Here is a 72,089-nt window from a genome sequence, read left to right as displayed (position 1 = left end):
CATGCATTTTATGAAGCCCTCTTTTTAACACAATGGCTTTTTTTCTTTTTGGATTACGAATCCTAAAAGGAACAGAAACTTTTTTTTAACTTAGCACTGAATTTGGAAATATCTCTTAAAATGTTTGTTATGAATTCTGTTTTAAGCTATGAAAACAATCACTTAATAATTTCAAGAACTGTTTTTCCTCATTTGAAGTTTCCTTCTTTGTCCAAATGTTTGAAGAAAATATTTTTTTCAACATTTTTGGGCTATACTTAGATGACTAAAATGTCTAGATTTATTTTTGATCTTTGTGCTACTTAATGATTGAAATATTAATTTTAATAGATTGATGTCATGTATGAAGAGGAGCCTTTAAAGGATTACTATACACTAATGGATATTGCCTACATTTATACCTGGAGAAGGGTAAGTAGCATCTCTAATATTTGCAGATTATTGTGGTAAACTATTTAAAGAGCTAAGACTGATTTTTGTTTTTACTTTTAACTTGGTAGAATGGCCCACTTCCTTTGAAATACAGAGTTCGACCTACTTGTAAAAGAATGAAAATCAGTCACCAGAGAGATGGACTGACAAATGCTGGAGAACTGGAAAGTGACTCTGGGAGTGACAAGGCCAACAGCCCAGCAGGAGGTATCCCCTCCACCTCTTCCTGTTTGCCGAGCCCCAGTACTCCAGTTCAGTCTCCTCATCCTCAGTTTCCTCACATTTCCAGTACTATGAATGGAACCAGCAACAGCCCCAGTGGTAACCACCAATCTTCCTTTGCCAATAGACCTCGAAAATCGTCAGTAAATGGGTCGTCAGCAACTTCATCTGGTTGATACCTGGGACTGTTAAGGAAAGAAATTTTAAATCCCTGATTTATATAGATATCTTCATGCCGTTACAGCTTTATAGATGCTAATACATGTGACTATCGTCCAACTTGCTTTCTTTTGTAGTGACGTTAAATTTGGATATAAAAGATGGACTAGATGTGATATTCATGTGGACGTTAATTGAAAAGAAAGATTGTTCCTATTGGTTTCTGAGAAGGCAGGCAGGATTTTTTTTCTGTGTGTTAGGAAAAGATGTGAAATGGTTTCTGTGACCATTGTTTGGATTTGAAAATACTCTGCAGTGGATATAAACATTGGGCCATTGTTTGTTAATCTCAACTAATACCTACATTATATTCTCCTTGATTGTTCTTGTTATTATGCTGTTTTGTGAACCTGTAGAAAACAAGTGCTTTTTATCTTGAAATTCAACAAACAGAAAGAACATGCATAGAATAATGCATTCTATGTAGCCATGTCACTGTGAATAACGATTTCTTGCATATTTAGCCATTTTGATTCCTGTGATTTTTAATTCTGTTGCTACACAAAACCGATCAAAGGAAAGTAAACTTCAGTTTTACAATCTGTATGCCTAAAAGCGGGTACTACCGTTTATTTTACTGACTTGTTTAAATGATTCGCTTTTGTAAGAATCAGATGGCATTATGCTTGTTGTACAATGCCATATTGGTATATGACATAACAGGAAACAGTATTGTATGATATATTTATAAATACTATAAAGAAAATAATTGTGTTTCATCCATTCAGAAATGGTTGTTGAAATTCTCCCAACCGGTTCGGCCTTTGCAGATACTCTGAACCTTATTAGCATAGATATTTTTAATATGAATATCTAATCCTAAATTCTGTTTTAGTGGAAGCAATTGGCAAATCAAAATGACTTTCTCTAGTAATATATATTTACTTTGAAAGTTAATTATTGCAGTAAAGAAAAACTTAACTAAGGAATTTGGAAATAGTGTCTTCATTTCCCATTCTTACAATGTTATTAATATGTTTTTAAAATTATATTGACCACTATAATTCTAAAACAAAATTTTAAAGTCACAAATTGCTGGAAGAAGGTATTTTATGTAAAATTATTTTAATATGTGTTAGAGCAGTAATTTCAAATTTGAGTTGCTTTTACAGTTATGAACAATGGCATATGCCCTCTATCTCTAATGTCTGGAAATAGAAGCGATTCATTTTGAGTTTCTAAGATATTTTCAAATAGAGTGAGCATGTAGAACTTCAAATATGAATAGCCCCAACAATTTTTCAGTTCGTGTTTTGCTTTGGTCGAACTTGGTGTGTGTTCATCACCCATCAGTTATTTGTGAGGGTGTTTATTATATATAAATATTGTTTCATGTTTGTATGGGAAAATCGTAGCTAAACATTTCATTGTCCCCAGTCTGCAAAAGAAGCACAATTTTATTGCTTTGTCTTGCTTATAGTCATTAAATCATTACTTTGACATATATTGCTGTTACTTCTGCTTTCTTTAAACATACAGTAAATGAAGTTTTATGGAACCACAAAATACATTTATTTTTATTTTGACCTAAATTTGTACAGTCCCATTGTAAGTGTTGTTTCTAATTATAGATGTAAAATTAAATTTCATTTGTAATTGGAAAATCCAATAAAAAGGATATTCATTTAGAAAATAGCTTAGACTTTAATAAAAATTTGATACGAAAAGCACAATGTGCAGAAATTTTGAAAACCCTATTGTGCATTACAGCAGGTAAAAGCTAAAGAGAATCCATCGCTGTCTTAAATAGTGATGTTGCTAAGAAGTACATGCTTTGTTGTATAATTGCTTGAAAGTCCAATTGAAAGATGTATCTGTTTATTTACAATCTTTGAAGTAAAAGTTACCCATGTTTGCCAATTTGGGTGAATTTAACTCATTTTTATAGGCTTTTCTCAAGTTTTTTATGATGCTATTTATGACAAAGACAAGTTAGTTCATAGAAGTTTCAAGTGATATTTTTACTTTGAATGATCATGTATGTAAAGAAAGTATTTTTTCAAAGGCTATATAAAAACTTAAAATGCTAGTGGACTGTCATTTGACTTAAGCGAAACCAAGTTGTAAGGTGAACATGGAACTCAAAAGACTTTACATCTCAACCTTTGTGTGGTGGACTTAGTTTTGAAATTACTTATTAAAATATAAGATACTGCGTTTATGGCTTACTTAACACTATTTTACCATACTTGAAAACATGTCCATTTATTTTATTTGAATGAGAATTTTGTTTCCCTCCTCAGTTTGAAAATGCTTGAGTTAAAGAATATTTCAGTTAAAATTTCTGTCTTTTAATAAAACAGAAGAAAGGTTATAATGTTCTGCCTTCTCCCATAATCAGCCATTTCAGTCCTGACAGGATTTGAAACGTTTGCTAAACTACCACTTTAATAAAGTTTCACCCTTATGAAAACCCATATCAAATCTAACTTTGTAACTTCTGGCAATAAAAAGGTACATGAAATGTGGGCTTTAAGTTTACCTTTTGCTTCTGAAAAGTACTCCAGGACTCTTTACCACAGTTAGTAGTAACAAAATATTCCACAGAAAATGCCTAAATTGATTTCACAGATTTTTAGCTTAAATGCCAAAAAAAAAAAAAAGCTGGTTGCTGTTGTGTAAATAGTGATCTATCTTGCTCTGCACATGCATACTTTTGCAAGTACTTTTTCCTTTTAAAATTGCCGGTTGTTAATTGCACTGAGTTGAAAAAAAGAGTTGCCCTTCAGCTGACTTAATCTGTCAACCATATTGCTTTGTTTCCATATCCATTTGTGCAAATGTTAGGATCTCGGGAAGTACAATTCAACAGGAGAGTTAAGTTGAAAGGGGCTTCCTTCATTCCTTTCTCTTAACTCTTCAACCAGTATTTGGAGTTGCGGTTAACTTGTGAAGTTTTTCGGTGATATACACGTTGTATATAGATCCGTCAAGATTGTTTCTTATTAAATTTTCATAGGAACTTAGTAGGAACTCGTGTGAAATACTACCTGCACTGGACAGTAGAAATGAAAACGTTTGGTTTTTTTAAAAGTAGCTAATGGTGATCTTTTGAGGAAAGGGATTTTAACTCTGGAAACAATCTGCACTTGGAACCTGTGAAAGAAGTGCTGTTTTTTTTTTCATTGTTCTCTATTTTAAAGGTTTGATAAATGAATCTTTTTCTTCTCATTGTCCCTGCAATGATAGTTAGAAATCCTGATTTAATGCTTCTATGAAATGGAGGCTAATGGTATTCTGAAATAGTAGGGCTGTTCACCGCCACCCCACCCCCGTGGTCTATTTAGCATTTTAGCCAAAACAAAAGGTCTTGATGAAGTTACACTTAAAACGACCTTTTTAAAAACCAGCATGTACTTTGAAGACATCTTAATGTGCAGAGAGCATAGAATGCAACTCCAGCATAATAAACCTTAGGTTAGATAAAAATCACTTCATTTGAAGGTGTTTCTTCAAGTAAAAAATGACCAGTACAACAGGTGATTATTTCTAAGACTGCTTTGAAAAAATTTGACTCCTCCAAAATTAAACGTTGAATGAAACTAGGACCATAGAACTCAGAAAGAGGGCTACTTTAAAAGGAAGATAAGGTATCACATTAGATAAAAGCCTTTCAGTAAATCAGACTTGGAAAATAGCCCCATGAAGGGCTTGATTCTGTCCATCTCCTTGCAAATCTCAAGATCGCCGAGTTTTTATTATGAAAGTCTCAGAAAATGTTTACACAGTAGAGTGTTTCCTGTTTCCGCTGTTAATTTTTTTAACGTTTTTTCTTCTTTTGGTTCTTGAAACGGATTTCCTTTATTTGCACCGGTTTCTTTTTCTTAGTGTGCAATTTCTAGAGGTCTCACATGAAGACTTCACTATCAACTTCGTCTTCATCAAGTCGAGGGCATCAAAAGTCATTTATCACTGAAGAGCTACTCTAGGTACCTTGTGAGTTTCCTTAAGTTCAAGTGCATGTAGAAAACTCATCCCGAAGTCTCATCTAACGCTCCAAAAACCCAGCAAGCACTCAATAAAACTTCCAAAGAATGAGTTAAATTACTTCCATTCTTCTGACTCTTGTCTTAAAATATCCCTTTCAGGGACTATCAAAAGGAACTTCCAAATATAGCAGGTGTTGTTTCAGCAGAGTCATCTGAATTTCTGTAAAAACATTAATTCTTCTGATTGTTAGGTCATCAGAAAATCCAAACTTCACAGTGACCGTGATTTCAAGTTCGTGCTGATTCGGCGCCCTCCCTGTCCGGTTGACAGGAGAGACTTGGAAGGCTGCGAACGAGGGTACTCGGGAAACGCGTCGAAAATTGGAATGGAAGGAATGTGGACGTCACAAAGAATGGATAAAGAGGTTACTAGAGATAGAGAAGTCCGTCCGGATGCTGCGGTCTTCTGTCTACGCGCCTCCAAGTGTGAGAGATGGTCAAACAAAGCCGAAGACAGCAGGGCCCTGAGCGGCTTGTAACATAAAGCCGGAAGCGAAGGTGATAAGGATGCAAAGAACAACGGCTTTGGGAAAAAAAAAAGGTTCGCCTCGGGGGTGCTTCTTCTGTATCGGTACCTGGTGGAAAGGGCTCGGGACGCACGCCTCGAGAAAACGACCTTCCTTTCTTGGCAGCGCTGCCTTCCCGGCCATGGAGTCTTTATGAAAGGATGTGTTAAGGAGAAAACGGCTCTTTTCCTGGTCCTTATTTTTCAACTAGCAGCTCTCGGAGGAGCGCAGAGCTCCTGCGCAGCCCTCTGTCACGCACGGCGTCGCGCGGGTTGCGCGCAACCTGGCGCGCTAGCTCAAGCCGCGGGGCACCAGGAGGCCATTTTGCGCGTGCGCTGCTCGCCTCGCACCGCCCTCGGCTCGGCGGATTCGGATCCCGCCAAATTTGAAAGCAAGATGCTCAAGCCTTACGGGGCTTGGGAGGCGGGCAAACGAAGTCTTTTTCTCCAAAGTCAGACCCCGTGGCTAGAGACGGCGACTGAGGGGTGCGCGTGGCCTCACCCTTCCTGCCGAAGGCTTCCTCACCAGGCGAAACACCGGCGGGTCTGCACGGTCTCCAGGGGCCGACGACTGACCCCATGGACGCGCGCTGCCTGGGCAGGAGACGCACCCAAGTCAGGAGAGGCAGTGGCTTCGCCTGCAAAGCCCACGGAAGCGCATTCTTGCGGGTCCATTCCACACAGTCGCCTCGTTTGGCCCATTCCCTCCTCCCACTTCAAATCCTATGCCCTTTCTCCTTCAATAACGAGGTGTCCTTGCAGTTTGAGGTTTTGTTGGACAGAATGTACACTGTACAAATGATAAATGGCCATCCTGAAGGTTCCCGAAGGCCGCGCGTCATGGGCGGTGATTGGAAAGGCCGAATGGAGAGCGTCCTCCCACTGAGTTTGTTTAATGGGAAGATCGGCTCTAGTTTTCTGAAAAGGGCATTTGACCCCGCGAGAGTGTCAAGGAGGGGGCGACTGCACGGCAGGAATCTCAAGATCTGGGCAAAGGACCATGCCTTGGGACCCAGGCAGGACGAACGTGGGATGCCCGGCTCCCTCGCGCCCGCGGCGGGGCAGAAGGTCTGGTGGTCCACGGCTGGCATGTCGCCTCCGAAAGCCTCCAGGACGCAGCCGGCTTCCTGCAGAGCCAGCGCCGGCCTGAACCCCGGGGCAAGAACGCTTCTCTGATCCACACGCACCCAGAAACCAAGAGAGGAAGGAAAGACTAGGGGAGGAATGTCGAGGTAACGGCAGAGAAGTGAAAGCGGCCTAAAATGGGCGACGCGGGGCGAGTCCTCTTTATCAGTGCGGCAGATGGCAGGAGCCGCCATTTGGTGGCGGATTTCGGTATTTCAGTAGCACGTTGTGCTAAACGTCACAACTGGCTGTGTACATAGCGCGGTATTTTTTAAACCGCAGTTTTAAAAAATGCAAATTCCCCCTACCTGCCACCCTCGGGAGCATGAAACCCCCCCATTTCCGGGGACGTCCCCGCGGCCCGGCTCGCTCCTCCACCCAGGCGGAGGCCCTTTCCCCGCGGCGACACCGGCCTCCGCCCGTGCCTGCGGGCTGGCGGGTAGCGTGATAGAGCCTAGCGCCGGCCTCCCTCCCCGTTTTCCTGAGACTCAAGTAGTTCCGAGCCCGCAGCTTTCCTCTCCCCAGAGCGGAGAACCGCATCCCCTTGGGGTCGTGACGGGCATTGTCCTGTCGCCGGCGCATGGCCCTTCCCTGGCCTCCTGCCTCGCACCTCGGACGTAAGGAAGGGAAACGGGAGCTCCGGCCCGACGAGAGCCGCCCCTCTGGGAGTGTGGGGCAGGAGCTCCCGTTCACGCTCCGGCGCTGCCCGGCGCCCTCCGGGAACCGGGAGAAGTAGACATTTATGAGGCGAGCCGGGAGGCCTAGGGTCCTCCCAAGGTCGCCGAGTCTTCGAAGGTTTCCATTGAAAGCCCCCGAAGCGCGAGGATCCTACCGACTCCGACTGGAGAACAAAGGGCCGAGGGGCGACCGCCAGGCGGTCCGCGCGTGCGGCTGCCCTGACGAAGTGGGGCTCGGAGTCGAGGGCGCGGGCAGTGACTCCCGCCCGGAGAGGAGCGGCGGGCGCTCGGCCAAGTCTGCGGCCCCCGCCCCCCAGGCGCACTGACTCAACCAGGTCTTGGCGCTGGAGCTGCCATGTTGCAGTTACGGAGCGTGCCGGTAACTCGACGCTCCCGAGACAGCGACCCCTTTGTCAAGAGCCCCTTAGCCCTTGGTGCCGCGCGGCTGCGGTCAGAGCCTGGAGGGACCGCAAGGCGGGGGCGGGCTCGGGAGCGAGAGCCTAGTGGGCGGCCGCGATGCCGCAGCCGCTTCCCCTCTCCACCTTCCTTCCAAAGGCTGCGGGGCTGCGCGCTCGGCAGAGGCTCGGTTGCCAGTAGCAACCACACGACGGCGATTTGCAGCCTGGGCCGCCGCTGCTGGTACCGCTGCCTCCTCGTGCACCTCGGGGTCGAGCATCAAACTCAGGGGGTTGCCCTCGTTGACATCTCTCCTTGCCTGGGTCCTCATCTTCAGTACCCTCAACTCCGCCCTGTGGCCCGCTTCGAGGTCTTGGCCCTGCCCCTACCGCAGACAATAGGGGCGGCTAGGAGCACACACTGCCAAGCGCTGCGTGGGTCGGCACCTGAGCCCCAAAGATAAGGGCACTTTGCTTGGTCCCAGACCCATGTGTCCTCATCTTCAACTTGAGCCAAAATTCTTTGTCAATAGCCAATCTATTAGAAAGCTCTTGATATCAGACATAACGATGGAGTTGAAGGATGTCAAGACAAGATGCCCGCTCCCTCTCTAGTAATAGAGACAAAAAGAAGAGCATATGGTTGTTTCTGCCCTTGGTAACAGTGGCTTTCCTCTGGGTTAGAGCCACAGGCAAATGCTACTATCTTCCCACTTCCTTGTCTGCCACGAATATTTTGCATGAAATCTACAATATAATCATATGCATTAGCTCAAACATCATCATCTAGATGCTTGATCTTGTTATGCACAAGTGGATGGAGCACTTCCCCCAAAGCCGTTCATTTTATTTGATGAACACCACCAGCCCTTGGCAGTATGTACTGAGAGGTCTGATGCAGAAAGAAAATGATTGACATTAACCCTTAGGAATCTTTCTGCCTTTTCTAATATCTCTGATTCTAGAACACCAATTTAATTTTTAAACACAACTCTTGTTAGTGTCTTTTAAGCAGGTTTTCATTTAAGAAAATTCTTCAAATTATCCAGCAAAATATTTTATTTGATAGCAGGATACCTCGGGAAGTATGTGCATTGTCAAATTTCTTCACTCTTTAAGAACTGTCCCAGCTTTAAATAGCCATTAGGTGAGCTGAGTGTTCTTCATGGATTACAATTTCCTATAAATTGCAGATGTGCTGAAACTTCTAAGTTTAAAGCTCCTTAAGGACAAGCACTCTCTTTTTATCCTTTTAACATAACAAATATTTGTTGAGTTCCAGAGGATTCCAGAAGTTCAAGAACCCTTATTAGAAAAAAAAAATACAACTACTATAAAGCTTGGATATCTTTACTAAACCCAATGAAAAACTAAACATCTTCCAAGTTAGTGGCATTAATCAGATATCCTCATTCATGCATATTTTTGCCTGATTGTGATTGTATTTCAAATGTGGTAGATTGTACTAAAAATATCTGACAGATATTTCCAGAATTCTAAGAATGATAAATTGTATATAAGAACTTGTAACTTTGCTATTTTCCCACCAAAAGTGTCTGAAAATTGCTTAAATAAACAGAGGAAAGACAAAGTTTTAAACTGACTTTCATACTTACATACAACACAGGCATAGCATTAACTGTCTTCACTTACTTTTTAATTTAAGTAAGTTTTAAAACATACTGATGGCAAACTCTAATGAACATTCCTCCTAAAATGACTCTTAGGTATGACATTATAAAAGAGATTCACCTTTAAGCTTCATAAAATGTCAAAATTCATTAAATGAGACAGTTTACTTCAAAGAAGTAAGTTAGCACTATTAGAGGCAACTAATGACCTGTAGCATGCCCAAACACCCCACCATCCTTTAAAAATAGGAAAGCAAACTTTAGTGGAAAGTTCCCTTCTACAGTCTTTGAATAAAGAAAAGCACCAACAACTTGCTTTGGACCAAGTTAAAGAGTTTATCTCCCTTTTAAATTATGGCTGTGTCTTTCAATGAATTGAAGGATAAGATAGATCAAAGTGCATTCATATTCATGTGAATTATCACTATTGACTTGAATAATGATGGATTTCATTGTTTTATTTAAACTGAAACCAGAAATGCTGCTGCTTTTTAGTCTACACCCATAATGCTTTAGAATTTTTTCTATGAAGACTCAAAAGCCAAGCAATTAGGACTGACAATTTCCATAATGTACTTCCATACAGAGGACTTGGGACTTCTTACTGGAATTGATTACATTTCCATAGAATCTTACCATGCAATTTTTGACTCCTTTCCAACCTTGTGAACAAAACTCTTCAGTTCAATTAACACATTTCCAAAATACCTAAGTATAAATTGCACTGGAAAAAGTGATGTTTAGAAAGCATCTAGCAGGTCATGCATCAGAAAATTAATGTTATTAGTAGTTAACTCAGGAGAGTTTTTGCTTTGAACATGATTCATTACAGTTTGTTTTCTAATGTAACAGAACTCAGAGTAAGCTTGGGAAAATGTGTTTACCAGCTTTTCTTTCTAAATATGCCTTGTGACAATTTTCTTAAAATATTTTCACTTGGGTTTTCTTCAAATTCAAAAACTCATCATTTTCTAAGAAGAAGTTACGAGTTCCAATGAACCCCACTCTTTTACTAAATGATTTTTCTGCTCAAATTACTCATCTATTAAAATTCTTAACACTTTGAAGAACACCTCTAAGGAAATTCATTACAATAGGTTCACCGAAGAATAATATGAGCAACTTTTAAAATAGACTTAAAATGCATTTTCATGAATTTTAATATACATAATCCATATATTCTAAAAGAGAAACTCTAGTGCAACACAAGTCTATTATATTACAGTCTACAATAGGTTCTCAGACTATGCTTTCCCAGAAGGATAATTGATACCAGTTACTTGGTGTTACTTTTAAACGTTTGCATACATTTAAGCATTATTCATAAGCATCACATTTTTTAAAAATCAGCGTTTTTCTATCCAATTGTGCTAGAAGAAGTCTCTATTTTTACTGTCCTCATTTGGTATCTATAATCTTGCAAGGCACACCTTAAGCCAAGAGTTTGCTAATAAGTTTGTTTCTCTTTGCGATTTGACCATAAACCTACTGGTGTTATTCGTATACTTCCAAGTTCATTTATAAACTCTCAAGACCTTTATCCTTGACTTAAAATTAAAATGATAAGCAATTCCATATTATTTTATAGTGGGTGGGAGGACTCCTAAAACATGCATTTCTTTAAATTCATTTCCTGTTTTACTAGTGGGAAAAGTATTAGTATTTTTTTTCATATAGGTAGTCATTAATCTTTTCTTACGTTATCCATATGAGAACCTTCAGTCTTCACTTTAAAAAATAAATACTGTAACGTTGGTAAGGTTTAGGGAGGTAAATAAGAGAAATCCTTCTGAAATATCAAAATAGTTTCTTCTGAAATATCAAAAAATAAGATTATAGGATTGTGTTTTATAGCTTTCTTAGACTAAAGAGTATGGAAACTGTAGTGCAAGTATCTCCTCTTAAAGTATGAGACGCCGTGTCACCGCATCTTCCAGCCTAGTCTAAATTTTAGCGGAGCTCACTCTCCGCTCTGATAATCTGTGGGGGAAATCGACATGCAGAGCGGCTCATTTTTGTGAAAGCGGAACCTGGAAACCTTTCTCCCTGTACTTTTCCAGTATTTTCTAAGCGTCAGAGCATGCAGTCAATTTTTCCTCAGAGTAATCAATGAGCCAGAAGTTTTGGCTTGTATTTGATACAGCGGGCTGACGTCAAAAACTAAAAAAAAAAAAATTGAGGTTCACACATGCGCAGTGTGGTGAAGCCTTTTTTTGAAAAATAAGCTTCTGGCTCCTCGCCGCATCTTTGGGATCTGGCCCGCGCCGCGGGGTCTAGGTAGTTGGCTGGTGTGAGGTGGTACCGCTTCCCACCCCCACTCCTAGCCAAGAGAGGCTGCAGCTCCTCCCCGCCCCCCGGGACTCTCTTTAGTCCCGCGAGGAGAAAGTCCCCGGGGACCGGGCCGACCGGAGCGGCCGCGGCGAGCTCTTCTGGCTGCGCCGGCGCCGCGGCGCCTCAGTTCCCGGGGTTCTGGTCCCCCCGCGCTCTGGGCTCGTCCCTGCGAAGTCGCTGCACCACTCTGGGCCCACGGGGCTGCCGCGCGCGGGGAGGCTCGCGCCGGGACCTTACCGCGAAAGCCCGTGTGGCAGCGCGGTTCTGCCTTGAGGCCTGGCCCAGGGAAGCAAAGTGAAAGAACAGAGGCCTCCTTTACCTCGCGCCCGCCCCCAGTGGACGCCGGCTCCGCTGGACCCGCGGCTCCTGCCCTCCCGGGGCCCAGGCCGGCGGCCCGCGGCACAGCAGCAGAGCTGGGCTTTCCCTCGCCCGGCCGCTGCGCCCCGGCCGGCCCGCGAGGCCCCGCCAGGGAAGCAGGCGAGCCTGTGCCGCGCTTCCGCACTGGCGCCCGCAGCCCGCGCCCCCGCCCCTTCCTCCCACCCCGGGCCCGGCTCCCCGCGTCCCCATGGCGGCTCTGACAGCGACTCGCGGCTTTCCAGCCCGCACCAGGGCGTGGCCCAGCCCCAGCTGACTCCCGGCGCCCCCTCCCTTGGGAAACCGCGCGGAGTCCGCGGAGCTGCTCGCTGAAGTGTGAGAAACGTCGGACTAAAGGACGAGCGGAGGACGGCCAGGAGTACCACTTCCTTTCCTGCCCCTCAGGACTCTCCACACCAATCAACGCTGAACGCCCCTGCCTCCGCGGGCCCGCGCCATCGAGCCACGAGCCCCTCATCCACCCTGCGCGGGGACCCACCCGTGTCCGGCTTTGCAGTGTCAGCCGGCAACCTTCTGCTCGGCGGTGGCGGAGCCGCCGCGCAGCCCTGGCAGGACGCGCACCCAAGGGATGAGTGGGCAGCGTCGTCACGGGTCTGGCCTGGAGGCAGGATTGGTGGGCTCCAGGGGTAGTTTCCTGTGAGACACCGTTCATCTTTGTCTCTTTTGTTCTGTATTAATAAAAACATGGGGCAAGAATAGCACCTTCTCTGAGACAAGTCCAACAACGCCAGGATTTTAAAGGGGTGAGGGGGGGGGGCCTGCAGGGTGTTGAGGAGTGACGGACAGATTACAATGGCGGGGCGCTTAGAGGTTTCTGTCTGGGGGTGCGGGGTTCCGGTACAATTTTAAAGAATACTTAAGTCTTTGAAAAAGAAGATATTCACATCGCACACACACACACCCGAACCAAGCAGCGGGATTTGGTTTTTATGCATGCCCCCATTGCCTTAGAAAATGTTAGCTGTATTTCAGACTTCGACATTTTTGGTATCAAACACTTCTTGCTATGTGGTGTCTGTGAAAGTGAAATTATTCAGGTGGAATCCCCCTGATCACAGCTTACTTTGGGAGTAGGAAAGGTAAGTTCAACCTCTGCATCCATTGAACTACTGGAAAAGGAACCAACACACAGCTGTACCTTTAGAACTTTGGGGCCAGCTAAATCACTCTTCTTAACATTTTTTTGGCCTTAGACTAAAAGAAACATAAACACCTGGAAGTTTAAAATATAAAGAGTTGGCTTAAAAAGTAGTATAGGAAATATGACAAACACACAGAAATATCAATCTTCCCCTCCCGGATGGAAGTGTCCCAGTCACTTCTGCACTGCTGACAACTGGAGGTCTGCTGAGACCTTAAACTAAAATAGTGAAGTTTTCTCCCAAAAGAGGGCCAGAGCAACATTTATGATTAAGATATGTTTGCTTTCATCACTATAGATAACATTTTGAGTCCACTATGTTGGCTATAGAATATGCCATGCCTTTATTTTTAATTAAAGTATGTAATTATGGGGTTATTTCAGTAATTTTAGATTTGATATTGGCAAAGTGATATTCATAACTTGAGTAATTACATGCAACTGCCAAATGAATGCCTATTTAAATGCTAGCACTGTATTTTAATTCTTTGGAGGAGGAGAAAAAGAGATTTCACATCAAGATGAAACTCAGATGATTTTTCTTTAAAAAATGAAGTCCTACCCGGGAATTCCACTCCTAGAAATTTACTCAAAGAATACAACTTCTCAGATTCAAAAAGACATATGCACCCCTGTTTATTGCAGCACTATTTACAATAGCCAAGATATGGAAGCAACCTAAGTGTCCATCAGTAAATGAATGGATAAAGAAGATGTGGTACATATAGGCAATGGAATACTATTCAGCCATAAGAAAGAAACAAATCCTACAATTTGTGACAACATGGACGGAGCTAGAGGGTATTATGCCCAGTGAAATCAGTCAGGCAGAGAAAGATAAATACCAAATGATTTCCCTCATTTGTGGAGTATAACAACGAAGCAAAACTGAAGAAACAAAGTAGCAGCAGACTCACAGAATCCAAGAAGGGACTAGTGGTTACCAAGGGGGAGGGGGAGGGGAGGATGAGTGGGGAGGGAGGGAGAAGGGGATTGTGGGGTATCATGATTGGTATCACGGGGAAGACAGTGCAGCTCAGAAAGACAAATAGGAACTCTGTGGCATCTTACTACACTGATGAACAGTGACTGCAATGGGATATGGGGGGGGAGGGACTCGATAATAAGGGTGAATGTAGTAAGCACATTGTTTTTCTTGTGAAACCTTCATAAGAGTGTATATCAATGATACCCTAAAAAAAAGAGTCCTAGCTCTGACATCAGGGAAAAAAAAGTGAAGTCCTTTATTACTTAAGTGATGTTTTAGATGTTCTCACCTCTTTAACCAAGGTTACCCTAAGTCCCTTTTCTTTGCTCCCAAAGCATTTACAGATCATAGAGCACTTACAGCCCTTAGAATGGGCAACCTGCAGTGTATGCTTGTTGAATGAATTAATACTTTTTTTACATATCTATCTCCTACTAGATTTTATATCCTAGGAGACAAGCATATTCGGTTATTTTCAAAGTGTCTGGCACACATTGATTTTTAATATGTGTTTGGTTTGAAAGAGGACTATATATATATATATATACTCGATTCAGCTTCAACAGTTTTTTAAAATGTGGACGTTAATGTCTAAGTAGCACATACAAAGCTTTAACTTTTAAAATTCAGCTAAGAGCTGAGAAAAAATACATGTGTTAAAATTAGCAAGATTTCCTTTAGATATGTGTAGAACATATTCCCATAATAATAGGATTTCTTCTGAATTCCAAATCAGATTTTTAAAGAGAAAAAACTGGATTTTTAAACTGGCTTTATACTGTTGTCTTTTTAAGTTTCATTTTCATAAATAGGAGATTTAAATACAAAAACGGTTTTGAAGTTAAATTTGATTAGCATTTTACAAAAGGAGCCAAAGGGTTCTAAACAAATCTTTAAGGGAAATAGTTTTACATGTTGTTCAGATAGTATGTTTCATTCTCAATCAGATGTATATAATGTGTCAAATACAGTGTATATTTAAAGTCAGCAGGTACTTGAAGAACAATAATGTTAAATAACACTTTTAAAAAATTGAAATATCTCTGAATAGTTTCCCTTCTCACTGCTTAATTGTTAAAGGTGCATGTATGATCATGAGGCATTCAACTAACTATAAAACAGGACGGCATTTTATTTTAAAGTAAGTAAGTTGGAAAGTGGGTCAGAAAGTATAGATTAGTTTTCTTGACAGTAAAAGTAACTGTTGCCATATTTTCTATATTGCAATTCATTTATATGCATATTGTCATATGTTACATATGTTACATTTCTCCATTCAATTTTAAATACTTTAAAAGGAAAGCTGGAGTAAAGAGTAAAGATCTAGCTTCTTTAATATGTCCACTTTTTGATAATAGAGTACGAGTCCTATATTGTGTTTTATGAGGACCAATACAGTTTAATCCATAGAGATTGTCAATGCAGATACTCAGAATCTATAGTTAAAAATCATTTATATCTTCTTGAACTTGAGTCTTCAGACTTTGTAGTGTTCAGTAACTGAACTGTTGTGTTTATAGGTTTATACATTTTTTCACTAATGAGCTCTTATCTCAACACTTTTAAAATAGAAAATACATAGCAAAACAATTACTAAAAGTGACAGCTATAGTAGCTTAGAAGTTTGAACTGTTTTAAGGACCGAAACCAAATATAGAACCTTTTAGTTTTAAGGGGATTTTTTTCATAATGCAACAAGGAACTGAAAACAAAATTACAATGAAGGTTTATTTGCAATTTCAGTTATTTGCTCAATTTGTTTTCCCATCTCTAAATGGTAACACTCAAGAACTTGAATTTTAAAGGACCTGTTTCTTTAGGGAAAGTGGAGATCATTGTGAAACTTATGCCTTAAAGGAAAGGGGTATGGGTGTCACTGGCTTCTGAACTGTGGAGCAAAAGCCAATAACCTGCTGCTCTAAGGGAAGTAGGGACCTGACTGAACACACTTATTCCTCTCTTCCATCGGTTTCCATTCCCCAACTATTTGGGGATCCACCAAATCAGGACTTCTTCAGACAGCTCAAGTCAGAGTGAGATCTCAAAGGTCTTCATACAGAACTTCCCCCAAATAAGAGAACCAGCTAAGTTTGTGTGCTCCCTTCTATTGAAGAAAGGGTATCAAGAGGTCTTGGCTCTGTAGATTTACTCACTTGACACCTGGTGAAGTTGTAGTTTCTAATATTGACACCTGTCATTGAAACATTTGGTATATAGTTTTCAGACAACCCAGAAACCGGTTATAGACTAAGTACTTGATTTTTGTTAAAAGAAACTGGGTAAAAAATTAAAGTTATACAAACTAGGGAAGTCTGGTTAAGATAATATGAATCCAGACTTTCCAGGTAAAGATTCTTCCATTCTTTTGGGAATGGCATTCAATGCAATGAAGCCTAAATTTAAAGACAAAGACAAATGACTTTAAATGGTGGAAAAGTGAGGAAACAGCACAGTTAGTAGTAATTAGGAGAAAGTCATGGAAGATAGGACATTTATCATACTGTTACCTCGTCTGCTTTTCTTACTGTCTAGGAGTGCTTGTTAAAAGCTTTCAATATAGTATAATTAAGTATATGAACAGGGTTTCTTGACCCTCCAGGAATCCTGAAACCAGGAATGCCAGATATATAAAAGCTGGATTAAAGGGGAAGTTGAAGGTTGCACTGACAATAACGTATTTATCAAATTACACGACGTCACGTGGGATGTCTCCCGACCGTCGAAGCCAGGACCACCCGGTCGGCGCCATTTTCTTGTCCCGCCGCATCCCCGCGTTCTCCCGGCGCCCCCCCCGCCCGTGCCGGGGCCGGGACACCCGCGGGCCCGACTTCGGACGAAAAGCCCTGCGCCCGGCGTCCCCCCGAGGGCGCCGGCCCTGCGGCGGGCGGAGCGCCCCTGGGCCGGCCGTCCTGGGGCGCGGGCTCGCGGCCGTGACGTCACGCCCGGGACCGGCCGATGCGGGGAGGCCTCGCGGCGGGTGCCGGCCGTGTGCGCGGGAGCCGCGGGCACCCAGAGAGGACCGGCTGCGATGCGAGCCCCGCTGGGCCGGGCGGTCGACCCTCGGCGGACAAGCCGCGCCGCGGTCGCCGCGAGCCAGAGGCAGGTGCTGGCAGGAAGGGCCTGGTGCCCGGACGGCTGGCGGCGCGGCTCGCTTGCCCGTGTCTTTCCTCGCAGTGTTCGAGCAGCACCAGGAGGCCCGGACCCAATTCGTGCAGACGGTGGCGGAGCTGGCGACCAGACCCCAAAACATCGAGCCGCTGCGGAGCGCAAGGGAGCCTCAGCCCGGACCCGCGCTGCTCGGCGCCCTGGCCTCGCCTCGCCGCACCTCTCCCTGCCGCCCTGGTGCCCCGGCCTCGCTCCTCAGCCCGGGAACCCGACCCCTCGGTCGCCAAGCATCCCTTGGCCTCTTCTTGCCCGCCTTCCTGTCGCCTTGCGCCCCTACGGGCTGTGCTTCTGGGAAGGCGCGGCGCGGGGACGGGGACGGCATCCCTAACCCCCCCACACAACCCACCGCGAAGGCTTCAGAGACACTCAGTCTTTTTAGCGGGTCTTTGGGGGTGAGGTCGAGAGGGCGAAGTCTCCAGATTGGTGTGAGAGGGGCCCGACGTCCCCATTTCTGTCTATCGCAACCAGGGAAGTGTCAGATTGGAAGCCAAGGCCACGCGAATTGCCTGCAAGTCATTTTACCTTAATGGGAATTTACTCTAATCACACCATTTTATCCGGGAACCGCTGCTTGTCACACTGCCTTTGATCACCTTCGACTTCCTCACACCAAAGCAATTCCAGAGTGGCTGACAAATTATTTTCTTGCATTAGTGAAAGAGCAAAGATTTGATTGACTCTTTTCGAAGAGATTCAAAGTAGGCAAAGACCTAGCTTCGAGAAATTCTTACACTACCCTCTTTCGTCCTCTCCTTCCGAACGTATTCAGATTCTATAGAAAGAGATAGTGTGTGTGTATGTATGTAACTTGCTTTTCTGTTAATGTAAATACAGAAAAGGTGATGGTGGTTTCTTCCCTTCTGTCTCCGATTAAGGATGATCCACCACCGTCTGAACACAAAGTAGCATTTTATCGCTACTGTGTCATGAGAAATCTTCAGTTTATAGGGTCTGATCTTTAAAACATTTAAATTAACACGGAATTAAAAGAAAAGTACGAAATAACTGGTAGAGCAAGAATGTTTACATATGTTTACTCTGATTTCTTTGAGGGGAATTCCTACTGCACCTAGATGGTAATTTCTTTTGTCACTGAGGAATTTGGGTGTTTATTCCTTGTATGTTTTTATGGGGAGGAGGATTGTATTTAGAATAGAGAAAGTATTTTATAATCATTTAAAAAACTTTATATTTTGAGATAATTGTAGATTCACATGCAGCTGTAAGAAGTAGTACAGAGATCCCATATGCCTCAACACTGTAGTATGGTATCACAACCAGTGCGTCCACGTTGATAAACCATCAGCCTTATTCAGGTTTCCCCAGTTTATAATCTGTGCCCATTCGCACGTGTGTCTGTGTGTGTCCAGTTCTCTACAGGTTTATCCCATCACCACTACAGCACTTTCATCGCCGCGAGGAGCCCTTTCATAGCCACACCACCGCCCTCTTGTCCCTGACCCTGGGCAACCACTGACCTCTTCATTTAGAAAACTTCAAAGCTGGTAATCTTTATTCTGCTGTTGTTTCATGTGAATTGATTTTCTTTCTTTTGGGTGTGTGTGTGTGCTTGTGTGCATTCATGTATACCCTTCAAAGTACTTGGAGAGTGCTGGACACACAGTGTTTCATTTATACTAATTTAAGTTTATTAGAGTGTATCACATTTTTTAAATGCATTTATTTTTTAGGCTTTTTTAATGGTCCTACACATTGGTCTATGTGAATGGACACTTGTTTATAAATATTTAATTTCTGGAAAATATATAGCTAAAGGAAAACATTTTTAAAAAGGGAAAATAATTGACATTATTTAAAAATTTTGATACTGAAATACAGAAGTATAGATAACATTTGAGATACAGAATATCACATTTTAATATAATGGAGTCAAGTCATCTCTTCCCATAAGTGTACAATATAGAAAATATTATGGAATTTAGTCAATCCAAACCTTTAGCCTAAATGATCACCAAAGTATAAGTGACTTAGATATGATATTCTTAAATGGCCACCCATTTCTACTTATGGTCTGGCTTATGTAGGGAATGAAATACAAAAGGAATATAACTCCAGAAGTTATCTTCACTTGATGAATATTAGTGGAATGGTAAGATTTTTTGTTTCCTGAAAAACTTATTTTAACCTATTTCACATTATCTAGATTCAGTTTAAGCATTCCTTTAATAATTTTAGAGACATAATAATTATTCTAATACATACATTCTTTTAATTAAAAAATAACCTGTAAACTTTCTTATGAAAATTTTTCCTAATAGCTGGTTAACTTAAACTTTCAGATGGTTTATTTCTTTTAAAAAATCACCACGGATTTAAAAATGCTTTTGAAAAACCACAGTATGTGTGTTTCAATTATATATTATGACTGAGCTTTCTTTTTTCAGTCATGTGACTTCATTTTGGCATCTTAAGATACCAATGATTTTATTCCTGACTTTGACATATTGTCCACATACTTGGGAGAGTTTTGTTTTGTTTTCTCTGCTAATAAACCATTTTAAAAAATATGTATTATTGGTCCAAAATAATGGGAAAAATATTTTCCATGTAAGCATCATGATGAATCAGTACTTCACTTGTTAAAAATTTTTAAATTCAGTGTGAAAGGAACCTTAAAGGTGAAAATTATCAATGAAGTTTTATTTCCTTTTAAATCTCTGATACTTTTCATTATATTTTTGATGTGCTACTGAGAAAATTTGCTTTATTAAATATGTCCAAAGTAATTAATAGAGCAAACAGTGCTGGAAGATATCTTTTTCAGAACATTTGGGCAAAAATAAGTTTGATTTCTAGACATAATTGTTACTGGAAAGAACAGTATACAATGTGTCTATAACCTACAGTTATTACTTTCTTTTGATTTAGGATTTTATTCCTTCTAAATCAAAAGAACAAAGAAAAAAACATTAAAAAGTTGAGTGTTACAGAATCTCCTTGCATTCTCAAACCCTGTTTATCTGAACCGTTACATATTGTGTAATGCACATTACATCTTGTGCGGCTATTTAAAAATGGATTTTGATACTTTCCTTCTTTGATAATGAGTAATACATGAGTGTAAATAGTAAAGGTAATACATTGTTACTTCTACCAATTGTAGAATCTCAGCAATTTGAGGTGGTTGTTTAGTTATAAATATAAGAAACATGTTTTATGACATATTGGAAATTCCAGGCCACTTGTAGGTTGTTTAGGTCTTTTAAAATAAGCTAATAAAAACCCCAAGAAAATTATTTTTTAACTGCTTAACTACATAAAATAAACTTCCTCTTAAGCAGCTATTTATTGGAAAGCAGGGGTAAACTTTAAAATAATTCTTTGTAATATCTTACATATAACCTATAGAAAAACAGTAAACATGGCTAATCAATAGTTAATGCACATTTTCAGGAGAGTAGAGAATAGAGGTTTGTATAACATTTTAAATATGCATGTGTATGAGACTAATTTGTAAGTTGAGGCAATTTAATGTGTCCAGAATTCAAGAAAATATGTAATATATGTTTACATAAAATTATTTTAAATTACAAGTCTGGGGCAGGGTGAAAATCTTCAGATTTCTGATCTAATACCTTGATTTGCTATTAGAAGGAATACATTTATAGTATTTAAACCATTATGATAAGTATACATACCATGATTTTCTTACAAAAACTACTGTTCCAAAGGATATTAAAACTGAAAAGATAATTAGAACAACTTTAAAAAAACCAACATGCTTTTAAATTTGATGTATTTCATCAATATAAAAGGAGTCTTATGGTTGTGAATGTATGATAATTAAAGCACTGACTTTTTAAAAAAGAAGATAGAGATAGAGGTTTTGTTTTTGCTTTTTACATATGCTGAAGAGGAAAATATTCCAGGAAACTACAAAAATTCTGAACTTGTATGCACCTAATAATTTATCCTAAAAACAAGGTTCAGAATTTTATTCTGTGTCCCAAACCATTGGACTTACATGGACATTTATCTGTTTGTTATTTAAGCATTGGTACATAAGTAGAAAATAATAAAGCCAGGATTAGGGTCTCACTGCTTTCTTAGGAAAAACTGGACAATTAAAAAAATTCAAGCTATAGATAAGCCTATAAAAGTGGGGCTTAGAAATGGCAAATTGTGTAGGTTAAATTTTAATGTTATAGATTAAATGTTTTGAAAAGTTATTTATTTCCTGACTTCATTTTACATTTGAATGTTTTTTCACAGCCTTTGCTCCTCTGACTAAAAACTTTTCTTACATTTGGCCAAATTAATTTCTACTTATTCTTTATGACTCTGCTTAGATGTTGTTGATTCCTCAGGCAAATCTTCCTTGAACCCTCACAGTAACTTAAGTCTCTGGAGTTATGCTTTCCTTTCTAATATTTCCCTTTCACAGTACTTATCACAATGTACTGATTTAGTTTTCTCCTCTAACTCTAAATTCCATACCTAGAATAATGGTTAGAATAGAGCTGATGTTCAACATATTTAAATAGAATGAAGGAAGGATTAATTATTTTTCCAAGTATTTTGACGTCTCTTAAAAATCAGATTCTTAGAACAGCTCAGGTAGGTAGAGTAGGTTTCTTCTTCAGTAATGACACGCCCAAAGAAGGTTGGATAACTGCCCTCATCACAAGTGAGTTAGTGGCCACATGGGACTATAACCCACTTCTTAATTGCTGCCTGACCTTGTTCTCTTTCTGCATTACCTTATAGTTACTAGTAAACTGTTTCTAGGTAGTTCTAGGAATTCCTAATAAACCTCAATGTTAACTGTTAAAACAAGTCTGTTTAGGTCTTTGGGTTACCAGTGACTGTCCAGTAATTAAATTGTGTGTATTTGGCTTTTGAGGTCTATTTGAGGGCCATTATGGGAACTTGAGTGGAGGCCAGATGCAAAGGACTAATTGATAATAAGCCTGCAGGTTTGAGGGAGTTAGGAGTTGTATTTAGGGCTTACACTGGCTTCAGAGCTCTAGAGGATCTTTCAGCTTCCTCTGGCTTCTAAGAAAAGTCTTACCAAACCAGAAGTTCTTTAAAAGCATGCAGGGAAAAGCATAATCCACTGGAAGTTGAGAACCAAGATAGTAATTCAGAGACTGAAACCCGGCCAGGATCAGGGAGAGTGCGTGGGAGTCTTCGTCAGAACCAGGATGGCCAGCTGCCCTGTGACTGCTGCTCTCCTGGGCTTTTTGAGATCACGTGAGGAGGAGCACAATGGAAAGGGAGGTGCTTGATACTTGACTGACTGATGTAAGTGTACATGTAACACTTTCCATTGTTTTATTTATTCATACTTCAGATGAAGGACTCTCTTCAGTGTTCACTGGGGGAGGACTTTCAGATTTCTACTGAGTAGATGGACTGACTCTAGGAGAGATCTGGGGGCCACACCTTGAGAAAAAATTTGACCTGCTTTGTAGTGGGTGGGATGACCTGTCTGAATGCAGATTTCCCCAATTTCAAAGTGAAATATTGCTATTGCCATAAACCCCATGCTTTCTATCCTAAGGGTGGCTCAATTTAAAATTTATTGCTTTTTCAAGTTCTATTAAAAGCTTAGGTGAAAAGAAGTGATACTTGTGCTTGTGTTTATGTTGTGCATGTCTCCCCAAAGGAAATGATCTCTATCCATTTTCCATATATTCTAAGCTCTGTGTATCAAGTTAGACTTACTATTAAATTATGTACATAAATTAGCTTACACTAGTTTTCCATAGATATGTCTTTGTAGAATTAATATAATAATATGCTCTTTTTTTCTTGAGGGCTTTTTAAAAAATAGGTATTTAGATTTTCCCATAGCTTCCTTAAATCTATCATTGAAGATATCCATTTTGTTTTTATATAAAGATTCTATAATCTTATTCAATCAATATTAATATTATCTGTCAAGCTAGGCCAAGCTATGAAATTTCAGGAAAAAATATTTTCTTTCTTTTATTTCACAAGTGTTTCCCTTTTTACTTTTGCTGCCAGGAAACTCAGTGCTGTGTTCAGAGTTCAGATGCAGTGACTGTCCGTAACTTATATTTCTTATGAAATTATCAATCCACCTCTACTACATGGTCCTTAATTATTATCTTTGTATCTATATCTTTTAGAGTAAACTACCTCAAAAAAATTTAAAGTGGGTAGAGTATGAATAAAATTTTATCTGAAGATAGATTTTTGAACTAGTTGTCTTCCAAAAGTTCCCACTTCAAATATTACCCATGAAACCTTCTGGAGCAGACAATCCTTTTAGAATTGTCCTATTTATTCTCTGTGCTGACCCCATTCCTAGAAATTCCAGTCTTTGTAGGCAGATGGGTATAATAGGTATAGATTGTAAAAATCGAAAACACATTGACAAGAGAAAATGCGACTGATTTAAAATTTACTACTCTCCTAGAAGACTTTCAAAGTAAAATAGAATTATATCTATCTGTGTAATTTTAGATGAGGGAACAGTTTAACAAGCCATTTGAGTTTCTTAGATAACATCAGAAAATCTTAATTTGACCTATAGCCAAATTTGATCTGGCCCCAACTAACCTCTTTGGCTTTATCTTTTGAGGTCAGAATGAATTTATCATGGCTTCTTCAGTAGTTCAACAATCATGCATCCCTTTTTCAAGCCAGAAACATGGAAGTATCATTGATCCCTCCTCCTTCTTCACAATGATCAGTTTGTCTCCTAAATACCTCCTCAGACTTTTCATTTGTCTCTTTCCTTTTTTTGTTACCGTTCTCCCGGCTATCTTCTCCTTTGACCTAGGTTCCTATAATCACTTCCTAAGTGGTCTTCCTGCCTCCCATCTTCTCTTTTCTCATCCCTTCTCTCCACTGTAATGAGAGTATCCTTCTTTATAAAGTGCAGATTTGATCCTGTCACTGCATTGACATTAATGTTCAGACTGAATCCAAAACACTTGAAATAGTTTATTGAACCTTTCAGGACTTTTGTTTCTGTTTATCTCTTAGCCTAGAACTTTCTCTAATTCCTCTCTCTCTCTCATACTATAGTTACACTGTATTCTCAGTTTTGTCAACATAATCAAACCCTTTTTGGTTCTGAGCTTCATCTATACAGCTCCTTCTGAATGGAATATTCTCTGTCCTTTCCCTCTTAACTCCCTCCAATTTTTTCAGTAGATTATCTGCCTGAAAGCCTCCAGATTTCAACTTATGTTGGCAGCCGCGCTCAGAAAATAGCGCCCCATGCAGGGCAGCCGGAAGGCCCCGAACTTCCTAATGACAAATCATCCCACACCACTAAACTACATGCTAATTGCGCCTTGGCATAAGGACCAATGAGACTCACCAAATGGTTATGCTAATAAGGCATATGGAGCCGCACCAACCAGGTCAGAGCATGAGAACTATATAAGCAAGCCTCTCCTTCCCCTCTGGGTCCTGCCCAACTCATTTGTTTCACAAAGAGCTGAAGAATAAAGCTTTCTGCAGAAGAATCCTGCTGTTGTTGCATGCTGTTCTTGCCGGCGAGGACAGGGCACGCGACAAGTGGTGCCGAATCCCGGGAACCAGAACATCACCGGCACAGGGAGGACCCTTCAGACATCTGGAGAGGATTCAGAACTGCAGGTCAGAAGAAAGCCCGGAGGGGTAAGTTCCGAGAGGCCCCTGCTTTTTAGGATAATGGTTGATGGTTCTCTGTAAATAAGGAGGCACCATGGGGAATGCACCGTCATTAGTCACGGCGCTGCAGACAGCTCTCAAAGAGCGAAACTTGAAGGTCTCCAGCAAAGTCTTAGGATCTTTTGTGAAGGAGATAGACCGTGTGGCCCCCTGGTTCATTTGTTCAGGGTCCCTCTCAATCCCGAGCTGGGACAAACTGGGGAAAGATCTTGATAGAGAGGAGGAGGAGGGTAGCCTGAGGGGAGGCACCAGGCCCCTCTGGAAACTGATTAGAGCTTGTCTGCAAGATGAGAGATGTGAAAAGGTAATAAAAGAAGGTCAGAGAGCATTGACAGATATCCAAGAGAGCATGTCAGAAACGGAACGGGAAACAGAGAGCGCGCGCGGCCGAAAAAAGGCCACAAAAACGAAGGTAAAGAAACCTCAGAGTGAGGGAGAAAGCCCGCCTAGGGCAAAAGCGAAAGAGCCCCGAGAAGTGAGTGACGATCGCCTCGGAGAAAATAGTAAATACCCCTGGAAAGAGTTGAGGGACCTCCAACTCTCCAATAGGGAATCTGAAGAGGAATTAACGTCCACAGAAGAAGGGGAAGAGAATAAAACCGCAGAGTGCAGAAGTAAGGGAACCAGCAAAGTTGAAAAGCGGACCAAGGAAAAAATGAAAGCAGGGTGTCCCCTGACGCCCGTTGCCCCGCCACCTTACGTGAGTGGCGCACTCTCCTTTTGCCACCCAGATACTCTTCAGGCAATTAGACAAATGTTTCCTGTATTTGAGGATAATGGCGTACGCTCTCACCAGCCCCTGAGCCATAAACAAGTTAAGGAGTTAGCAGAATCTGTTCGGGCTTATGGAGTCAGTGCTAACTATACCATAGCACAAGTTGAGAGATTAACAGAGACAGCCATGACACCCGCAGACTGGCAATATGTAACTAAGGCATGCCTTTCTAGTATGGGGCAATACATAGAATGGAAGGCATTGTGGCATGATATCAGCATGACCCAGGCACGCGCAAACGCAGCCGAAGGACAGCCTGCGTGGTCATATGATATGCTGACGGGCCAAGGACAGTGGGTAGCCAACCAGACTGCCTTCCCCTTACAGGTATACGCACAAATAAACACGTGCGCCGCCAAGGCATGGAAAGCCCTCACCAACAAAGGAGAAGTATCAGGCAATTTGACAAAAATTATTCAGGGGCTGAGCGAGCCATTTTCTGACTTTGTCACTCGTATGATGGAAGCCGCAGGCAGAATATTTGGAGATCAGGAACAAGCAATGCCCCTAGTAGAGCAATTAGTGTTTGAACAATGTACCAAGGAATGCAGACAGGCGATAACACCCTGGAAACAAAAAGGGATACATGCCTGGTTGAAAGCCTGTAGAGAAATAGGAGGGCCACTCACCAATGCGGGCCTAGCCGCGGCCATATTACAGAGCCACAAACAAGCCAGGATCACTAACAGAAGTATCAAATGCTTTCAATGCGGGAAATTAGGACATATAAAGAGAGAGTGTAGGAGCCCAGCTTCAGAACAAACAACCCAAAAGACCCCTGAGTTGTGCCCTAAGTGTAAGAAAGGCAGGCATTGGGCTAATGAGTGCCGGTCTATTAAAGATATAGAAGGGAAACCCTTAGAGTTGCCAAAAAACGCCCAGAGGGGCCCCCGTCACCAGGGCCCGCAAATATATGGGGCAACCAGCACGCAAGTGTCATTCGGGAACAACCAGGCCCCCCAAGGAGAGCCACTTCAGGTTCCGCGGGATTGGACATCCGTGCCACCACCAGAATAGTGTTGACTCCACAGATGGGAGTTCAGCCTATCCCTTCAGACTTTAAAGGCCCCCTACCACCAAATACCATTGGGTTACTCCTAGGGCGCTCTTCTGCTGCATTGAAAGGCCTGGTAGTTCATCCCGGAGTCATAGATCAAGATTATGAAGGACAGGTAAAAATCATGTGTTCGGCTCCCAGAGGAATCTATCCTATATCCCCGGGAGACCGCATAGCCCAGCTCTTAGTTTTACCTAGTCTCCACGCCAATTATCCTGCTACCAACACGGAGAGGGGAGAAAGGGGCTTCGGCTCCTCTGACTGGGATTCAACCTTCATAGTATTAGATTTAGCAGACAGACCAAAATTAACTCTTCAAATAGAGGGAAAGAGCTTTGAGAGAATCCTAGACACTGGAGCAGATAAAAGTATTATCTCTGCAACCTGGTGGCCCTCCAAGTGGCCTGTGACCCAATCCTCACATTCATTACAAGGTTTAGGATATGAGTCAAGCCCTTCAATTAGTGCCAAACCATTGAAATGGCGAGCCCCTGAAGGACAAGAGGGTACAGTCACCCCTTATGTACTCCCTCTACCGGTCAATTTATGGGGGAGGGATGTCATGAGAGACTTAGGCCTCAAACTCATTAATGAATACTCCACCCCCGCCCAAGGCATGATGATGGACATGGGATACATCCCTGGCAAGGGGCTGGGGAAACACCAACAGGGACACATAGAGCCCATCCTGCCCAAAGTAAAGAATGACCGTCACGGCCTAGGTTTTTCATAGGGGCCATTGAAGATGCCATGCCCATACCTTGGCTCACAGAGGAGGCCGTATGGGTTCCTCAGTGGCCCCTATCCTCTGAAAAATTAGAAGCAGCTCATTGCTTAGTGCAAGAGCAGCTCCAAGTGAGACACCTAGAACCCTCTGTGTCCCCATGGAACACACCCATATTTGTAATCAGGAAAAAGTCAGGATCATGGAGGTTGCTTCATGATCTGAGAGCAGTAAATGCTCAAATGAGAATGCTTGGACCCGTACAACGGGGACTGCCACTCCTCTCTGCCTTACCCAAAGAATGGAAAGTGCTCATAATAGATATTAAAGATTGTTTCTTTTCTATACCTCTAAGCTCCAAGGACAGGGAAAGATTTGCTTTTACTTTGCCAGCTATTAACCATGAACAACCTGATGCCAGATTTCAGTGGAAGGTCCTCCCTCAAAGAATGGCAAATAGCCCCACCATATGTCAACTGTACGTTCAGCGAGCACTAGACCCAATTCGTAAGACCTATCCCACGCTAAAGATCATCCATTACATGGATGACATCCTTCTTTGCTCCCCACAACCAGCAGAAATAGAAGAAGCATATATAGATCTCACTAGATCCCTAGAAAATTGGAGACTGAATATAGCAAGCGAGAAGGTCCAAAAATCTAGTGTTAGCAAATTCCTAGGAGCAACCATTTACACAGATGTAATTTGCCCCCAAAAGCTTGAGATAAGACATAATCAATTGCGAAATTTAAATGACTTCCAAAAACTCCTAGGGGATATTAATTGGTTGCGCCCATACTTAAAGATACCCACCACTGAATTGACTCCACTATTTAAAACCCTAGAAGGAGACCCACAACTAACGTCACCGCGCTCCCTCACACCTGAGGCATTACAAGCCATTCGCAAAGTAGAACAGGCTTTGATGACAGCACAATTAAATAGAGTGCAATCGAATGAACCCTTTGAGTTGTGTGTCCTTCCCACCCCAGAGCTGCCAACAGCAGTCTTATGGCAGCACGGCCCACTGATCTAGATTCATCCCCAAGCCTCTCAGGCTAGGACAATAGAGTACTATCCAGCAGCCGTGGCCAAACTTGCTTTGAGAGGAGTAAAAACCTCCATGACACATTTCGGAGAGGCTCCAGCTAAAATTATAACCCCTTACAGCGTAGAACAGATACAAGTATTATGTGCTATGAACGATGATTGGGCCATACTTGCTTACAGTTTCTCAGGAACCTTTGATAATCATTTCCCTAAACATCCCCTCATCAACTTCGCCAAAAATCATCTCCTAGTATTTCCTCGGGTCACTAGCCTAACCCCGCTGCCTCATAGAAAAACAGTTTACACGGACGGGTCTAAGACAGGCACAGGTGCCTATGTCCATGATGGCAAAGTTGTGACAAAAGGCTACACGCCTGACACTCCACAAATAGTGGAATGTCGCATAGTCTTAGAGGTCCTACAAATCTTTCCTGAACCTTTAAATATTGTGTCTGACTCCTGTTATGTAGTTAATGCAGTCAAATCTCTAGAAGTGGCCGGGCTAATCAAAGCGTCCAGCCCAGTAGCCACTTTGTTCAAACAGATACAATCAGCACTACTTCATAGGCAATCTCCTTTGTATATAACTCATATCAGAGCACATTCAAGCCTTCCCGGGCCTATGACCCAAGGCAACCACCTAGCAGACCTCGCAACCAGAAATATAGCTTTTCCCCTGCTAGACCCTATCACCACAGCTTCAAAATTCCATACACAATTTCATGTCACTGCCGAAACGCTGCGCAGGCGGTTTAGCATAACCAGGGCCAAAGCTAGGAACATTGTCCTTAGCTGCCAACATTGCTGCAGCTTCCTTCCCACACCTCATGTTGGGATCAACCCCAGAGGTATTAAGCCTTTACAAGTTTGGCAAATGGATGTGACGCATATTTCGTCTTTTGAGAAACTGAAATATGTACATGTATCCGTAGATACTTGTTCAGGAGTCATCTTTGCCTCCCCATTGTCAGGAGAGAAAGCTTCCCATGTCATCCAGCACTGCCTTGAAGCTTGGAGCGCATGGGGGTTACCACAGATTCTGAAAACAGACAATGGCCCAGCCTATACCTCTACAAAATTTGCTCAATTTTGTCATCACATGGAGATAAAACATATCACTAGCCTTCCCTACAACCCACAGGGTCAAGGGATTGTGGAACGCGCGAACCGCACGCTCAAATCCTATTTACTTAAACAAAAAGGGGGAATTGAAGATATACCCCCCACACCAAAAACTGCCATAGCCCTAGCACTTTTCACTATAAATTTTTTGAATCTGGATGCTCAAAGCCATACAGCAGCGGATCGCCATAATCAGTGGCCAAAAGACCCACAAGAACTAGTAAAATGGAAGGACGTGTTATCTAACCAATGGAAGGGCCCGGATCCAATCATAATCAGATCCAGGGGAGCTGTGTGTGTTTTCCCCCAGGGTGAAGAAAATCCCTTCTGGATCCCGGAGCGCCTAACGAGGAAAGTCCTAAACAAAGGAGATGTCTTCGCTGTACCTCCTGACCCTGCTCCTGACACTGGAGACCCCGACTCAGGGAGTATTGAGATGGGGAATCCTGTCTGCCTTTCCTAAGCCTATGCCTGTCCGTTTCAATGCAGCCGTTTTTCCGCGCTTTTTCACTACCAATACTAGTATGAACTTGCCCTACTTAGTTAAAGACACCCTAGTAGCTCCCCTGGGAGAAAACCGATCCTTCGTAACTAATGGGTCATTATGCTTCACCACTCAGAATCTAGCTGGCTGTATCTCCCTGAAACGGAGGAAATACGGATGGTTCAGTGACATAATTCTAGAGGCCAGTAGCCTCCCCGTTATGTCAGCTAAATTTGAAGGGCCTAATAAGGAAGGGAGCCCGTCCTATAAGAACATGACTATCCACCAGATGGTTCTCTGGATCAATGGCACATTTGTACACTCTCCCAGGAACAATTCCACCGAAAGGCCTCGTCAACCCAAATATGCCTCCCATTGTGTGGGCGACTATGAGGGAGAGCTGTGGCCCTGGACTGACTGTCAGTCAACTGTAGTAACGTGGGCAACTGAGAGGCAGGAGTTTACCATCTCCCCAGATATGGAGGGACGGCCAGCCAATGAGGCTTGGTGGCCAGTAAAGGTGCTCGAAGGCGAGTTTCGTCAGCAGCTGAGCATGAACCCCTTCCATAAATAGATGCTGTGTGGAGTCAATGGCTCGTGTACCGACCTCTCCCCCTTTTCCGCCCTCCAGGGTGGGGGAATCGGTGTAAAAAATATCACCTTTTGGTGCGAGAATAACCACATGCGCGCACACTGGAACATGATCATGACCCATAACAACGAGAACTACACGTGTTCAGCAAAATCAGGTCCAGAGTCACCTAATTCCCTTTTTCCACCTTCTCCAGTATGCGTATACCCCCCATTTCTGTTTATCTTATCCAATAGTAGCTTTGACTCCTGCTCCAATGAAACCTGCTTTCTGTCTCAGTGTTGGGATGCGCGTAACTTTACCAATGCTTTGGTAGTCCGCATCCCCCGTTGGGTCCCTGTTCCCGTAGACGCCCCTAACACCATGACTCTGTTTCGAGAAAGGCGTGATTTCGGTGTTACAGCCGCCATAGTGCTCCTGATCTCCGCGACCGCGGTCGCAGCCACCGCCGCTGGTATAGCTTTAGACACCTCCATCAAATCGGCTACAGAGCTCAATAACCTTGCAGCCTCAGTAGCTTCTGCCCTGGACCAACAGTCCACACTTGATGGCAAACTGAAAGGAGGAATAATGATCCTCAATCAACGCATAGATCTCGTGGAGGAACAAATAGAGGTGCTCTGGCAAATGGCCCAATTGGGATGTGAGCGGAAATATCGTACCCTCTGCATCACTAGCATTCAATATAAAAATTTTACACGGGCAGCTAATCTGTCACGAGACCTGTCCCAGTATCTTTCAGGAAACTGGTCCCAAGACTTCGATGGGACACTAGAAGAGCTGCAGCGAGAAATTATCCACATCAACTCCACCCGTCTAGATATCTCTGTAGCGGAAGGACTCTCTTCCTGGTTCCTCAGAGCTCTCTCCCACGTCAAGGAGTGGGCGGGCATGGCTGGGATGGGCGTGTTCCTGCTTGGAGGTCTCATGCTCTTACTCTGGTTGTTATGCAGACTCCGCAACCAACATAAGCAGGACAAGGTGATCCTTGCTCAAGCCCTAATGGCGATAGACGTTGGCGCCTCTCCCCAAGTGTGGCTCAACATGCTTAAGAAGGAAGCTCGGCTTTAGCTTGAGGTAGCTCTTGCACCCTGAGCCCATGTGGCACTGCACCAGGCCCGAGTACCTCAATGCTTAATCACAGCTTTCTTTAAGAAGCTCATGGTGCAAGAGGGTTGAGAAAAAGGGTCCAAACCCTTTGTACCAAGCGGTCCCAACGCCAGCCAGAGGATGCAAGGCAAAGCACTGCAAGAGGTCTTGGACCCCTCTGAGAGGCATGCCTGACTGCATAGGGGTAGATGCCCAGAACCCCTCTCCAAAAAGGGGGCATCAGGAAGTATGATGGAGGTCAGGCCTCTGTCTCCGCCTCTGCTGGCAAGTTCCGCCTTGAGCTTCTGTTAGACAAAAAAGGGGGAGATGTTGGCAGCCGCGCTCAGAAAATAGCGCCCCATGCAGGGCAGCCGGAAGGCCCCGAACTTCCTAATGACAAATCATCCCACACCACTAAACTACATGCTAATTGCGCCTTGGCATAAGGACCAATGAGACCCACCAAATGGTTATGCTAATAAGGCATATGGAGCCGCACCAACCAGGTCAGAGCATGAGAACTATATAAGCAAGCCTCTCCTTCCCCTCTGGGTCCTGCCCAACTCATTTGTTTCACAAAGAGCTGAAGAATAAAGCTTTCTGCAGAAGAATCCTGCTGTTGTTGCATGCTGTTCTTGCCGGCGAGGACAGGGCACGCGACAAACTTAGATGTCACTTCCTCTGCCCACAAAGCCTGGGTTAGACGCTCTGCCATGTGTTTTCAGAGCACCCTCTACTTCTCCTTTATTTCATAATGTGTTGCCCTTGTTTATCTCCTTCAACCCCTTATAAGTTCCTTGAAGTCAAGGACAATTATGTTTTCAATACCTTGAATATTATTAATATGTATTTCTTGAATGAATCATGAATGAATTATTTATGCCTGGTAATTCTAAAATATATGGGAGAAAAAACTCAGTCTGTGGGGCTGTGGACGTTAAATATTGCTTCATCACAATGGAAGGTAGTGATTAATGAATCACATACATTAATAGTAATAAAACATTGATGAAAAATATTATCAACATTGAGAACTGATTCTTTTAGCATGTTTATTTATCAAACACCTATTGGTGTTTATTTTGTCCCAATTGATCTTCCTAGCACTTTAGAAATTTTAACTCATTTTAATTCTTACAACTTCTTTATGAGGTAATCCTAGAACTGGCACCATTTTACAAATGAGGAAACTGAGACACAGAGATGTTAAGTAACCTCACTTAGGTCACAGCTGGAAAGTGGCAGAGTCCAGATTTGAACCCAATCAGTCTCCCTTTAGATACATGTTTTTAATTACCTCAGTCTGTTGTCTCTCAACATAGGCAGGCACGTAACCCATAGGGCAAGAAATTCCTTCTATTTCTAAAGTATGAAGTTTCTTTTATATTCCCTTTGGACCCCAAATGCCTGAGTCATATGACAGTCAAATGTGAATCTCTTTTGCTGTGTATTGATCAATTATGTATAGAAATCACTTCTTTCAAAACTTGAATAAACTATATAATAGCAGTTTCACAGTAAATGGTCACATAGAAAGTATTTTAGGTTAAAATAAAACATTGGAATTTATATTTTTAAAGCCTTGTACAATCTATGAAAACAAATATTTAACACTTTTAATATTTATGATAATTTTGGATAAAAGTAGAAAGTAAAAAATATGTATAGTAGAAATCATTTCATTTTAAGTCTAAAAAACTAAAGAAGGGGATCAAAAAACCAAACACTGTCAAAGATAATGAATAGACAGCTCACAGAATGGGAGAAAATATTTGCAGAGCCTATATCTGATAAGAGATTAATATCTAGAATATATAAAGAACTCCTACAGTTCAGCAACAACAAAAAGTCCACTTTACAAATGGGCAAAAGACTAAATAGGTTATGTTTCTCGAAAGAAGACATACAAATGGATAGAAAGTATATGAAAAGATGCTCAACATCACTAGTGATTTGGAAAATGCAAATCAAACTACATTGAAATACCACTTCATGCCCATTAAGATGTCTATTACAAACTACAAAAACCAAGTATTGGTGAGGATGTGGAGAAACTGGAACTCTTGTACTTCACTGGTAGGAATGTAAAATGCTACAGCCAGCATTTATGGCAGTTTGGTGTTTCTTCAAGTTAAACATAGAATTACCACATGGCCCAGCAATTCCATTCCTAGGTATAAACTCAGAAGAATTGAAAGCAGGGCCTGAAGTGGATACTTGTACAACAATGTTCATAGCAACAATACTCCAAAACATGGAATAACCAAAAAGTGGAAACACCCAAATTCAAATTCCATCAAAAGATGGACAAACAAAATGTGGTATATGAAATATTACTGAGTCTTAAAAAAGGAATGGAATTCTGATACATACTATAACGTGGATGAACCTTGGAGACACTGTTCTAAGTGAAATAAGCCAGACAAAAAAGGACAAATATCATATAATTCCACTTATTTGAGGTACTTAAAATAGGCAAAATCGGAGACAGAAGGTAGAATAGAGGTTACCAGGGGCCAGCAGGGGAAAATGAGGAGCTGTTGTTTACATGATATAGAATCCCTGTTAGGGATGATGAAAAAGTTCTGGAAATGATAGTGGTGATGGTTGCACAACACTTTGTACTTAGTGTCACTGAATCTACATTTTAGATGGTTAAAATGATAAGATTTTATTTTATGTGTATTTCAGCACAGTAAAAAAATTTTTTAATTAAAAAACAAAACAATAAGGTGAGAGGTAACCTGGGCAACCAAAAAACTTTATTTACTACAACTTAAATGCACCCAAAGGCTCAGTTTGCAGATACTTATTTTTAGAGAAACAAAGTTGAGATGTTAAGCATCCTTATAAAGCACAGCTGATTGAGGTACTATGTATATAAATTACATACATGTAATATGAGAATGAATTATTTTTTTGTCTTTGAAATATTTGACATTCCTTTCCTGATTTATATATGGCATGCGAGAATCAAAGTAATTAGGCCTATGCTCTGTTAAAAGGAGTTAAAGGAAGTGTTTATTTTGAGGCTATTTTATAATCTCTACTAGATTATTAGTTTCTTGAGATTACGTACACAGTCCTGTTGCTTGCCACTTGGTAAATAAATCCTGATCTATTGTTTGAATAAATGACTGTAGGCAGGATCAACAAGGTTATTTTTGTTTTTTGTTTTTTTGTATAACTGGATTGCAGTGTAGGTATTAGAAGCAACGTCTTCAGAATATGGCACTGAAACAAGAAAAATAGAAAAGAAACTCAAAGCTATAAAGCTGGGAGGGGTTGTAAAGATTTATCCTATAAGTTAAATTACAGAAACATTTTCACACCATTCTGTCAATTTTTATAGGGAGAAAGAATTGTTTTATAGATATTAGAGTGTAATATATTAATTATTTTTTTGTATTAGATATAATAGTACATGTTGGCTCCTTCAGTGGAGATCTCATTGAGGTCATTAGCTATTCACTAGAGACCTCGTTTATCAGATATTATAGCAACTACTCAGACTGCTGTAATTTATGGGCTGTAAATTTTCATGCATTTGCTCACCAAGGATCAATCCACCATGGATTCCAATGGACAGGCAGGTAAGGAAAACTTTCTTTGCATGTTATATATGCTTCTTCCATTTTTCTTTCCTTCTTTCCTTTCTGCCTGCCTCCCTTCCTCTCTTAGTTCCTCTTGTATTATTTTCTGTATGTTCAGGACAAAATTAGAAGAACAAAGTCTCCATGCTTAATCTGTGTAGGAGATAAAAACATATACCCAGGGACTGATAATTATGAAACACTAGGTGGCAATTTATAAATTTAGGGTGATATTTTCTTCAATAAGAATGACCTTATTCAAAAATAGATATTTTAAACTCAGTGTTCAACTTTTACTTTTATAGGTTCAGAGGTTTAAAATTTTTCAAAATTCTCATTCATTGTCTGAACTAAGCAATATAGAAAAATATGACAGAGCAGAAGCATCTGTGCAGAAGCCTAACTGTGATATTGAATATAAAAATAGAAGGAAGGGAATTATGTGTCATTTTATTGACCTTATTTTTCCTGGGCCAGATACAGTAGAAAAATGGAAGAGAAAATATATAAAGCAGAAAATACTTTGGAGTATATGGACAAGTGAAATACCTTTTTTGGGCAAAGTATCTTACTGCTAAAATTGCAAACTGAAATTTTCCAAAATTGGAAGACTTGTGGTATATTAGCTAAATACTGTAACTAATAATAAACTTATAACTAAATTAAATATTATAGTCTCAGATGAATTCATTCTTCAAAATATTCAAAGTTCTTAAGATTGAATTCAAAATACCTAGTTTGAATAATCCAGTGTGGGTTGATCTTCCAGTTATGTTTCAAAGAACAATAAGCCACTGCTTTCACACAACGATACTGAATGAGAATAAAGGAAACACTAGAATCATCAGGAAAAAAATAACTTGAAACATAACTGTGATTCTTTTAAACTATTCCAACCATACTTATACTTTCTATTTTGGCCTCATTAATGTATTTATTATGAAATTTCAAATATATGTTAACAAATTCAGCTTTTCCTTTTTGGAGTATTGACTTATTTTACTTAAAATGGTGCAGTCATTACAGAAAATATCAAGTTATATTCAACAACGACAAACAGTGCATGCAGTTCCAAAAAAGGCAAAAGACTGAATATACATTTCAACAAAGAAGATGTACAAATGGCCAATAAGCACATAAAAAGACACTCACCGTCGTCAGTGCTAGGGAAATAAAAATCAAAGCCAAAATGAGATACCACTTCATACCTATCAGGGTGGCTATATGTAGTTTTAAAAATGGAAAAATAATACCTGTTGGCGAGGATGTGGAGAAAGAACCCTTGTACTTTGCTGGTGGGAGTGTAAAATCATGCAGCCTCTGTGGAAAACAGTTTTAATGGTTCCTAGATGGTGGTGATGATTACACACCATTATAAATACACTTAATGCTACCAAATTGTACACTAGAAATGGTTAAAATGGCAACTCTTAACGTATATTTTACCACGATTTAAAAGCTAAAAAAAAATCAAGTAATAACTACAAAAAAAGAGATCAACCAATTGTTTTAAACCCAACCACCTAGAAATAACCCATGTTCACATTTGATAATCATTCTAGTATCTTATTTCTGTGCTTTAAAATTTTGTTGTGTGATATTTTAGAAATTATCTTTAAAAAATTATATATAGATAATAGTATGACCAACACTTATGAACATAGACAAGTTGATTTGTTTAACATGAGCTGTGACCAGGTGAACGAGCCTGAATGGGATTCAAACTCACACCCATGGCCTTACATAAGATGGTCTCACCAAACCAATTCAGACATGAAATGATCACTAAATGAAACTGGAAACTATGAAAAACCACAGGTCACATCATCAAATGTACCTGTGGTAAACATTGTTATTCTTTGCTCATGTTATTTGCTAGTACTATTTATCTTATTTTGGTCTAATCCTAAATGTTATTGTAAATGTTTTCCTTTTATTCTATTTCAAATGTTTCTGGATGTAACATTATAAAAGAATATTGGTAATATTTGCTTTTATAGATTGTGGGGGTATATTTTGAAAGAAAAGATACAATAACATCAAGCTGATTAGCCTGTTGTGAATTAAGTTTAGAAAATCAAGGGGCATTTTGTTCCAGTTTGAACTCTGTCATTACTTTTCTTAGCACCTTAGGCTAAATCACCATCATGAAAGCACAAGTAGCTGTTAGTATTTTGCATATTTTGTAATAAGGCAAATTAATATAGTGTTAGAATGTCCAATAAAATGACCAAAATGCTATTATTTTTTGTCTCCCTTTCTCCACTTCCTCCATTTTCAATACATATTATTTATTTAACAACTATCAATTAAGAATGTCTGAATTTCTAACATTGCTTCATCATTTATTAGTTGTGCGAGAACTTCTATAACTTTCTTAGCTTCCCTTCCTCATCCATAAAACAGACACACTAATACGGCCTACTTCATAGGTTTGTTATAAGAATTCAGTGAGTTAATATGGCAAACAAGTCCTTAAAACAATGTGCATATATAGTGAGTGCTTAATAACTATGAGCTACTTTTATGATTGTTGTGATGATACCTCCTATGTATTCTATCCTCGAATGAAAATTATGAGAGCTAGTAATACAATATACTTCCTTATCTCAAAGAATTTATTTGGAGATAGCCTCAGAAATCTGAATTTGTAGCCCTTCGTGAATGTGAGGCTTTAGCTAAGTGGCCCTCCTAGCTCCCCAGGCTCTGAGATGGATCCTGATAAAATTTCTGTAATAAACTCTAAGTTCAGCTAGACTCAGAGAAAAGACCCAACAGTTGGAATCAGAGAAAAGCAGAAGACTTCATTGAGAGGGAAAGACCTGAACTGAACCCTGAAATACAGGATTTGCAAAGGCTGGGGGGACCTATTTCCCAATACCCTTGTCCCAGCCCCTACAATATAAAAATAGGCATCATATTGTATGCTTCACAACCTCTTTCTGCAGTCCTCATGACGGCCCTACAGGTCACATGGCTAGTATTTGCCAAGTCAAGGACTTAAACTCTTATCTCACTGTAAAGCCTTTCTTATTTCCATGCTATGCTGTTGCTTTGATAATTACAGGTTGTATGATTCTATGTCTTAGCCAGTTAGATGATTCTAAATATCTCATTAGCTTTGAGTGGATAATTTTTTTGTTTTTACTGATTTTTCCCCTTAATTTTCCAATCTGCATATATGCTGAACTGTATGTTTGCTCTTGCAATTCGGCTGCTTTCTGTTCTTTCATAACTTGACTTAGGTGTAATGTCTTTGCTGAAGCCTCTTCTTCTGGATGTGATTCCAACAGTTTAGCAGACTGCTGCTTTGGCCCTTGGGAGACTGGCTAATTATAATGATGACCTAGCAGACGCAATTGTGAAGGCTGACATTCTCCCACAGTTTGTTTACTCATTGGCAGAACAGAATGTAAGAACTTTTAAAAACAATTTACTTTTTTCTGTTAGAATTTTAAGAATTTCATATTTTGGGTGCAGTTGCAAGCTTGTAGCCATTAGAATTAATAGGATGTTAATATAACCTTCAATTCTTTGAACTGCACATAACAATATCTTTAAGGATATTTTACTTTGGGGCTGATAGGCAGCTTTTCTTCAATGTTGTTATTATAAGGAGAAAACAGGTCGCAAAATTTTTCATGGAATTATGCATAAAGCAGTGTTTCTATATTTTGGAATAGTAAAGTTATAGGATTGGTTTTACAGAGGTATATAGAGCCCTAGGCAAACAAAAAGTTGTTTTCAGCAATCTTTATATACAAGTGAAATCTGTTTAGTAGAAATTGTAAGAGACAGCTTTAAAGCAAGAGAAGAAGAAACATCCAAAAAGAAGGAGAATGTGTGTAATGGAAAGTTTGATAAAGCATTTTTTCCAAGTATGCAGCATGTCAGTCCTTTTAAGGGTCATCTAAGAGCACCCCAACTTTGTTCCCTCATATCTGGTTCCACTTTGTTTCCATACAAAACCACCTAACAAATAGTTAAGGATCTTCCAATAAGTAGGGTCTTGGACTATTCATTCATTTTTCTAGTTTGTCATAACCTAGGGATATATTCTTTCTTGACATATCTTTAAGATATGTCCTATTTTTGTAACCAAAGGACAAACAATCCAATTTAAAAATGGGCAAAGGACTTGAATAGACATTTATCCAAATAATATGTACACATGACCAAGAAACATGAAAAGATGTTCAATATCATTAGCCATTAGGATATACAAATCAAAACCATGAGATAGCACCTTTACCTCTTAGAATGGCCTTAATAAAAAAGAAAAAAAAAGGAAAATAACAAGCATTAGTGAAGATGTGCAGAGATTGGAACCCTCATACATTGCTGGTAAGAGTGTAAAATGGTGCAGCTGCTGTGGAAAACAGTCTGGCAGTTCCTCAGTAAGTTAAACATAATTACCACATGACCCAGCAATTCTCCCCTTAGTTATATTTTCCAAAGAATTGAAAACAGGTGTTTAAACAAAACTTATACACAAATGTTCAAAGCAGCATTATTCATGATAACCAAAGGAATGACTGGATAAACAAAATATTACATATCCACACAATGTATTAGTCATAAAAAGGGGTGAAGTACTGATAAATGCTACACATGGATGAACCTTGAAAATGTAATGCTAAGAGAAAGAAGCCATAAACGTCTTCCATACTGTATGATTCCATTTATATGAAATGTCCAAATATGCGAATCCACAGAGATGGAAGCAGACTAGTGGTTGCCAGGGGCTGAGGGGGAGGGAAATGAGGAGCAGCTGCTTAACATGCAGGAAGTTTCTTGTTGGGGTGATGAAAATATTCTAGAACTGAATGGTGATGGTTGTACAACACAGTGAGCTCACTAAAATGCCACTGAATTTTACACTTTAAAATGGTTAAAATGGTAAATTTTATGTGACTCTTGCCAGAATAAAAAAGGTAAGTCCTAGTTGTTTAAAAGTTTGCCTTATTTTTATAGTTTGGGAACTCATTTACTAACGACTGTCTGATCTCTGTGAGGAGTCACAAAACATTTTTTTCCTTGTAGGTGCTCCTGTCATCAGACACTATTAGACTCTCCTTTTCATGGATTCTTAGCTCCTTTCTTTGAGAGCAGGGTCTGACTTTTGGTATCCCACATGGAAAGTTATCAACAGAAGTTTTTTAAGTATGAGTGAATTAGTTGTAAAGAAACCAAAAAATACTAGGGCAGAAATGGGGAGAAAGTGCGAATGTGAGCCACTATTCACAAACTTCTGTCTCCTTTACCTACCAGTCCTTAAACCCTTTCTCACAAGAGATTTAATCTCTCCTTTATGAGGTACAAAGTCCTCTGGCTTTGCTTTTGCTTTTGCTTTTTTTTTTTTAAAGGGAATTCATTTGGTGAGGAATGGGAGAGAAAAAAGGAATTTGGGGAAGAGGAAATTAGGAGAAAGGGAGAATGAGATCAGAAAAGTGTGAATTATAAGGACTGTAGTTAGTAGTGATTATTGATAACCAGTAAACTGTCAATTTGAAAATTCGGCAATATAAAAACTCACATTAGCTTGAGGTAATGACAAGAAATGTATCACCATTGTTTTTCCACAATTGTAAGAAAATAATCTGTGTAAACTACTTTAAAACTCTAATTTTTATAATGAATTAGTAGATATTAGGTTACTGACATGTAAAATTAGACTTCATAACAAATATGTTAATATCTATATATGTTAACATGTAAGAAGCTAAAAAAATTTATCAAATCAAAATATTACTAACATAGCACATTTCTTACATCAGCATATACCGATTTTGAGATATGTATTAAAATATACTTGATGTATTTTCTCTCTCCTATAATTTTTATTGTACCTTAATATTTTAGCCTAAGTAAAGAGAATGATTTCAAAAAGGTGCTATAGTCACCACTTTTTGTATATACAGTCACTTTATAGTCACTATAAAAAAAGAGGAACTTAAAATCTAAAATAAGGGATTGATTGAATTTGGTTAATAAAAGGAAGAGTTAGGAGACCATTACTGTGTCATTATGCTAACCATAAAACAACAGTGTTATAGCCAAATATTTCCTATATATTTCATTTTTTTAGCTATGTAAAGAAAAACATATTAGTCTTGTATTTCAGTTTTATTATTTCTTAATCTGATAAAATTTATATGTAGAAAATATTACAGATATGAAGCATTACTGAAAATTTACATAATGGTAAGTCATTTGTACTTGTCTTTTTTAAAAAAGCATTTCTAAGAGGAAATAAACAATATATCCTATTGTCTGGCTAGTTTATTTGCCAAGGAAAGTTTAAAAATATATCATGAATGTTTGCCTTTATGTTTATCTGCTGATTGCTAAGTACATTTCAGAACACAGTTGTTATTTCAGGATAACTTGGGACACTAGGAAGATTAGTTGAGGGCATGAAAGGCCTACCAGGCTCTGAGTTGGAGGGCAAGGAAAGGAAATAGTTCTGTCAGCTGACGGTTTAGCTGCACGTGCTAACAATCTAAGAGTTCCCATGGGTCAAATAAATGCCTTTCAGTGTAATGCAAATACATAAAATCTCATTATTTTATGAATGTGTAGAAAATATAATGTTCATTTTTTATACAATTATCAAATGCATATTTCAGATTAAAACATTTGGAATGTAACTTAAGACTTTTAGTTTAGTTTCTGAACAAAACAATGGGAGTACATCAAAAAACCAATTTTGCACGATGTTTTTCATCTTTTGTATTTAAAAGCTGTTGGGCTTTATTTATAATAATGTCGTTTTTATGTTGATTTTGATCTGTTTTAACTTTTGGTTATGTAAGTGCTCAATTCACTTAGAGTTTTGTCCGTTTTATCCTTGTAGCATTTTTACAAGAAAGCAGCTGCCTTTGTGCTACAAGCAGTTGGCAAACACTCCTCTAAACTACCTTAGGCAAGAGTTGACTGTGGAGCACTGGATGCGCTGGTGATATGCCTGGAAAATTTTTACCTCGGGATCAAGGAGGCTGCAGCCTCGGCGCTTAGATAATGCAAGACATAATGCAGGTAATGGAGCATATCTTAAAATAGGATTATTAAAGTTTAGATTTATTAGAGAAATCTGGTTTTGCTTATTAAACCCTAGGTGAGGTTTTAATGATGTTTCTATACATTATGGGAGTTAAGTTTTGAATGATGGTCAAGTTTGGATCACAAATTCACAAAAACCTATATATTTCAGTCTTTATCATAGCAGAAGAGAAATATGAAGATGGAGAGAGAATGAGGGGGATGGAGAGAATGAGATATTGATTGATTCTCAAAGATCTTGGTAAACTGGTCCTGTTAAAAATTTTATTTTAGTTTGTCATCCTCCAGGGGACACTGGGTCTTCACTCTTACTCATGACAGGGTGTTCCAAACCAGGCAGGAGCCATATCACAAGTGAGTAATGTTGAAAAGATAGGGACCTGATAACTTTCTATAACCTGTTTGTATTCAGCCCATGTTGGGCAGGAAGGAGGGGAAAGAGAAGAAGCACCTTCTCTTATAAACTGACAGCTCAGTGAATTCATCAAGAAGGGACCTGGACCTCTGGTGTGAAGGTTGTGTTGAGACACCCAATTAGTTAAAAAAAACACAGGAAATAAAAATTGTTCCCCTACCCCCCACTGCACACAAGTTGCTGAGTACTATGAACAAATAATACAAGAAAATACAGTTTTACAACAAACATATAAGAAGGATCAGCTTTGCTAGTAACCAAAGAACTGAGCATTAAAGCATCAGTGAAAATGTATCTTCTCATCTGTTATTTTTTTTTGGGAAAAAAAGTAAGAAAGAGCACTGTGGCATTAGACAGGATCTGAGTTTGGGTCCGGGTTCTACCACTTACTTGCTGTGTGACCATGGACATGGCTTTTTAAACTTTCTAAACCTTAACTTTCTCATATGCAAAAGCAGCTAACTAAAAGTAACTACTTAAGGATTTGTTGTGAGGATGATGAGATAATATATGTGAAGCCCTTAGACCATTGCTTGGCACATAGTAAATATTCAATAAATGTAATAAATTAGTATTAATACTAAAGACTGGAAAGGTCATAGTGTTTATGCCCATTGGTGGAAGCACTACAAATTTTATAAACTTGCAGAAAGCAGTTTGGCAAAACTAATCTAAGTCATGAAAGAGTTCATGGTTACTCTAAAAAGCCTGCTTTGGGAAAGAATTTCAGATGAAAAAGCTATACTCATGCAAATGTTATGTAGCATTATTTGTAATATCAAAAAACCTCATATATTTGGTAGGGATTTAGTGGTTAGATTATGGTAGTTTACTTAATGGAATCTCATTCAGCAAATCAAAAAGGTAATTATGAATCCTACATGCTAACATGGAAAACTTATTATAATGTGAAAAGACAAAATTGTATGTTACAATTATAGTAACATAAAATTAAGTTTTTATGTGGACACAAATTACAAAAAAAATACATGTGTGTGTGACTAGGGTGATAGAATTATGGATACTTTTTCTCCTACCTTCCAGATTTTTCAGTGTGCATGTATGTATAAAATAATAGCTACCATTTGTTGAGTAATTACTGTGTGTCTGGTTCTCAGCAGTATGCTTCAGATACGTTATCTCATTTTGATTGCAGCTATCCTTAGGGTAGGTATTACTCTTTCTGTTAAACAGAAGAAGAAAATGGAACTTAGAGAAGAACCCTGAAGTTATATTAATTGTGTAACAGGAATTTGAGTCTAAATCTGATTCCAAAGCCCATGTTAACCATTGTTCCAACAGCTTGACTAAATATTTCTTGAAAGAGTATTGAAGCAATTCAAAACAGAAACAGGAAAAGGTTCTCCCATGGTTATGTTTAATTTGGCTCTTAAAATGGTGACACCATTAAAGACAAAAAAGAAATAAAATGATATAAAAGTAACTGAGGAAGAAAACTACTGTCATGCTTGGAATGATTCAGAGTTGCATATTAAAATTACTTCCTTAATATCTGGATTTTGGTTTTCCAAATAGTTCACCTTAGGACCATTGTTTAATACATACTGATTGAGAAAATTAAGGCAGTGTTTTAAATCAGAAGCTGGTTATCCTCGGGAAACTACATGATTCTATTTAATAATTTTTTCTTATTTTGGAGGACTTCATGGCAAACAGATTATAACATGGGTATTTCAAAGTGTGACACAAAAGAGCTTTGAGGGACAACTGCACAGATACACTCCAGCAGGTGCCGGTAGTAACCTTTCCATACTTCCGTTTCATTGAGTCTGAGGCCAAACGATTATAGTTTATAAATAAGATCTGTCTAAGGAATTCCATTCCAATTTCTTGCTATAATTTGACTTCCACATGGAATTCCCATTGTAATTTCAATATTTCACAGTATTTAGGGTCTGGGACCAAGAAGCTCCCAGAAGAGATTATTGCATAGATTTCTCAGAAGGGAAAAGAATTGTTATCTAATAAGCAATAAAAGAAGTCATCATTCACATCTTGAATATCAGTGAAAATGGGGGATTTACCTCCAAATAACCTGGTTTCTTTCTTAATGATTTCCTAAAATTGAAATATACTGAGATTAATGGGAGGTAATTCATTCAGTGTTTCCTTCCTAGAATTAGTGGTAAAATGTTTGATTAGACTGTTAAGAAATACAAACCTTAAAGGATGATGCAAATGAAATGAAGTGTATCTTTAAGGGCAACAGAAGGGAAAAATTTTGTGTATAGGAAGCAAAAACAAAGTGAGTATACAGTTAGTAGATGAGAGAAACCAATGGGCATTATATGACTTTTCCTTATTTGAGAAATACAGTGTCTAAAAGTTACTTGTATGTATAGATTTTAAAGCATTTTACAGATAGTCAAAGAGAACTAGGGCCTAATAACTAGAAATGGCAGGGCTTTTTTAACTGTACAAATAGTGTCATTGATTTTTTTATGATTTAAACACCAGTTATTGAATACACTTAGTATATACCTCTTACTTTGAAGATAAGTTTTTCCTTTATATTTTTTCCTGCTCCATAATAAAGGCTGGGGTAGAATTCTCAGATTGGTTGTTTATCTTCTTGCTGTATGCTCCCACTCTGCAGAATTATTCTATGAACATATTTACCTAATGAGCATCAGATCTCTCGCTGTTTCCAAGGACTAGTCTCTGGAGATACAAGGAAGGAGACGAGGAGCCTGAGAGGACCTGTGAGAGTGTCGACAGCGTGTGAGGGAGAGGCAGGAGGGCCCACAGGACTCTTCGGCCTCTGTGCTCTGTGCTTCCGCGGGGGAGACCCAGTAGGATTCTTCACCATGCTCCAGGCCCTCCTTCCCTGCTGTGGCCTGGCAGCCTCTCTCTTGCCTTGTGACTATTTGTAGCACAGCAGCTTTGTGCAGGAGTGCTTCCAATGAACTTGTGTGGAGAGCATGGTGACAATCAGAGTGATATTGGGACTGAGGTGAGAGCAGTGGCCTGTCTGGAAGGTGAGGAGGGAGGGGTCATGTGAGCGTTTTGTCTGAGTGAGCATCCACATTGGGGCTCATAATAAACTTCAAGTGTTTAGTTTGGGAGCTTTAGCTAAATGCTGTTTCTTGTACATTTCTGCTGTCTCAGAGTAAACTTTGTTCTCAAGCCTGGTACAGAGCAATACAATACATTTGAATAGCTGTTCTAAGACATTTTAATCATTCATGTATTTGTCATATAGATGAGGAAACCAAAGTAGAGAGGTTAAAGGATTTATTTTGGTTAGACAGCAATTTATGGTAGAACTGCTTGCAATTACTCAAAACCTTTCAGACAGTCTGCCTTTTTTATGGTGTGAGAAAGGAAAGTATATGAGAGCTCATCATTCTTCATTTTAGGCTCCTTATAGTATTTAAATGCTTGCCAGATACCTGTTTTTAATCCCTGATGGCTGTTTTCCACATGTGTGAGAGTATTCTTTCTCCTATAGACTTGATTGATGTCTTAGGATTTAAATCAAATGAGAAATTTCCATTCCAGCTCAGTAGCTTTTAGGAGATGAGATGCTGCAGCCAGAGATGAGCAGTGCTCACAGGAATTGGCTGACTTGCATACTACAGAAACATTTAGTACATTATATCCTATTTACTAAATAGATAATGTAAGGAAGGAACCCAGACAGACCTTATCAGTCTGATTATTTTCTATACAGAATGATAAAAGGAGAAAAGAATTTGAAAATTCAGAGTTTTTGCAAATATTCTCCTCATGCTAATCATGCCATCCGCATATCAAAACCAGTAGCCAAAAATCATGTGGAAAGGCTTAGGAAGAAGCAACTAACTTTTTGAAAATCCACACATTAGTGACAAATATCTGAGAGAGCTAGTGAACTAAAGAATTGGTACTGTATGTCTCAGAGTGAGGATGGACGGGGAGAAGAGGACCAGAGTCTGGTAACTGAAAACTCTTAAAAGCCCTACAGACAGCTGTCATTCTGGATGCCTGTAGATACTAATGTGGATTTCTGTGCCATCTTATTTCATCTTGGAGGGGTTGAGGACACATAGCATAGAGGCCAGGGATGTATATGGGATCATATGTGTTATGTTATACCTATTTTGATCCTAACATTTATTTCCACACTTTGCTATTTATTTAAGTGTTGGTGAAAAAATATAAAGTGAAAATAGACATCTCTTCAATGTTCTTTGGGCATAGAGGCCAGAAATGTTAAACAAAATAACATTTTAACTATAACATTTCTTAATAGTTACCTAGTTTGTTACTCATTTTAGGGTTAGTTTGTGTGCTAGTAAAAAAACATGTGAATTCTTCAGTATTTTTATTGATTGTGATTTTTAAAGTTATGAGCCCTTGGTTAATGAGTTTTTTTTAGAATTCAGAATATAAAACAGTAAAATGTAACTCATACTAATCTTGTGTTTCTAAATCACTGAGACATAACTTTCTATATGAAGCTAGCAAACAATTTTTTTTTTTGAGAGGGCATCTCTCATGTTTATTGATCAAATGGTTGTTAACAACAATAAAATTCTGTATAGGGGACTCAATGCTCAATGCACAATCATTAATCCACCCCCAGCCTAATTCTCGTCAGTCTCCAATCTTCTGAAGTATAATGAACAAGTTCTTACATGGTGAACAAATTCTTACATAGTGAATAAGTTCTTAAATGGTGAACAGTACAAGGGCAGTCATTACAGAAACTTTCGGTTTCGATCACTCATTATGAACTATAAACAATCAGGTCAAATATGAATATTCGTTTGATTTTTATACTTGATTTATATGTGAATCCCACATTTCTCCCTTTATTATTATTATTATTATTTTAAATAAAATGCTGAAGTGGTAGGTAGATGCAAGATAAAGGTAGAAAACATAGTTTAGTGTTGTAAGAGAGCAAATGTAGATGATCAGGTGTGTGCCTGTAGACTATGTGTTAATCCAAGCTAGACAAAGGCAATAAAACATCCACGGATGCAGAAGATTTCTCTCAAAACAGGGGGGTGAGGTTCTAAGCCTCACCTCTGTTGATCCCCAATTTCTCACCTGATGGCCCCCCTGTGACTATGCCTGTCTTAGGTTGTTCCTCCCTTGAGGAATCTTACCCGTCTCTGGCTAACCAGTCATCTTCCGGGGCCATACAAGGAAATGTAAAGTTGGTAAGTGAGAGAGAAGACATATTGTTTGAAAAGGTTAGCTTTTTACTTCTTTGCAGATTTATGCCCTGTGGCTTCTATGCCCAGCATTTGTCTTGAGGTATCTTTACCACGTGGAGGAATTATGATACTCAGTGAATTCGATATAAGGCACGAATTCTATTTAAGGGTTGTAATTAGGAAGAAAGAAGAAAAGCTATAGAGGTAGCAGATGGAAGAAAACATGGGAAGATTGATTATTTCTTTGACATATCTTCTTGTAGAGTAACTTAAGCATGTATAGGTTTTAAACTACTAATTAAAATGCACACACCCATGAACATAATAGGAATACAGTTACATAACCAAAGCAGATCTATAATTACCAGCCATCTCCAGTGAAGCCAAGAAAACCACTTAGGCACCCTAGGCATTTGTGAAAATTTGTTTATGATATAATGGATATTGTCTAACTGTACTTGAACAGTCTGAGAGAAATCAGACAAATTAAAACAACACATTCCTGGGAACTGTTCACATCCCATATGTTCTTTTAACAGTAGATAGTCTGTAGTTGTAAGATTTTGGAGCACTACAACTTGCACTTCTCCTAATTCTTGGTTGAGTTCCAACAGTATAGATCCAGTCAAATTTGTTGTTTTACTATATGCACAGGCCAGCTTAGATATCTCCTTCTTCATTCCAATGGCAAGTCCCGGAACTGGTGGGATGAATGCAGCTACAACTGCAGCATCGCCTGGATCTCTGTTGAGGTTTTTTGATGATGATCTTCTGGTATGACTCTTCCAGTGAGTGATGTTGGAAGTTCTTCTACATATCATATCTTAGTTCATTTTCTGGGTAGCCAAATTAGGCTTTGATCTTCTGTATAAACACAAACAGACCCTTTGCCCACACTTTGATATGCCCTTTATACCATTGTGTAGAACTCATTGGAGGTCACCACACAGGAACTGCTTTTTTTTTTTTTAAGAGAAAGGAATATTATCAGAAAAGTGTACCTCCATAGCCGATCATCTGACACCCTTTAAGTGATCAAAATTAAGGATATTTAAACCATGCATTGTTGATTTACAGTTAGTTTAATCTTATCAGGGAGTAATCCCCCTTCTCTTTCTTTCTTTCTTTTTTTGGTTATCTTTAATCTACACTTACATGAAGAATATTATGTTTACTAGGCTCTCCCCTATACCAGGTCCCCCCTATAAACCCCTTTACAGTCACTGTCCATCAGCATAGCAAAATGTTGTAGAATCACTACTTGTCTTCTCTGTGTTGTACAGCCCTCCCCTTTCTCCCACCCCCCCATGCATGCTAATCTTAATACCCCTCTTCTTCTCCCCCCCCTTATCCCTCCCTACCCACCCATCCTCCCCACTCCCTTTCCCTTTGGTACCTGTTAGTCCATTCTTAGGTTCTGTGATTCCGCTGCTGTTTTGTTCCTTCAGTTTTTCCTTTGTTCTTATACTCCACAGATGAGTGAAATCATTTGGTATTTCTCTTTCTCCGCTTGGCTTATTTCACTGAGCATAATGCCCTCCAGGTCCATCCATGTTGCTGCAAATGGTAGGATTTGCCCTCTTCTTATGGCTGAGTAGTGTTCCATTGTGTATATGTACCACATCTTCTTTATCCATTCATCTACTGATGGACATTTAGGTTGCTTGCAATTCTTGGCTATTCTAACTAGTGCTGCGATAAACAGGGGTGCCTCTGTCTTTCTCAAACTTGACTGCTGCGTTCTTAGGGTAAATTCCTAGGAGTGGAATTCCTGGGTCAAATGGTAAGTCTGTTTTGAGAGTTATGATGAGCCTCCATACTGCTTTCCACAATGGTTGAACTAATTTACATTCCCACCAGCAGTGTAGGATGGTTCCTCTTTCTCCACCAACATTTGTTGTTGTTTGTCTTTTGGATGGCAGCCATCCTTACTGGTGTGAGGTGATACCTCATTGTAGTTTTAATTTGCATTTCTCTGATAATTAGTGATGTGGAGCATCTTTTCATGTGTCTGTTGGGCATCTGTATTTCTTTTTTAGAGAACTGTCTGTTCAGTTCCTCTGCCCATTTTTTAATTGGATTATTTGATTTTTGTTTGTTGAGGTGTGTGAGCTCTTTATATATTTTGGACGTCAAGCCTTTATCGGATCTGTCATTTACAAATATATTCTCCCACACTGTAGGGTTCCTTTTTGTTCTATTGATGGTGTTCTTTGCTGTACAGAAGCTTTTCAGCTTAATATAGTCCCACTTGTTCATTTTTGCTGTTGTTTTCCTTGCCCGGGAGGTATGTTCAAGAAGAGGTCACTGATGTTTATGTCTAAGAGGTTTTTGCCTATGTTTTTTCCCACGAGTTTAATGGTTTCATGACTTACATTCAGGTCTTTGATCCATTTTGAATTTACTTTTGTATATGGGGTTAGACAATGGTCCAGTTTCATTCTCCTACATGTAGCTGTCCAGTTTTGCCAGCACCATCTGTTGAAGAGACTGTCATTTTGCCATTGTATGTCCATGGCTCCTTTATCAAATATTAATTGACCATATATGTTTGGGTTAATGTCTGGAGTCTCTAGTTTGTTCCACTGGTCTGTGGCTCTGTTCTTGTGCCAGTACCAAATTGTCTTGATTACTGTGGCTCTGTAGTAGAGCTTGAAGTTGGGGAGTGAGATCCCCCCTACTTTATTCTTCTTTTTCAGGATTGCTTTGGCTATTCGGGGCCTTTGGTGTTTCCATATGAATTTTTGAATTATTTGTTCCAGTTCATTGAAGAATGTTGTTGGTAATTTGATAGGGATTGCATCAAGTCTGTATATTGCTTTGGGCAGGATGGCCATTTTGACGATATTGATTCTTCCAAGCCATGAGCATGGGATGAGTTTCCATTTGTTAGTGTCCCCTTTAATTTCTCTTAAGAGTGACTTGTACTTTTCAGAGTATAGGTCATTCACTTCTTTGGTTAGATTTACTCCTAGGTATTTAATTATTTTTGATGCAATTGTGAATGGAATTGTTTTCCTGATTTCTCTTTCTATTGGTTCATTGTTAGTGTACAGGAAAGCTACAGATTTCTGTGTGTTAATTTTGTATCCTGCAACTTTGCTGTATTCTGATATCAGTTCTAGTAGTTTTGGGGTGGAGTCTTTAGGGTTTTTTATGTACAATATCATGTCATCAGCAAATAGTGACAGTTTAACTTCTTCTTTACCAATCTGGATTCATTGTATTTCTTTGTTTTGTCTGATTGCCGTGGCTAGGACCTCCAGTACTATGTTAAATAGCAGTGGGGAGAGTGGGCATCCCTGTCTAGTTCCCGATCTCAGAGGAAAAGCTTTCAGCTTCTCGCTGTTCAGTATAATGTTGGCTGTGGGTTTATGATATATGGCCTTTATTATGTTGAGGAACTTGCCCTCTATTCCCATTTTGCTGAGAGTTTTTATCATGAATGGATGTTGAATTTTGTCAAATGCTTTTTCAGCATCTATGGAGATGATCATGTGGTTTTTGTCTTTCTTTTTGTTGATGTGGTGGATGATGTTGATGGATTTTTGAATGTTTTACCATCCTTGCATCCCTGGGATGAATCCCACTTGGTCATGGTGTATGATCCTTTTGATATACTTTTGAATTCGTTTTGCTAATATTTTATTAAGTATTTTTACATCTACATTCATCAGGGATATTGGTCTGTAATTTTCTTTTTTGGTGGGGTCTTTGCCTGGTTTTGGTATTAGGGTGATGTTGGCGTCATAGAATGAGTTTGGGAGTATTCCCTCCTATTCTGTTTTTTGGAAAACTTTAAGGAGAATGGGTATTATGTGTTCTCTGTGTGTCTGATAAAATTCTGAGGTAAATCCTTCCGACCCGGGTGCTTTGTTCTTGGGTAGTTTTTTTATTACCATTTCAATTTCTTTGCTTGTAATTGGTTTGTTTAACTTTTGTGTTTCTTCCTTGGTCAGTCTTGGAAGGTTGTATTTTTCTAGGAAGTTGTCCATTTCTTCTAGGTTTTCCAGCTTGTTGGCATATAGGTTTTCATAGTAGTCTTTAAGAATTCTTTGTATTTCTGTGGAGTCTGTCGTGATTTTTCCGTTCTCATTTCTGATTCTGTTGATTTGTGTTGATTCTCGTTTTCTCTTAATAAGTTTTGCTAGAGGCTTATCTATTTTGTTTATTTTCTCAAAGAACCAGCTCTTGGTTTCATTGATTTTTGCTATTGTTTTATTCTCAATTTTGTTTATTTCTTCTCTGATCTTTATTATGTCCCTCCTTCTGCTGACTTTAGGCCTCATTTGTTCTTCTTTTTCCAATTTCGATAATTGTGATGTTAGACTATTCGTTTGGGATTGTTCTTCCTTCTTCAAGTGTGCCTGGATCGCTATATACTTTCCTCTTAGGACTGCTTTCCCTGCATCCCACAGAAGTTGGGGCTTTGTGTTGTTGTTGTCATTTGTTTCTATATATTCCTTGATCTCTATTTTAATTTGTTCATTGATCCATTGATTATTTAGGAGCATGTTGTTAAGCCTCCATGTGTTTGTGACTCTTTTTGCTTTCTTTGTACAATTTATTTCTAGTTTTATAGCTTTGTGGTCTGAAAAGTTGTTTGGTAGAATTTGAATCTTTGTGAATTTACTGAGGCTCTTTTTGTGGCCTAGTATGTGGTCTATTCTGGAGAATGTTCTGTATGCACTTGAGAAGAATGTGTATCCTGTTGCTTTTGGATGTAGAGTTCTATAGATGTCTATTAGGTCCATTTGCTCTACTGTGTTGTTCAGTGCCTCTGTGTCCTTACTTATTTTCTGTCTGGTGGATCTACCCTTTGTAGTGAGTGGTGTGTTGAAGTCTCCTGAAATGAATGCATTGTATTCTATTTCCCCCTTTAATTCTGTTAGTATTTGTTTCACATATGCTGGTGCTCCTGTGTTGGGTGCATATATATTTAGTGTGGTTATATCTTCTTGTTGGACTGAGCCCTTTATCATTATGTAGTGTCCTTCTTTATCTCTTGTTACTTTCTTTGTTTTGATGTCTATTTTGTCTGATATTAGTACTGCAACCCCTGCTTTCTTCTCGCTGTTGTTTGCCTGAAAGATGTTTTTCCATCCCTTGACTTTTAGTCTGTGCATGTCTTTGGGTTTGAGGTGAGTTTCTTGTAAGCAGCATATAAATGGGTCTTGCTTTTTTATCCATTCTATTACTCTGTGTCGTTTGATTGGTGCATTCAGTCCATTTACATTTAGGGTGACTATTGAAAGATATGTACTTATTGCCATTTCAGGCTTTAAATTTGTGGTTCCCAAAGGTTCAAGGTTAGCCTCTTTAGTATCTTACTGCCTAACTTAGCTCGCTTATTGAGCTGTTATATACACTGTCTGGAGATTCTTTTCTTCTCTCCCTTCTTATTCCTCCTCCTCCATTCTTCATATATTGGGTGTTTTGTTCTGTGCTCTTTCTAGGAGTGCTCCCATCTAGAGCAGTCCCTGTAAGATGCCCTGTAGAGGTGGTTTGTGGGAAATTCCCTCAGCTTTTGCTTGTCTGGGTATTCTTTCATCCCGCCACCATATTTAAATGATAGTCGTGCTGGATACAGTATCCTTGGTTCAAGGCCCTTCTGTTTCATTGCATTAAATATATCATGCCATTCTCTTCTGGCCTGTAGGGTTTCTGTTGAGAAGTCTGATATTAGCCTGATGGTTTTTCCTTTATAGGTGACCTTTTTCTCTCTAGCTGCCTTTAAAACTGTTTCCTTGTCTTTGATCTTTGCCATTTTAATTATTATGTGTCTTGGTGTTGTCCTCCTTGGATCCTTTCTGTTGGGGTTTCTGTGTATTTCCGTGGTCTGTTCGATTATTTCCTCCCCCAGTTTGGGGAAGTTTTCAGCAATTATTTCTTCCAAGATACTTTCTCTTCCTTTTCCTCTCTCTTCTTCTGGTACCCCTATAATACGGATATTGTTCCTTTTGGATTGGTCACACAGTTCTCTTAATATTGTTTCATTCCTGGAGATCCTTTTATCTCTCTCTATGTCAGCTTCTATGCATTCCTGTTCTCTGGTTTCTATTCCACCAATGGCCTCTTACATCTTATCCATTCTGCTTATAAATCCTTCCAGAGTTTGTTTCATTTCTGTGATCTCCTTTCTGGCATCTGTGATCTCCCTCTGGACTTCATCCCATTTCTCTTGTGTATTTCTGTGCATCTCTGTTGGTATGTTTATGATTTTTATTTTGAATTCTTTGTCAGGAAGACTGGTTAGGTCTGTCTCCTTCTCTGGTGTCTCTGTGATCTTGGTTTGCCTGTAATTTTGTCTTTTCATGGTGATAGGAATAGGTTGCAGAGCTGGGATTAGTGACGGCTGGAAGAACTTCCCTTCTTGTTGGTTTGTGGCCTTCCTCTCCTGGGGGAATACCAACCTCTAGTGGCTTGTGCTGGGTAGCTGCATGCAGACAGGGCTTCTACTTCCTGCCGGGCTGCTAAGGAGTTTATCTCTGCTGTTGCTGTGGGCGTGACCTGGCTCGGGCTGCTGCTCCAAAGTGGTGGAGTTGAATTGGGCGGGGAGTGGCCAGAGGCTATTTATCTCCGTAAGGGGCCTCCATGCTCCCTGCAGCCCAGGGAATTAGAGTGCCCAGAGATCCCCAGATTCCCTACATGTGGACTAAGTGTCCCACCCTGCCCCTTTAAGACTTCCAAAAAGCACCCGCCAAAACAAAACGACCACAGAAAAAAAAAATGGCCACTCGTTTTTCTTTATTCTCCGGCACCAGTCTCTGGCACCCGCTCACCGGTCTTGCTGCCCTGTTTCTCTAGTATTGGGGTCCCTATCCCTTTAAGACTTCCAAAAAGCCCTCACCAAAACAAAACAACAACAACAACAACAAAAATGACCACTCGCTTTTCTTTTGTTCTCCGGCCCCGGCCTCCAATACCCGCTCGCTGGTCTTGCTGCCCTGTTTCCCTAGTACTAGGGTCCCTGTCCCTTTAAGACTTCCAAAAAGCACTCGCCACAACAAAACAACAACAACAACAAAAAAAAAAACCAGGTGGCCGCTCGCTTTTCTTTTGTTCTCCACCGCTGGTCTCTGATACCCACTTGCCAGTCTTGCTGCCCTGTTTCCCTAGTATTCGGGTCCCTGTCCCTTTAAGACTTCCAAAAAGCACTCACCACAACAAAACAACAACAACAACAACAACAAAAAGATGGCCGCTCGCTTTTCTTTTGTCCTCTGGCACCGGCCTCCAGTACCCGCTCACCATTCTTGCTGCCCTGTTTTCCTAGTCTCCAGGGCCCCGTGCATGCACTGTGTCTGCGCTCTGGTCTGGACGGCTGGGGCTGGGTGTTCAGCAGTCCTGGGCTCCCTCTCCCTCCCACTCTGACTCCTCTCCTTGCACCAGGAGCTGGGGGGAGGGGTGCTCGGGACCCGCCAGGCCGGGGTTTGTATCTTACCCCCTTTTGCGAGGCGGTTGGTTCTCGCAGGTGTGGATGTGGTCTGGATGTTGTCCTGTGTCCTCTGGTCTTTATTCTAGGAAGAGTTGTCTTTGTTTTATTTTCATAGATATATGAGGTTTCGGGAGGAGATTTCCACTGCCCTACTCACACCACCATCTTGGCTCCACCCCTCGACCTGTAACAATTGTTTTTATCACCATACTTATTGTGATCATCAAAAAGTATTTGAGATGCTTAATGTGTGTTACTATTATCTTTTTTAAAACTGTGCAAAGCAAAATAAGTTGGCTAATATCTCACCTGTAAGACTTTAAAATATAGAAAAGTTTATACAGATGAACATAAAGGTCATCCAGACAGCTGGGCAAACATCTGACAGAAATGTACTATATATTGTCTTAAGAGTATGTATATACATTGGATGAGTCTACATTGGACCAAGTGGAAGATGAATCATGAGCTACCATGGCAGAAAGAGGGATCTTTATTTTCTTCTTAAGAACTTTGTTGTATCCAGATAACCACTGAACAGACTTTGGGCATATAAATAAAAGGAAGAAGTAACATTGATGTTCAGTAAAAGGAAGGAAAGTGTTCTAGCCCATCACATACTTCCTCTACCTGATGGCACCTAACATTCTTTTATCTGTTTAGTGCAAATACATGTGTGAAAAATGTCACTAAATGTGTGCATACTGAGTGGATAAAGAGAAGGGGATTTGTATTCTAGTGGCTTGGAAATAAACCAGGCTTGCACAGGGCATCATAACATATTTTTTGAGTTTGAACAGATAGTTTCTCAATTTATTTTCCAGTCACTAGTATATAAATCCTCCTAACACCTTTTGGATATTGAAGGTAGAGAAACACTTTTATTACATTTGAATCTCTAGAAGTACATTAGATACAGTGTATTTAACTAAAATTTGAAAGTACTCCAATTAGGCATTTCACAAACATCTAAAAGAGACTTTACCCATTAAAAGCTTGGACTTTGTCAGTGCTAATTTTGGGGGGCCCCTTTTGCTCTTCTCTTGATTTTAGATGAATGAACCATTTTGCTATAAAAATGTAGTATAAATTAACTGCGTCAAAGCACTTTTCTCAAGATAGGACATCCAGCCATGAAAAGGTATTAACTGAAGTCATTTAATCATTTGTGTCATAATTCTATTACTAGCCATTTCTCTATACCTCTTTTAATTTTACACTACAGTTTTACTAATATGGTAGCCACTGGTCATATGTTACTATTGCTTACTTGAATTGTGATTAGTGCATCTGAGGAGCTAAATTTTTACTTTTATTTACTTTTAACTAATATAAATTTAAAATTAGCAATCAATTCAATTATTGGAAAATCTGTAGGCATGTTTGGAGCAACTTGGGCATGTATATCTGCTTTTTCAACTGCAAACTTTTTTATCCTTTTTGTTAATGTGGTATATACTGATTGATTTATGAATATTATACCATTCTTGCATCCCTGGAATAAATCCCACTTGGTCATGATGGATGATCCTTTTGATGTATTTTTGAATTTGGCTTGCTAATATTTTGTTGAGGATTTTTTCATCTATATTCCTCAGGGATATTGGTCTTTAATTTTCTCTTTCTGTAGTGCCTTTGTCTCATTTTGGTATTAGAGTGATGCTTGCCTCATAGAATGAGTTTGGAAGTGTTCCCTCCTCTTCTACTTTTTGGAAAACTTTATGGAGGATGGGTATCAGCTCTTCTTTAAATGTTTGGTAGAATTCCCCTGTGAAGCCATATGGTTTTGGACTTTTGTTTGTTGGGAGTTTTTTGATTACCAGTTCAATTTTGTTACTTATAATTGGTCTGTTCAGAGTTTCTGTTTCTCCCTGCATCAGTCTTGGAAGATTGTACATTTCTAGGAATTTGTCCATTTTGAAACTGATTTTTATACTTGAGCCCTGCAAGAGTGCGTCATCCATCCCAGCTGATTTTAATTTCTAGCTAAGGCCCCATTACCTCCAGATCAATGGCTTATTTGACTCACTTGACTTTTTTACAGGAGAATTATTTAACCTTCAAAGCATATGTTATTTAACCTTCAAAACACATATATGTATGTGTGTTAACTCTTAATCTCTCAAACATTCAACCCATGTCTAAGGGTTAGACCGATGGCTGTGAAGATTGGGTGGAGAGAAGTGGCATGGAAGTGATAAGAGTAGGAAAAACAGAATTTGTGAGGGTGGGGAGATTTAAAAAATCATGTATTAGACTTTTTCATGATAATACATAAATTCCCTGTCTACCCTTTTCTCACAACCACCCACAACTGGAGATGTCAGTCTCTCGCTCAGAAGCATAGTGATAGTGAGCCATCATCACCTGTGGGAGGATGCTGCCTTTCTCAGATGTGTTGTTGAAGAACAAAGGCTTTTGTCATAGCCAGCCTCCATGATGGCCCCCACTGATGCCTGCCTCCTCCTGCTCACATCCTGTGGAGTCTCTTCCCACTTTTACCAACGAAATATACCAGAAGTGACCGTATGTCACTTCTGAGGTTAGATTTTAAAAGACTGCAACTTCTGTCTTGGGTTCGCTCTTTGGATCACTCACTTTGGGGTAAGCTTCATCATGAGCAGCCCATGGAAAGGCCCTGGAAACGGGGAGGAACTGAAATCTTCTTCCTTGAGTATGCCTGGAAGAAGATCCTTTAGACCCAGGAAGACCTCTGATAACTGCAGCTGCAGCTCACATCTTGACTTCAGCCTAGTGAGAGGTCAAAGACTGAACCACCCAGCTAAACTGTGGTCATATTCCTGACCTAAAGAAACTATGAGATAATGTTTCCTGTTTTAAGTGGCTAAGTTTGGTGTGATTTATTATACAGCAGTAGGTCACTAAACCAGTAATAAATACTTGGTTAGACCAAAAACTAGACAAAATTCTTCTATTTTGAAAGTGACATTCTTAAAATCATACTGGAACATCCAAAATATATAAAGAGCTCACGCACCTCAACAAACAAAAAGCAAATAATTCAATTAAAAAATGGGCAGAGGGGCTGAACAGACACTTCTCCAAGGAAGAAATTCAGATGTCCAACAGACACATGAAAAGATGCTCCACATCGCTTGTCATCAGAGAAATGCAAATTAAAACCACAACGAGATATCACCTCACACCAGTAAGGGTTACCACCATCCAAAAGACAAACAACAACAGATGCAGGAGAGGTTGTGGAGAAAGGGGAACCCTCCTACACTGCTGGTGGGAATATAAATTAGTTCAACCATTGTGGAAAGCAGTATGGAGGTTCCTCAAAAAGCCCAAAATAGAAATACCATTTGACTGAGGAATTCCACTCCTGGGAATTTACCCTAAGGATGCAGCAGCCCAGTTTGAAAAAGACATATGCACCCCTATGTTTATCACAGCACTATTTATAATAGCCAAGAAATGGAAGCAACCTAAGTGTCCATCAGTAGATGAATCGATCAAGAAGAGGTGGTACATATACACAATGGAATATTATTCAGCCATAAGAAGAAAACAAATCCAACCATTTGCAACAAAATGGATGGAGCTAGAGGGTATTATGCTCAGTGAAATAAGCCAGGCAGAGAAAGACAAGTACCAAATGATTTCACTCATCTGTGGAGCATAAGAACAAAGAAAAAAACTGAAGGAACAAAACAGCAGCAGACTCACAGAACCCAAGAATGGACTAACAATTACCAAAGGGAAAGGGACTGGGGAGGATGGGTGACAAAGGAGGGATAAGGGGAAAAAAGGGGGGGGAGAAATTACTATTAGCACACATAATGTAGGTGGGGTATGGGGAGGGCTGTATAACACAAAGAAGACAAGTAGTGATTCTATAGCATCTTATTATGCTGATGGACAATGACTGTAATGGGGTATGTGGGGGGGACTTGAGGAAGGGGGGAGTCTATTAAACATAATGTTGCTCATGTAATTGTAGATTAATGATACCAAAATAAAAAATAAATAAGCAAATAAAATTTTAAAAAGTCATATTGGAGTATGGTCTGTATATAATCAGCTTTGACAATTGAAATACTGTATTTATTTTTACTATAATTTACCAAATTATGAAAAATTTGGTTGAATGAGTTAACTTATTATTATAAAATGAGATTAACATTGTGAGTGGTAGCCAAATTTTAAATGTATTTTTCAACCTGCTTTATTTCAAAAATTTTTGAACTGACATAGCTATATATTTTACAGCCAGATGTGAAAACTTGATAAATCTTTCAACTGATAAGTAGGGCCACCTAAGTGCAAAGAATTGATTATGCACAACTTATTTATTTTTTATTTGACATATCATTGATATGTAATCTTATATTGGTTTCAAGTATACAACTCATATTATTAAATACTCACCCCAACTAGTGCAGTTACTGTCTGTCAACATAGGAAGATGTTACAGAATCATTGACTATATTCTCCATGCTGTACTACCATCCCTGTAACCAACTTATATTATGATTGACAATTTTTGTGACCCTTTATCTTCCTCACCCTCCCCACCCACCCGAAACCCCTCCCCCATGGTAACAACTAGCATGACTTTTTTAATGAAACAAATAAAATATAACTTTTTGTAGGGCTTAGAAACAGTGAATTAAAAGTAGTGTTTGAAAATATAAATTAAAAAGCAATAAAGTCGAGGGAGAAGCCAAGATGGCAGCATGAGAAGAGCAGTGGAAATCTCCTCCCAAAACCATATATATTTTTGAAAATACAACAAATAAAACTATTCCTAAAAGAGAGACCAGAAGATACAGCACAACAGCCAGACTACTTCTACACCTGCAATAACCCAGCACCTCATGAAGGGGGTAAAATACAAGCCACGGCCTGGCAGGACCCGAGCGCACCCCTCACCCCAGCTACCTGGCGAGAGGAGAGGAGTCAGAGCGGGGAGGGAGAGGAAGCCCAGGACTGCTAAATACCCAGCCCTAGCCATCCACACCGGGAGCGCAGACACACAGTGTGTGGTGTGCTGGATACTAGGGAAACGGAACAGTAAGACCTGTGAGCGGGTCTCCACAGATGGCGCCCCTGGGACAAAAGAAAAGCAAGTGCCTTTTGAAAGTCTTAAAGGGACAGAGGCCTCACAGCTGAACAGAAGCATCCCAGTGCACTCAGCCCAGCAGCTGGGAATCCTGGGGAACCCCGGGCAGCCTAATCCCCTGGGCGGCAGTGCAGCTTGGAGGCTCCTCACAGCGATAAACAGCCTCCCAGCTGTTCCCCCTCCAGCGCGGCCTTACCAGGCAGAGCAGCAATCTGAGGCTGGCCACGCCCACAGCAGCTGCGCAGAGCCGCCTCCGCAGTCACTGGGCCAGTCTCAGAGATCCCGTCAGCACAAGGCTGCCCAGCACAAGCCACTAGGGGTCGCCATTCTCACAAGAGAGTAAGGCCACAAACTAGCAAGAAGGGATGTTCTCCCAGCTGACACACATGCCTACTCCCCACAACTACCTCTATCGCCATGAAAAGGCAGAAGAATTTGAACCAGACCAGACTAACAGAGACAACCCTTGAGAAGGAGCTTGGGGAGATAGACCTAACCAATCTTCCAGAAAAAGAATTCAAAATAAAGGTCATAACCATGCTGATGGAGCTGCAGAGAAAAATGCAAGAGCCAACTGACAAAGTAGGGAGGGAGACTACAGAAATAAAACAATCTCTGGAAGGACTTAAAAGCAGAATGGACAAGATGCAAGAGGCCATTAATGGATTAGAAACCAGAGAACAGGAACGAAGAGAAGCTCACACAGACAGAGATAAAAGGATCTACAGAAATGAAACAATATTAAGAGAACTGTGTGACCAATCCAAAAGGAACAATATCCACATTATAGGGGTACCAGAAGAAGAAAAAGAGAGAGAAAAAGGGATAGAAAGTGTATGTGAAGAAATAATTGCTGAAAACCTCCCCAAACTGGGAGAGGAAATAGTCACTCAGACCACGGAAGCAGACAGAACTCCCAACAGAAGGGACCTAAGGAGGACAACATGAAGACACATAATAATTAAAATGGCAAAGATCAAGGACAAGGACAGAGTTTTAAAGGCAGCTAAAGAGAGGAAAAAGATCACCTACAAAGGAAAACCCATCAGGCTATCATCAGACTTCTCAACAGAAACCTTAAAGGCCAGAAGAGAATGGCATGATATATTTAATGCAATGAAACAGAAGGGCCTTGAGCCAAGAATACTGTATCCAGCATGTTTATCATTTAAATATGAAAGAGGGATTAAACAATTCCCAGACAAGCAAAAGTTGAGGGAATTTGCCTCCCAGAAACAACCTCTTTAGGGTATTTTAGAGGTACTGCTCTAAATGGGAGCACTCCTAAGGCTAAATAGATGTCACCAGAGAAAATAAAACCACAGCAAAGAAAGCAGACCAACTAAATACTAACTAAAGGCAAAAAATAAAATCAACTACCCACAAAAGCAATCAAAGGAAACACAAAAGAGCACTGAATAAAACACCCAACATATAAACAATGGAGGAGGAGGAATAAGAAGGGAGAGAAATAAAGAAACATCAGTGTTTATACTAGCTCAATAAGGAGTTAAGTTAGACAGTAAAATAGTAAAGAAGCTAAACTTGAACCTTTGGTAACCACGAATCTAAAGCCTGCAATGGCAATAAGTACATATCTTTCAATAATCACCCTAAATGTAAACAGACTGAATGCACCAATCAAAAGACACAGAGTAATAGAATGGATAAAAAAGCAAGACCCATCTATATGTTGCTTACAAGAGACTCACCTCAAACCCAAAGATATACACAGACTAAAAGTTAAGGGATGGAAAAAGATATTTCATGCAAACAACAGGGAGAAAAAAGCAGGTATTGCAGTACTAGTATCAGACAAAATAGACTTCAAAACAAAGAAAGTAACAAGAGATAAAGAAGGACATTACATAATGATAAATGGGTCAGTCCAACAAGAGGATATATGCACCCAATACAGGCACACCAGCATATGTGAAACAAATACTAACAGAATTAAAGGAGGAAATAGAATACAATGCATTCATTTCAGGAGAATAGAACACACCACTCACTACAAAGGGTAGATCCACCAGACAGAAAATAAGTAAGGACACAGAGGCACTGAACAACACACTAGAACAGATGGACGTAATAGACATCTATAGAACTCTACATCCAAAAGCAACAGGATACACATTCTTCTCAAGTGCACACAGAACATTCTCCAGAATAGACCACATACTAGGCCACAAAAGAGCCTCAGTAAATTCACAAAGATTCAAATTCTACCAAACAACTTCTCAGACCACAAAGCTATAAAACTAGAAATAAATTGTACAAAGAAAGCAAAAAGGGTCACAAACACATGGAGGCTTAACAACATGCTCCTAAATAATCAATGAATCAATGACCAAATTAAAATAGAGATCAAGCAATATATGGAAATAAATGACAACAACAACACAAAGCCCCAACTTCTGTGGGATGCAGCAAAAACAGTCTTAAGAGGAAAGTATATAGCAATCCAGGCATATTTAAAGAAGGAAGAACAATCCCAAATGAATAGTCTAAAGTCAAAATTATCGAAATTGGAAAAAGAACAAATGAGGCCTAAAGTCAGCAGAAGGAGGGACATAATAAAGATCAGAGAAGAAATAAATAAAACTGAGAAGAATAAAACAATAGAAAAAATCAATGAAACCAAGAACTGGAGACAGAGAATCTACACACATCAACAGAATCAGAAATGAGAAAGGAAAAATCACGACGGACCCACAGAAATACAAAGAATTATTAGAGAATACTATGAAAACCTATATGCTAACAAGCTAGAAAACCTAGAAGAAATGGACAACTTCCTAGAAAAATACAATCTTACAAGAATGACTAATGCCATATATGACAAACCCACAGCCAACATCATACTGAAGAGTGAGAAGCTGATAGCTTTTCCTCTGAGATTGGGAACAAGACAGGGATGCCCACTCTCCCCACTGTTATTCAACATAATACTGGAGGTCCTAGCCACGGCAATTAGACAAAACAAAGAAATACAAGGAATCCAGATTGGTAAAGAAGAAGTTAAACTGTCACTATTTGCAGATGACATGATATTGTACATAAAAAACCCTAAAGATTCCACTCCAAAACTACTACAACTAATATCAGAATTCAGCAAAGTTGCAGGATACAAAATTAATACACAGAAATCTGTGACTTTCCTACACACTAACAATGAACTAATAGAGAAATCAGGAAAACAATTTTCACAATGGCATAAAAAAGAATAAAATACCTAGGAATAAACCTAACCAAGGAAGTGAAAGAGCTATACCCTGAAAACTACAGGACACTCTTAAGAGAAATTAAAGAAGACACTAAGAAATGGAAACTCATCCCATGCTCTTGGCTAGGAAGAATTAATATCGTCAAAATGGCCATCCTGCCCAAAGCAATATACAGATTTGATGCAATCCCTGTCAAATTACCAACAGCATTCTTCAACGAACTGGAACTAATAGTTCAAAAATTAATATGGAAACAAAAAAGTCCCTGAATAGCCAAAGCAATCCTGAGAAGGAAGAATAAAGTGGGAGGATCTCGCTCCCCAACTTCAAGCTCTACTACAAAGCCACAGTAATCAAGACAATTTGGTACTGGCACAAGAACAGAGCCACAGACCAGTGGAACAGAATAGAGACTCCAGACATTAAGTCAAACATATATGGTCAATGAACATACGAAAAAGGAGCCATGGTCATACAATGGGGAAATGACAGCCTCTTGAAAAGTTGGTGCTGGCAAAACTGGACAGTTACATGTAAGAGAGTGAAACTGGATCATTGTCTAACCCCATACACAAAAGTAAACTCAAAATGGATCGAAGACCTGAATGTAAGTCATAAAACCATAAAACGCTTAGAAAAAAACATAGGCAAAAATCTCTTGGACATAAACATGAGCAACTTCTTCATAAACATATCTCCCCAGGCAAGGGAAACAAAAGCAAAAATGAACAAGTGGGACTATATCAAGCTGAAAACCTTCTGTACAGCAAAGGATACTATCAATAGAACAAATAGGCATCCTACGGTATGGGAGAATATATTCATAAATGACAGATGTGATAAAGGGTTGACATCCAAAATGTATAAAGAGCTCACACACCTCAACAAACAAAAAGCAAATAATCCAATTAAAAAATGGGCAGAGGGGCTGAACAGACACTTCTCCAAAGAAGAAATTCAGATGGCCAACAGACACATGAAAAGATGCTACACATCACTTGTCATCAGAGAAATGCAAATTAAAACCACAATGAGATATCACCTCACACCAGTAAGGATCGCCACCATCCAAAAGACAAACAACAACAAATGTTGGTGAGGATGTGGAGAAAGAGAAACCCTCCTGTACTGCTGGTGGGAATGTAAATTAATTCAACCATTGTGAAAAGCAATATGGAGGTTCCTCAAAAAGCTCAAAATAGAAATACCATTTGACCCAGGAATTCCACTCCTGGGAATTTACCCTAAGGATGCAGCAGCCCAGTTTGAAAAAGACATATGCACCCCTATGTTTATCACAGCACTATTTACAATAGCCAAGAAATGGAAGCAACCTAAGTGTCCATCAGTAGATGAATGGATAAAGAAGATGTGGTACATATACACAATGGAATATTATTCAGCCGTAAGAAGAAAACAAACCCTTCCATTTGCGACAACATGGGTGGAGCTAGAGGGATTATGCTCAGTGAAATAAGCCACGCGCACAAGTACAAAATGATTTCACTCATCTGTGGAGTATAAGAACAAAGAAAAACTGAAGGAACAAATGGCATCAGACTCACAGAACCCAAGAATGGACTAACAATTACCAAAGGGAAAGGGACTGGGGAGGATGGGTGGGAAGGGAGGGATAAGGGTGGGGAAAAAGAAAAGGGGCATTATGATTAGCATGTATTATGCGTGTGGCGGGGTACAGGGAGGGCTGCAACACAGAGAAGACACGTAGTGATTCTACAGCATCTTACTATGCTGATAGACAGTGACTGTAATGGGGTTTGTGTGGGGGACTTGGTGAGGAGGGGAACCTAGTAAACATAATGTTCTTCATGTAATTTTAGATTAATGATACCAAAATTAAAAAAAACAGTAAAGTCAAAAGAAATTATAGTTTCTGAGGTGTTTAATTTGCCTCATTATTTTTGAATCAGTGTGTTAAATACATATATATTTTTCCCTTCCTTTTTTTCCTTTTGGAGAGTCTCTTCATTTTGAGTTCTATGTGTTCTCATGATGAATTAATTTTATTCAAATTCTTCCCTCTTGCATCTCCATTATGAGCAGAAAGATTTGTTGAAATCATAATATATGTTTAGATTAATCCTTTCTTTGCAGGTCACCTTTAGGATTTCATCAATTTCTTGGAATTCTCCTCCAAATTTTCTTATATAACCACTATAGTGTTCTTCCTTTATAACTACAAAGCATGACTTCCCAAATCAAAGGCAGGAAGAACATACCCTTTCTACATCCAAAGCCCCCATGGTTTGTTTCAGAAGGTGTAAGGCTTAAGCCAAGGGTTGTAAAATGGTGGCTGGGGATATATATGGCTCTAGGATGGATGTGCTTTGCTTGGCACAGTTATGTTGTGTCTCACACAGTGTTCTTAAAAAAAAAAAAAAACTGCCAACACTTAAAAGCCAAGTAATTTCACATTGGAAATCAGATTTCTGGCTTCGCTTGAAATATCAAAAGATCTGACAAATTGCTATATGGCAACATTGGGCTGAAGCTAAGCAAATGCTTCTCCTGGTAGCTAGTGCATATACTTTTCCAGTATATTACTGTTCCCCCACTTGGTATTTGTACACCTTCTGGCTACACTTATTTTAGTTAAATGCCTGGGCTCTGGGACATTTGAGTTTATCAATTTGATCTAAGTTTGTTTATCTAAACAAACAGCTGACCATAACAATTAAGAGGAGTGGTTGAGGTCATTGTGAGCACTATTAAAGCAAAATCATTTTTGCCTGATTTACCTAAGCCATGCCCATTATCCTGATGGGCATTTCTGAAGGCAGTTGTCCCGTCTAGTCAACATGAAATCATTTTTAGTATTCCATTCATCTAGGTTTAAATAGTACTAATTTTATGAATGTTGTCAGTTTTAAAACTTTCCTTTTATCCATCTCTTTGTTTTTAAAATTAAATCTAAAATCTAAATTTGTTTAGATTTTTTGATTATTCTAAATTGAAATATTTGATCCATTTAGTTGTAACCCTTCACACCCATTAGTGAGACAGAGCTACAAGTTCAGCCTTCATTTTGTTAGAAAAAAGAAAAACAAACCCAAACAAAAAACCAGGTCCCCGAAACAGCACACAATAAAATTCTTAAGAAAAAGCAACTCTATGAGAAGCAAAGAGTTATCACCCAAAGCTTCCACATTATCAATATCCAAAGAATTGTATGCACATAAGCCTCGTAAGTGTAATTAGAAAGAATCATGGAAAAAGTGAGAGAGGCAGAAGGTTGATGGGACCTCCAGCCCCGGCCTTAGTACAGCTCCACAGAGGAGGCTGCCTCAGTTCTTCCACTCAACAATGATCTATTTATGAGGCCAAACAGAAGTAGGTATTCCTTTACTGGAAACAACTGACCATCAGATCTGGGGACTGTATATTTAGTTGTCTACATGTATGTAATAAACAGCTTTAATCATTATTCATGAATAAGGAAGGTGCTGTTGGATGGTTTTATTCCCTGTGATAATCGGCAGTCTGAAAAGTTGTCAGAAATAACCCTTAACGTTAAAAAATGTAATATTTTAATTTAAATGTAGTAAGGGCATGAATTAAGTTAAGAGGGAAGTTTGAAAAGGTATAGTAGTAATTCTTCATACCCTCTTTCCTGATACTTTGTTTAAAGGAGATATGCATTCCCACCAGTTTTTTTTAAATAGAAACTTTCTGCCATATTGAGAAATAAGCTAAAATGTTTATACTTATTTTTCCTTTATAATGGTGATGTTAGTATAATTAGCTCCAGCAGTTGCTATATGTATGAACAAAAGACATTTACATTTATTTTTAAAAAATATAAAATCACATTAAAGAAAATGTGGCGAATAGAGAAGGAAAATGTATTGTCTATGATACCACCAACCCAGTATAAATCCTGTGAGCTTGTTGGTATAACATACAGTTTTTTCCCTCTGCATTTTCATTGTATAACTACTTGTAATCTTTCTTGCTATTTAACAATATATGATTATGTCACATCTTTTTGCATAATAGAATATTTTTTAAACTAATTTTTTTGGAAGATTCATTTAAAATTTCAACAGGCTAAGATGTTTTCAGGTACTGAAGATAAATTTCTTAGCTCACTGCCTTTTTGTGGGTTTTTTTGGTCAAAACTTTTATGAGTATTTGAGTCTGGATATTCTTTGGTTTCATAAGTATGATAATTAATTGAACAACCAAAACTAATGTCCAAATTAGAGTTAAAAATGAACTTCATGAAATTTTGTCTATGGGAAGTCATTTTTAAATGTATCAGAATTTTGTATGTATTTTGGTTACTACTACTTTTTTAGAGTAGAAAAGTATAGGAAAAAAAGGGGGGAAGAATGAAATAAGGTAGGAAGCACTACCTGGCGCTCCTGGGCACCTTCCCTACATGCCCCACAGGCTTGACTCCTCGCCCTGCTCTGTACTTCTAGTGGACTGTTCATATATTCACCTTGAGCAGAGTCTGCTGTAATAGAACAATGTTTTACTCTATTCTCCTTCCCCAAGATCTAGCCAAGTTTCTAGCACATAGTAAGCTCTTAAGGAACACTCAACGACCAGAGGAAGGGAGGAAAATATGTACATATACACTGAGCACGAGAGAGGACAGAATTATATTAGTAAGTTTTTGGCTATAAGTTACAGAATATCCTACAAGTGACTTAAACAATAAGGGCATTTTTTATTTCATATGACACAAAGCTCAGAGGGCAGTTCCAAGGTTGGTTATGCAGCTGAACAGTGTCATGGAGAACCCAGATGTTTTTCATTTTTGTATTCAGCTACTTTCAGCATATTGGTGATTTCTTCCGTTATAGGTGCAAAATGGGTGTAGGAGTTCCTGATGTCATTTGCAGACATGACCATGTCCAGCAAAGAAGAGGTGGCATTTCCTTCTGTGTATCTGTTTCTGGCAGAGGAAAACCTCTCACAGATGCTTTTAGCTGAATTCTTCTCAGGTCCTGATGGCCTAAGCCTAAGCCCTGGCTGACAAACACTATTGGCTAAACACCAACAGCGACTGGCACAGAAATGCCAGAGGAAGCAGTAGTAGGGAAGAGGAGAAAGATATATCATAGGAAAAAGGGTAGTGATAGAGACAGGAAGAGATAGTTAGCCTGTACTATGTATAATGTAGCATGATACGCATTATTTACATCTATTCTTATATACATGCTGTCTTATATCAAATATATTTATGAAGGTGGTAGAACAATATCATTTATAAATAAAAATGTGTGCTACCCAAGAGGAGATCCTGGTTTTGGAGGCCCACATAAATTTGGAGATATGAAGTATATGAAATTGCAAGTACAAAGTTTCTAGGCCTGTCCAGGTCTTTGGAAGCTTCATTCCCTTCATGGCAAATCTTTCTCAAGTGCCATCCCGAGCCTGCCCCACACTTAACATAATGAAAAACAGCTTAGGATGGGATTGGATAACAAGTCAGAAGAACAGAGTTTGCCTTATTATTAACATTATAGAGTTCAAGGAAAGGAGGATAGGGTACTCTATTATCCAAGGAAAGGATAAAATATATGGGAATTAACAAAGATATGATAAAAGGAATCTTAATTTTTATTAATAATACTTTTAAGTTGTAGTTTACTGCATATTCTTTACTCTTAGCAATAATCTATAAAAAGTGAAAATATATAAATGACCTAATCCTTATATTCTCTCAAAATAAAATGTTCAACTGATTACAGATTTCCTTCAATTTATGATGTGGTTATGTCCCAATAAACCCACTGTAAGTAGAAAATATCATAAATGAAAATTTCATTTAATATATCTAACCTACTGAGTATCATAGCTTAGCCTATCCTACCTTAAATGTGCTCAGAACACTTACATTAGCTTACAGTTGGGCAAAAAACACAAAGACTATTTGATAATAAAGTGTTGAAAATCTCATGTAATTAATTGAATATGGCATTGAAAGGAAAAACGGAATGGTTGTACTGGTCCAGAATGGCTGTAGGTGCATAGGTCGCTGACCCTCACGATCATGTGGCAGACTGGGAGCTGTGCTCACTGCTACTGCCCCACATCATGGGAGAGGATCATACACGCATCACCAGCCCAGGAACAGATCCAAATTCAGGTTCAAAGTATGGTTTCTACTGAATGCATATTGCTTTTGCACCATCCTAAAGTTGAACAATTGTAAGTCAAGCCATCGTAAGCCAGGGACCATCTGCATATATAGATACTCCAGGAGGACATATAAAGCTGATATACAACACTGTATAATTTGGACTGAACTGAATTAAGTAATGTGTTTCATAAAAATGTGTTTCATAACAAAATGTTATTAACATTGAGTTAGAACATGTTTCATAACAAAAATATGAAAATTATATTCTAGAAATTACACTTCATATTTTCTTCCCATTTTCTCTGGGTGGGGGTGACAGGAAAGAAGCAGTATCAGTTGTTTTAACTGCTGTCTTACTGGTCCTCAGGCAGTTACAGTAGAATCTCGGAGACACTTCTGAGGAATCTGTTACATTGCTATGGTGATAATCCAGTCTGTTGCTGCAGTCTTATTTGTTTGTTTGTTTGTTTTCCTCTTATCTGCCTCTGGTTCTTGAGATTACATATTAAGTTCCCATCGTATTTCATATTTCACATTAGATTTTAACTGGAACACATTTGCTAATCAATGTAGTGTTAATTTGTAGAAGTGTGTCATTTGCACCAGAGTTGAATGAGTCTGGCACATAAAAACCTTCCATTAATACTTGTTTAATGAAAAAAAAAATGAATGACTCATTTACAATATTGGGACTTCTAAGAAAATTGTAATAATTGAAAGAAAACAAATATTGGACACTAACCTGTATTTTATAACATCATTTCCATTTAGAAAATGTGGTATTACCAATCTTGAAAAACTAAACACTTTACTTTCTTTAAATCAAAGACTTTAAGGGATAGGTTGAATAGATAGCTTGGCTGTCAAAGCACTGTGCATCTGGGAAAATGAGAATATAATTTGAAAGGAAGATATTATAGAAACGGGTATATGTGATTCAGTAATAGAGGCCATGAATACAGTGAGAGTAAAATCTATAACTATGAATAGATTTTTATGCTTCTCAAAAGATATTTTTTACATATATTTTATATGGATCTACCTGCTTGTCTCCCATTCTCTATAATTTAAAATGTACTATTTTTATAGCTGCTATTAGACACTCAGTAAATCAACATGTGTATTCAAAAGATATTTCTGACATGTAAAATGGTTAAGATAAATTTGCTCCTTTATCTAAACATTAACATTTCTATATTAAAGTATGTTGTTCAGTTGTAGATCTCATCTTATACGTACAGTGAAATTGCACCTTTTAATTTTGTATGAAGTTTTAAGTCTTTTAAAAGCACAAGATGAAAAGAATTTAAAAATCGACATTATTGGCACAAGATCCATGTTAGTGTTTACTCATGTAAATAGCACAAACAACTACCTAATTAGTGTGGTTGGTAAATTTTTGGTACTTTAATTTTCTTTGTTGTTGTAAACCATGCATAAAATGCTTGCCTATTGAGAAGTGCAGAATTGTCAGAGCTTAAACAGCTGACATCTGCTTACTCTCTTAAACAAAAAAAAAGAATAACAAGCCATTTCAGCCTAATCTACCTTAAATGTGTTCATGTAAATGGAGGTCCATCTATTGACCTGTATTCTTTTCAGCTCAGGATTGGTCCACATGGTTTATGAAACCACGAAGACTGATTTGAAATGCAGATGTCGAGACAGTGAAGTACACCCTCCTCTTTTTTCTTTGCTGTATCTGTCAGGGTGAAAAATGGCTTGCACAAGGGTCAGTCACCCATACTCACTTAATTACTTTTCTCAGACCCACAGAACTGTCACAAGCTGTGGTGGATGCAGGAGCTGTTCCTCTTTTAGTACTCTGTATCCGGGAGCCAGAAATTGCTTTGAAAGAGATGGCTGCTTCAGCCCTCAGTGATATTGCAAAGCATTCTCCTGAGTTAGCACAGACAGTAGTGGATGCGGGAGCTATTGCTTGCTTAGCCTAGATGATCCTGAACCCTGATGCTAAATTGAAGGTATTTACAAATAAAGTTAAAAAATGAGCCAACCAGGCTTCTGATGATTTGAGAAAATGGAAATGTGTATAGATTAATATTACATATTTAAAAATAATTAGTAAATCATCATTGAAAACATACATGAATATAGTATGTATTTGGTCCTTTAATATGTGAAAATTATGTTGTAAGGGTTAGATAAGACAGGACTGGGAAAAAAATGCTGAAAACTAGAAGTAGCATCAGTATTAACATTCATCATTAAAATAACAAATT

The 72,089-nt window shown here is 39.3% G+C and overlaps 2 protein-coding genes across 4 annotated transcripts in view; both read left to right on the top strand.

Moving 5' to 3' along the window:
- Positions 1–2,317, top strand: part of BMI1 (BMI1 proto-oncogene, polycomb ring finger) — a 9,458-nt gene extending 7,141 nt beyond the window's left edge. For all 3 annotated transcript variants that reach the window (XM_017659289.3, XM_037006012.2, XM_037006011.2), the window contains exons 9-10: positions 331–411; positions 501–2,317. In XM_017659289.3, the coding sequence (XP_017514778.1) occupies positions 331–411; positions 501–830 (411 nt within the window). In that variant the 3' untranslated portion in view covers positions 831–2,317. The remainder of the gene's footprint in view (positions 1–330; positions 412–500) is intronic.
- A 14,418-nt stretch (positions 2,318–16,735) lies between these two features.
- Positions 16,736–71,858, top strand: SPAG6 (sperm associated antigen 6). The gene is given in 5 exon segments (XM_037006031.2): positions 16,736–17,294; positions 38,575–38,747; positions 42,192–42,355; positions 59,211–59,230; positions 71,626–71,858. Coding segments are annotated over 5 exon segments (1,149 nt in total).
- The last annotated feature ends 231 nt before the right edge of the window (positions 71,859–72,089 follow it).

This window comes from Manis javanica, chromosome 2, assembly GCF_040802235.1.
Source record: "Manis javanica isolate MJ-LG chromosome 2, MJ_LKY, whole genome shotgun sequence".
NCBI lineage: Eukaryota > Metazoa > Chordata > Mammalia > Pholidota > Manidae > Manis > Manis javanica.
Note: the sequence above shows the minus strand (reverse complement) of the source record. Positions and strands in the feature narration are given on the sequence as shown.